General features: G+C 37.3%; 1 protein-coding gene across 1 annotated transcript; it reads left to right on the top strand.

Moving 5' to 3' along the window:
- Window positions 1-24,426: 24,426 nt before the first annotated feature.
- Window positions 24,427-67,644, top strand: LOC140233790 (uncharacterized). The gene is made up of 34 exons (XM_072313883.1): window positions 24,427-24,557; window positions 27,394-27,464; window positions 28,666-28,725; window positions 29,365-29,494; window positions 30,593-30,805; window positions 31,215-31,401; window positions 32,193-32,264; window positions 32,876-32,896; window positions 34,079-34,135; window positions 34,720-34,818; window positions 35,124-35,168; window positions 36,177-36,239; window positions 37,454-37,498; window positions 37,698-37,763; window positions 38,488-38,571; window positions 39,137-39,190; window positions 39,923-39,994; window positions 40,682-40,732; window positions 42,284-42,337; window positions 43,077-43,130; window positions 43,394-43,447; window positions 43,900-43,953; window positions 44,545-44,652; window positions 44,912-44,965; window positions 46,879-46,986; window positions 47,703-47,801; window positions 48,337-48,444; window positions 49,830-49,901; window positions 58,345-58,458; window positions 58,957-59,103; window positions 64,572-64,626; window positions 65,079-65,270; window positions 66,426-66,503; window positions 67,394-67,644. Exons 1-34 carry the CDS (start codon window positions 24,427-24,429, stop codon window positions 67,591-67,593), a joined length of 3,072 nt encoding a protein of 1,023 aa, XP_072169984.1. The 3' UTR covers window positions 67,594-67,644.
- Window positions 67,645-72,089: the final 4,445 nt, after the last annotated feature.

Here is a 72,089-nt window from a genome sequence, read left to right as displayed (position 1 = left end):
CAAATACGATGTCCAGCACTACCCAAAGAGAAAGAATGCACCACATTATCATTGCACACGGTGCTTTTTTACTTGCTTCCAGAGTGAAACTGTGTTTTCTTTAATCAACTAGTACGTAACCATGTCAGACTAGTGCAACGTTTACATGACGTGTTGATTTGTTGTGGTTTTTTTTTTATAATCATAATGTGTGTGTTTTTTTCTCCCTCTAATATCTCTGTTTACAGCCTGTCAAAAAGACCTGAAGTTATGGTCAATCAATCACGTCGACACTGAACTCCTTTCCAACAACTTCCGGAGGCGTGTGTTTCAGCCTGTGAATTACTTGGCAACTTCCGTCTAAATACAGTACTGTACTATGCATTGGTTCAGTACATGCAAGATGTATTGGTTTAAGCATCTATATACCACAAATATAACAGTATTAGAAGATGTGGTTCTCGTCCTTTCATATGTGTTTGTCAAACACGTTAGCATTAATTTTTGTTTCCTGTTTACTATTTGCTTTTCTCAGCTCTTGTTGACAACAGAACCTGTTGGCTTTCTTTGACTAACGATAACCTCAACAACACTTCTTTGGTCATAATGACTATCTAAATCTTGCCATATCATATAGACTTTAACACCACCTGTATATGAAGCAGAAAATGAATGTGCCTCGCAGTCCCTCTTACACTGCTAAAGTCGCAATGACTAAAACTTTAAACACTAGAGAATAAGAACTTTGGTGATTGATACTAATCGAAAATTTGATTTTTTTTTTTTTTTAAATCTCTTAGGCTCATAAATGCGACAGACGGTTTTCTCATCAATGTGTCCATCTTGTTGTTGTTTTTCTCATTACTTCTTATGTAGGATTTGACACAAATAATACATTGTTTTTTTAACAGTCTGGGTGATTGACCAGACTTCTGTATTACCCATGTATAAATGAATGTTGGTTTATGATGTTTAACGGGAACAGGGCATTATCATACTGCAGCCATTCGGAGAATGCCATCCCTAAAAGTTCACTTTAGTTTCTTCTAAAAATGAGAATTACCTTTATTTTGTCAGTTTGTTGAATTCATACATTCATTAGTTTTCACCAAAGCAGTGTTGTACATTCAATTCAATTCAATTTTATTGTCCGTTTCCGGAAATTTGTTTGTTTGTTTGTTTGTTTTTTTTTGCATGAATATCCGGTTACATTGATACATTATACATTTACAAACCACACGACACTGTAACATAGATACATATTATGATAGACATACAAAAGATATACATTGATACAATATCACTATCATTGTCATGAATATATATCATCAAAGAAGTATTAATCTGCATGAGTCAACATTATATTGGATGTGGTGTGCATATAATATATAAGGATGTATGACTATGTGTCAATTGATAATTGGTATATTTACATACATATCCTGTTACATCGATACATTATACATATACAAAGCACTTGTATTCCAGTACAGTCCTGGAGGTATGAAATTTGACACCAGTTTTCACGCGGCGTTTGTGTCTTGTGAGCATGATTTGCTATTGTGTAGTCTCACTCAAATCACAGAGACTGCCAACGATGAAAAGACCTCATTGTGTAGTTGTCTGCCGTATTTAAGTGCATGTTCCGTCAAAAGTTGTCTACCCCATTCAGATGCCAAGTTCAACGGCGAAGACCTTTTATAAGCTGAGTCTGCGTCGCATCGTGTATTCTAACAAAGAACTCCACCAATTACGTAATACCATGCTCCGCTAAAAGTTTAATACTGCTGTCACAATACGAGGGGTCATAGAGAGCTGTGCCTTGAGAACTCTCGGATGTCGCCCATACGTAAGTTTGAACCCGGCGTCCCTATTCAATTTATGAACTATGTTCACGCATTTTCTTGTTGTTGTATATTGTACGTTTTTATTTGTGTATGTACGTGTTAGTGTGTGTCTGTGTGTGTGCGTGCACGCGCGCGAGTTTTTGTGATAATTATGTTAATAGTTTTATGGTTTCAAAGGAGAGAGGGTCAGATAATTATAATGATAATAATGATTATAGAGACACTTATAAAGCGCTCATTATACCTAAAAATAAACGTTTTTATAAGTTTTTATAACGCATAAAAAAAATTGTTCAGTTGAGATCAAACTTTTATTGTCAAAATTTTACATACAATTTAAGAAAGAAAAAAAAATACCTGACGTCAGATGTCTCATTATTGTTTCTTCGTGTTGCCTTCAACGATGTTTTTTTTTTTTTTCCTGTTTCCAAACTCAAAGAAGATTCTGAATTCCACTTGTGACGTCCAAATTCTGACAAAGTATGACAGCTAATATGATAAATAATGTCTGAAAGTAACCACAATGCTTGGAACATACTCCCCAAATTACGGGTAAGACAACACAACTATAATATTAATTGTCTAACCCGAATTTGTAGATATTTATGTAAAAATCATATAATTATTTCTTTAGTTTCTTCTTGCCGCAGTGGTGCATATCCCAAGGACTACCACCTCTCGATCGTCTCTCTATCCATCTCTTTCATTTTCTTTCTCAATAATATTTCTTTTCTCTCTATCACATTTTCTACCTGTGGAGGAGAAATCTTTTTATCTTCTCATCTTTTTTTGTTTTTGACGTGAGACATGATGACCGCTGTTTGTCTGGAACTCGACAGACACCATGCTGCAGAAATATGCCGTCACTTATTCGTCGTTTCGATCAAAATATGTCTTCAGTCAGTGATAAACATGCATCCCTACCCAGTCCGCGACACATTTCTTTCTGCGCCTCACGCTGGGAATCTTTGTCATGTAGTCTGCTATACATCCCACGCGTGCTGGTATTGTTTCAAAGAAACATTCCATGCTACGATCAAATTGTACATCTGCAGGAAAACGTCATACACATGAACAGGTGAAACATGAACAGGTGAAACATTATAGTGAAATCAAGTCAAATACTAGTATTAAAGTTTTTTTTTTTTTCTTGAAACTCTGAAATAATTCAATATAAAGAACAAGATATTATCCTGTTTTAATCAATGAACAAATAAAGGACTAAAAAGTTTGAAAGAATTTGTCTTTGAGATAGATGGGGATTCCAGAGACATGACACTGTAGTTCCTCGTTCAATTTGCATGAGCGATTGCGAACTGTATACCATGTGTTAACTCTTTATCTGCCATGGTGGACCCCCCCCCCCCCGGCCATATTGTTCTGAGACAAAAAGTAGTCATGCTTTGAGAAAACATTCTGTGTTGTTGTTGTTTTTTTCAAATCCATCCAAATTCTTGCGTCCACTTTTCATCGATTTTTTTTTTCGGCTTTATATCATTTCAACCAACCAACTGAAATAAATTTGTGGAGTACCTCTTTAATAGATATTTATAGACAATATCGTTAAGGCGTCTCATAATTGTGGTTCTATGTAATGTAATAGTCTGACTATCCTAATTTCATTCTCGACTATTACCCGCTGTTATAGAGCGCTATTTCAACTGGAAATGACGTCAAAGCAAAAACTTGTGGTCAGCAAGAAAGGATTATTACGGTGAAACGTTATTGAGGCCGACAGCTCCGTCGATGTGAGAATATTGATTTCTGTATTTTACACTCGTCAAATGCCCGAGAATGGACATCCGACTTACTTTTGGCGAGTTTTTTGTTTTGTTTTGTTTTGATTTGTTTTGTTTTACACTGGTCTGATATAGGTTATGATCATGTTTGTTGTTGTTACTTTTGTGTAATCTTACTTGATTGCACAATGACGTCACCTCTGGTTTGTATAATCTTGCACGAATACCCAGTGCATGTGTTTCTATTATTTTGATATTGTGTATGAATGTGTCACCATGACCACCTAATTCATAATTCATTTTCTCACCCGCTATATGCACCTTTCATTTCATCTCATTTTATTTCATTTTCAACAAAAGTATACAATACATTATGACATTTGCATACAAACAAACTTGAGTACACTGTGACTTTTGCATAATTGGTGAGAATAATGCAGATCATTTTTTTTTTTTTTACAAATAAAACAAAACATACTTTTACTGTAGTTAAAAAAAAAATGCATGGGCAAACTGTAACTGAATCGTAACAAGGAAAACATGTCGGAAATAGAGGAACTGCTAAAAAAAATATAAAAAAATAAAAATTCTGTATAACTATAGACCTCAATGAAAATGGAATAAATGAAAAATCTATGTCCGCCAAAATATTTGCCATATAAGGTAAGAAAAGTGTGCCCAGATGTTTGAGGTAAGTTATTGATCACTCCATTAGTATAAAAGACATTGGGGATGTACGTTGATTTTAATACCCTTATTAAGATTCTTAATTCTGCAACTATTTATGACTGTCTTACACTGTCAAAGCCACACAGGCTCACACTTTGTCCCTGAAACAATGATTATACATTCTCACTTTAATAGACTCAATGTTATACCGATCTCATTTCAACCACACTCCCGACACAATTCCTCGCTGACATTGGAAAAAAAAAAGAGAAACAGCAGAGATACAAGGAGCAATGTGCATCCGGGGAATAAAAGAGGAGAATTTCATTTTGGTGAGATTTCGTTCTATTTCTACATTTTTTTTCTGTTGTAGATTATTAGGGATGATACTACAATGTACGTAAGGAAAGTATGAATACGATACAGATACAAATAGAACAGAATAATAGAAACAACATGTAGCATCCGGGAATACGGTGACCCCTGATTGAATATAGCATGAATTAACAAAATTAGCAAAATTGCAATATATATATATATATATATATATATATATATATATATATATGAAGATGGGGAGAAAACAGTACAAAACATCGCTTTCAGAACTGCTGCTATTTTGTAACACAATGCATGATAATATGATGCAAGCAGAAAATTCCCTTATGCATGAACGTTAACATGCGGTACATACAGGTCATTATACATTAAACTCATGAGGCAGAGATAATATCATACACTCTGAGAAAAATAGATTCAGCTTTGCTCCTTTACCAGTGTTACGCGTTGAACACCTTTGGGGAAGCAACTTTGCACCCTTTAGACCAGAAAGGCGCAAAGTGACGCTGGTCTGAATGGGTACACAGCTGCACGGGTAAAGGTGCAAAGTTTAACCTTTAAGTTTAATATTTCGTAGAGTGTACAGTAGTAGCAATCATTTTTTTTATTATTTACATGTTCAGGGGGTGTTTCATAAAGCTGTTCGTAAAGTTACAAACGACTTATGAACGACTGGTGATCAGTTCTTGTGCTGAATTATGGAAATTCTGATAACTATAGCAAATCAGAACTGATCACCAGTCGCTCGTAAGTTGTTCGTAACTTTACGGACAGCTTTATGAAACAGGGCCCAGGGCCCCTTTCACCCGAAAGTTGAATCAAACTCCCCCCTTTGGGCGGCTGATGTGTGTTTTGTGATGGTGAGACATGCATATCAGCAACTTGCCATGACTGTCTCTCCTCATCCAGATAAAAATCTATGTCATCATACACTTCCCGAGTACGTTTCGCCCTTAATTTGCGTGAAAATGGTTCTGTTTTTGTGTTTTTCTTTCTTTCTTACTTTCTTTCTATCTTCCTTTCTTTCTTTCTTTCTTCACTTCTATTTTTCGATTTCTCTTTCAAGAAATATGGTACGTTATTGTGGACACGTTTTATGTTACTGAAACATTCTTCCAGTTCAAACTTAATATGCATGACACCCTTTTCCGTACAATCAGCCATGACAATTTGCATGAGTACCCCGCTATCTTTTCCCCTTCTATTTTGAATGGTTTGTTTATTTTCATTCATTTCTAAATTATGTTGCCTCTTAGGCTCTTACAAATTTAGTTCTCAAACATCCTCACCCTCCTCTTAACTTTCTTTCCCCCATATCCCCTATCCATCTAACTATTTATCCATCCATCTATCTATCTTGGCTTAATGAATGTGATGTTTACGTCAGTTGTTTTGTCCTCGTCTATGATCTAGTCGAGTTACCCCTCCCCGATCTTCTGGAAGAAAATGGGTCATTCGCAGGAGATGTCTGCATCATTGAAATTGTCTCATCTCAAGTGTTGCGTGCCAGCGTTGTTTTGTATCTGAAGTTACAGTTATGTCTGTTCCCTCTCAGCTTTTTTTTTTTTCAAAAGTCAAATAATGTTCAAAAAAAAGAGAGAAAAGAGGGGTGGGATGTGTATAATCATCAGCCGAATTTATTCACCTTAGCGCCCCCCCCCCTACTCTCTCTCTCTCTCTCTCTCTCTCTTTCTCTCTTTGCTTCGAGTTAAGGGAAAATACAATAAAAAAGCCGTGACCGCCACCCGCTGGGCTGGGAGGCGGTTTGAGATATCAGTCCCCGCCGAGTGAGGCGGACGAATAAAAAGGGCGCGTCGCGTATCCTCCCCAGCTGGTTTCCAATGTCAAGCCTCCCAAGCCGTGCTCGCAAAGTTTGTGCCTCCTCGAGATTGCTTCCAGCATTCCCCTCCTATACTTCCAGATCACTTTTGCCCTCTCCATCACTCCTCCTGAAATCTGCTGTGCTTGCCAATGCAAACGCCACAGGCGTAGATTGCATCTTAACCGGGAGTATCCATATATCCAATGCCGTGCCACGGGCAAGGTATAGCTCCAAGCTAGGAAAAGCACATCGCCGCTGTACAAGCAAGTGCATCGTCGCTCTAGGCGTATACTCAGCCCATTTTATTACCTCGAAGGAAAGGCTCGGCCGTCGTGAAATAGCTACGTCGGAGGAGTGAATCCGAGCCGAACTTTGTTAGGAAGGCATAGAAGCAGAATCAGGAGCTGAGGCAGGATTTTGCTTCCGGTGCTTTTTTGGCTGTTTGTGGCAAGGACAAGGAAGCGTCACGTCACGACGGCTTCAAGCCCTCTCCATGTTCCTGAGGTGAGGGTTGCTCTGTAAGCAGGGACAGGAAGTCACCGGGAATATTCCTTCCGGGTTAGGATAGCGGATACTTCAGCGGGGAAAGAAGGAGAGAGGGAGATGGAACTAAGAGAATCATGGTAAGTTCCTATTAAGTTTCCCAGTGTAATCTTTATCACCTGGTTATGGACACATATCCTTGCGAATTCAAGTTCAATCGAATACAGCTGTGATGTCTTGATTCTTTTCTTTCTAATGAAGACAGCCAAAGGTTGACGTCTTAAACTGAACATCAACATCTGTTAAATAGGAAATTGTGTTTGTCATCTTTACCACTATTTTAAATCCTTGCATGTGGGCTCATGCGAAACATAACAAAGCAAAGTATAACTAAAATGACCTTGACCCTCAGCGATACGAAAAAAGAAATACGAGGAATACGAGGAGACACAGCTAACTTTCGTAGGCTCGACGTTTAAAGGTCTCAGATTTCCTTTTTTTGCTTGGAGGTTTTTTTTTTTTCAATTCAATTCGATTCAAATGAAATTTTCTTTCCAAGAGCACATTATTGTTGATACAAGCTAAGGTGAAAGAAACTCCACGTGAGATATTACTTAATGAATTTCGGCCCACATGGTATAACAAGTTGTACATTATGATACATGCATTATCATATATTTTATGATATCCTACATAGTATAATTTTGTATTCATACACTTATACGTACACATAAACGCAGATATATTCTGGCATGAATGTTGCCGGATAACAAGGAGTGGACACATTACATTTCGAACTAAACTCATCATTTATAAACAATAAACCTCAGCCTACATTATTTTTCTTACGTCTTTATTAGATCTACAAATCGTCTGAGACACTCGTTAAGAGCAAAATTTGATATTACATGGCTCACTATTCAAACGCACATTCTCTTATGCATATTGATTTTTTGACGAATTGATCAAATATTATTACGAGGACATTCGCCATAGCTTCAGAATAGTAACAACTTCAGGTTGGGCAATATGAGTTTAACTGGCATAATAGATAAGATTCTCATAACATTTTGTATTCAAAAAATTAGAAATCTAATGTTGCACACATAGTTAGTGCATGTTTAATATGTCAAGACGAAAAAAATAAATAAATTGGGCTATCAGGAAAATGCACACTAACTCAATTATCAAAACAATTAAATCATTCTTCAGAAGATGGGGTAGTGAATATCTCTAATTTCTTAATTTAGAAAATTGAAAAGAAATTATGAAGATAAAAATAGACTGATTGTTGCTTTATTTGTATAAGTTTTATAACTTACATCCTTTATCAATGAGTATGTAAATATACATCATAACTAATTTTTTGTCACGAAACTTTTCTTCAGTTGCAAAGTGGGGGGAAATACAAATTTCAGTGAAGAGGATGTGATGGTGTTATATCTACCTCGCTCTTTTATTTATTCAAGAGCGAAAGGTGTTGTGTGTGTGTGTGTGTGTGTGTGTGCGTGTGCTTGTGTGTGTGCAGGGGTGCCAAAGCCTCCATCCCTCCCGTTCCGCGGCCCCTGATAGATAAACACATTTTACTATTGAAAGGGGGCACTACTTAATACCTCTAGTTTGGGTAGAAGACAGAGCTTCGTTGTTGGAGCGATTCCGCTCACCTGCATCCGACAGGTACGCGCGGAGGCGGCGTGGGCGCGGCCATAGGGCGTCTTCCCAGCTTCCAGCAACAGTCTGAATAGGAAAGGTTGAACCCCCTTCTGGCGAATCTTTGAACCTGCTGTATCGAGTCAAATCGCTATATCATGAGGCCCACAAGGGAAATCTACGTAAAACATTCGAGAAAGGTGTAAAACTCTATTACTGGCTGTCTATAAATCTTGTCGGTGCAATTTCTCTTATGAGTACAACCGGCGTCAATGTTTAAAAGTTTCTCCTGATGTGCCTGCGTCTTCTATAACATGTAGGCCTACATGTAAACCTACATGTAGGTATCCGATAATGCAATAGGTAGGGAGAAGATGAAATGAAGAGATGAACATTGATGAAGGAATGAGGCAGACACAATTAATATATCGGCCCTTTTAAACTGTCCACATGGTCACTATAAAAAGATGTAATCGCTACACTGAAAACTGTTTTATTACGACAAGACCTGGTACCTAATTACAATAAATACACAACAGTTGTGTTCCCAGGACTGAAGTGGTATGACATGTGCATACATACAATGTGTATACACTTGCACATAATGCCGCTTGTGTACAATTTCACCCATCCCCAACCCACACACAAAAGCATATATGTTAACTTTATTGAAACTGCTTTATTGTTTACACCTATAAGCCAAAGTTTCCATGCGACTGTTTGTCATCATCTTCTTAGGTAAGGAACATTTATTGGTTGACCATGCACCTAATCACAAGCCTTTAAAGTGAGGATTTTTTTTTTTTCTGATGAAAATCTTTTTTTTTTTTTGAAATATCAAATATCAAAAACTAAATATACCTTATTCATATTAGACGGGGCATCTTCACGTGTGCTTTAAAATTCCGACGTGTCAGTTTTCTGTAATAATAATATTCTTGTTTTATCACGGTGGTTGTTATAGCATACATCCCTGGGCAGATTTGCCACACCCACGTTTAATTGTGGTCAAGATTCGAGTATGTACCTTTTCTTTTCCCATGTCTGACATCTCGAAAGATTGAGGTATATATCCAAGGGTATCTATTGCGAGACAGGAAGGAAAATTCTACCTGACCTCGACAGGTTGATGGTATTTGATTAAAAATAACATAAACTTTACTTAGGCCTTTTTTTATCGCTGATTTTTTTTTCCTTGAAGGTGAGGACAACATCATTGGAAAGGTATGAAAGCCCTGGGTAAAAGTTGTGATTATAGGAAAAGGATACGAGTAGAAAACATGATAATTATGACAGTGATAATGATTACTTTGACACTAATGACAAATGAACGCAAGGACATTTATGCATTTTTCTCAATTCCTTATCATCTACTTATATTTCGATGGATTTATGCAGCATTATTTTTATAAAGGTTTGAAACCGCATGAAGTAACAAGAGAATCTATGCAAAATGAAAATATTTAAGTCTATCCTACTTATTGATATTGGATCTTATTATCATTACATTATGATGACTTATGTGAAGATTTGCTTTTGAATGTCATTGTCACTGCCATTAACATTATCATGATAGCTACATACACCATCTTGGTTTAAAGGGGAAATCGAGACCAAATATAAATTAGTCTGATAAAAAAAAGAGTTAATCTTACGAGTTCAACGGTAAAAATGTGACTGAAGTCGGACGAAAAATAAGGAAGTTATGACATTTTGAAGTTTGGCTAATTTCTGCAAAACAGTTCTTGTACAGTGGATATGAATATGAAAAAAAAATAGTAATGAGTGAGCTAACCATGTCATAACCTCACAATTTTCCATTGATCATGTACACAAAAAAAAAAAAAAATGACGAAAATTAAATGTTTCTGTCATTGCAGTCTGAAACATGATGTTATTCCTGGTTGAACTTCAGAATAGTGATCAGTTAGATATACCAGGATTTGAGCCCCGGGCATAATTGCATTTGAATAAAAAACTGGAAATTTCAAAACTTTATGCGCAAACTACATGGCAAGTTGTGAGGGAATGACATGCTCATTTTGTCATTTGCATATTCATATTGACTGTTCAAGAACTGCTTAATGAAAGATTAGCAAAACTTCCAAAAGTCATAACTTCCTCATTTTTCACCCGATTTCGAACAAAATTTTACCGTTGAACTCGTAATATTTTACTCAGTCTTATCAGACAAGACATTCAGACTAACTTATATTTGGACTGGATTTACTCTTTAATATTTTGCACTTTACACCGTAGTTCTCGATATAGTGTAAAGCTGGCAGAACTGTCCGTGGCTGCTATTTCCTCGGCTTGTATTACAGCAATATCGGAAGAGACTGTCATTGTAGTGTCTATGAATTCAGTAAACTGAAATGCATGGTTATTGAACGGCACGTCTGAGTCCACAAGTTTATTTTAAGCAAACACTATTAGCAGAAATATATATATTATTGTCAACAATATGAAAATTTTTAACGCTACATTATTACTATAGTCTTATGTTTTATAGCATACAACACGAGGATATTTAATTTGCCACTACTGTTGTATACCCTTGTTATAACCAATACCACGGAAATGTTAAGTCTGATATGATTATATTTCTACGAAATGTACCCAATAATATGAAATGATGTAGTCATATTACTATGTATCTTGTCATACAACTACGAGCCCATTGATGAAATGGTCATTATAGACTCATGTTAGTTAGGCTTATACTGCTAACGAGTGCAGCCATGTTAATACCAGTAAGTCATTTTATGTACCACTTCACAGCTCTGATGAAGGTCTTAAAAGACCGAAAGCTTGGGAATAAACTACATATACGTTAAACTAGCTACGTCCGTGAATGCCCTTATCTTCTCGCACTGTATGTATCCCATATATATATACATATATCACATTATATTATAGTGTGATAAAAACCTAAAATGGCATTAGGATAAAGCGATTTTAGTCTAATGCCATTTTAGGTTTTTATCACATTATAATATATATATATATATATATATATATATATATATATATATATATATATATATGTATATATATATACATATATATATATATATATATACATAAAAATAAATAATATGTTGTTTTATATAAATGTTACGCACACCTTACGTCGCGGTACCATAATGTTCATGTCAGAAGTCAGAAGGAATGGGAGGGGGCGAGGGGGGGGGGGGAGAAAGAGAGGGAGAGAGAAGTAGACAAAGATGGAGATGAAGAAAACCTATGCCGCGAATGAATTAAGCCATTTTGTGTTTGCACTTAGGCGGGTGGTAAATTGCCCCCGAAAGGCAACTCTCACGACAACGCACTGCGTATTGCAGTGTTTTTTTTTTTCTTATTGCGTTGTTTTGTTTGTTTCTTCGTTTGCTTTATATTTTGCCTTTGTCAGCTATGAGGTCTGCAGAGGAAAACATATTTCAAAGGCATAATTTACCATTTGCAGATGAAACAAAAACCCAGCATTAGTGCTTCAAAACAGTTCTAAAGTGTGAGTTAGGGATAGAAACAACCAATGTAAAAATTTGAATCAGTATAATCGATGTAAGTGTTGTTAAATATATAAAATGTGAACAATAGTTATAACAAAAGTGTCTCCAGACTAAACAGTCTACAGTTATGGTTTATTGAGGAAAAAAACAACAGTGATATCTCTTTATATTTTAGGCTTTATTGCGAAAATTTTATATGGTAGGAGGTTTTGTGATACAACTGACCTACACAATCATATGCATCAAATGTGATGTCTTAAACATTTTTAAAATCACTCCAAACAGCTCCCAAAGGTAAACAAACCTTTTACATGGTGGCGCACTGCTTATGATTGCAGCACGGTAACATGCTTAAAGGGATGGTACAGTATTGGTGGAGATGAGAATTGGGCTTTTAACTTTCTGCGAGATTAAAGAAAACACTTATGATATAGTGCAGAGCATACCATTTTAAGAGGAATTCAAAGTTTATTTGATGAAAATCGGGTTTGGAGTGACTGAAACATCCAAAAACAAAGTAAAACAAAGCGATCGTAATAAAGTGTAGGTCCCACACTTCATCAGAATCGCTTTTTTTTTTTTTTTGGATATCTCAGCCATTTCAAAACCAGTTTTCATCAAATAAACGTTGAATTCCTCATAGATACATGCTCTTTCATATTTCATTACAGGTTTCTCATTATCTCACCAAAAAAAAAAAAAAATGTTAGAAACTTGAATTTAGGTCTCAACCAATACTATACGGTCCCTAATAACATGAAATGTTTCGCATGTCCAAGCATTCTTATACATTAGAATTCGAAAGACAAGACAACGCGTAACTTGTACAGTATTCAACTTAAACTAGTTACTGATTTTCATCCAATAAGTTTAATTGTGATTAGATTTTCATGGCATGCCTCATTTTTATGTCCTTTACAGCCACTGTATCACAAAAATTAAGTGAATCGTCTTGCTCGCAACGTCTTGGCGTGGTCTATTCAACTCCTCGCTTAACTTCATTACCTTCATCACAGTGTGTAGGAATAGCATTTGTTTGATTTGTTTGCTTGTTTGATTTCATTTTCTTCAACATAATTCCATACATAAATCAAATTTCTATTTTTTTGCAATATCACAGAAAATATTAATATACGGAGTACAGTGTATAGGCCTACATATGATTCGAAGAACGAAAATAAATGAGTACGCTAATTCCATGAACAAAATGTATATCGCATTACCAAATTTGCAAATTAGATAAGAAATTATGCAGAAGGACTGCCACTGTAAGCGGTTGCTTGAACACGTTGCAGTCCAGAAAACGGTATGCTTACACCTATGTGCGATGTGTGACACCTCATGGTGATCCCTGCAGGATAGATATCAAATATTTTCATTCGGCTTTTTTGTTGTTGTTATTTTTCTTTTTTTTTTCTTTCTTTTTTACTGCGTCCGCTTCTTCTATATACTTCTTAGGCGATAACTCATAAAAACACATGCAAGTGACAGCAATGATAATGATACAGGATGATAGTCGTAAATATAGAAAGAAAAGAAAACTCTCAACAAATGACATGGGTGAATTGCCATATTCAAGCGAAACAAATGAAACCATACGTACACCTCTTACTCATTCGCACACGCTCGTACACATAATATATGATGAAAAACAAACAAAATTAAGGAGTTTTGTTGCGTGCACGAAGACAACCTGCAGGCTTGTGGACATGGCTCCATCTATTCCAGTCCTTGCAAATATGTCATGACGTCACAGAATCCACGCCCCCTGGTGTTCCGCCAGTGTGTGAGTTGTGACATACTACCCGAAATAGAATGAAGCATGGCGACAGTTGTGGCTGTTTTCTCGGTAGAGAAGCGCCCCTTCACTTCCAAATCGAGCCATTGACGACACGACATTCCACAGTTTCAGTTTCTCAAGGATAACAGCGGGAATTTCAACTTGTTTTCTGTTTGCATAGTTATGTTTTCACTTACCATAGTTTCATACAACAGCCTCGGGATGATTAAAAAAAGAAATCATGCAAAATAAAGTTTTGTTGAAATCGACAGCAGCGGCTTTTTGATTTCAAAAAGTTACGAGTTGCTTCTCTTCTTCTTTGTTACGATTGCAAGAGCCTGAAAAAAGAAATATTGATACAATACATTTGCAGCTCCAAGTGAATGTCTCAAAGTAGGCAACCAGTTAATCGATTTGTTGAAACGATAGTATATCTTTAGCTAAAGACTTGTAAGATAATTGATTGAATATAGGTAGCACATTTACGCGTGCGGCTTAATGTAAGTTATCATTACACTGAAAACACACTGGGCGCTATTGATTCCTAGTTTAACCAGCCGACGATTTGACTGAAATATCAGTAAGTGTAACCCGTTACACAAACCCGATTCTCATGGAATTGGTAAAGGCACATGTTATATGATACCACTGTTTAAATTCGAACAATACGGGAGCATTCCCCGAGGCGATTTATTTACGACACGCTGATCAGTTTACCAAACGGAATTCCTTGAACATGACCCTGCGTCGTGTTGACGAAAAACACACAGGGACGATCACCAATTTGTCGACATTGGGCATTCCATACAAGACCCTCGACGCACTGCAGCTACGACGTGCGCGCCACGGGGTCTAGTGCGAGTACACTGCATTATTCGACGCGCGCGAGAAGAAAATTCCTCTCCGCATCGCAGGGGGTGAGGATGACCCTTCGACGCAAAACCGCAGAGGTCACTAGGAACCACCAGGGTACCCAAGGGTCGGACCCTTTGTCACGTCATTGGTTTGTTCATGAGACTGTGCTGTAAAGGGATTATATAGATTTGGTTTTTGATACTTTTGATGAGATAATGAGAAATAAGTAAATATGAAATACGAAAAGGCATCTAATTCCAAGAGGATTTCAGCGTTTATTTGATGAAAATTGGTTTTGAGCATTCATAATAAAAGTTGGGACCCGCCTTTTATTACGATGGCTTTGTTTTACTTTGTTTTTGTTTGTTTGTTTTTTGATGTTTCAGCCATTCCAAAAACCAATTTTCATCAAATAAACGTTATTTTTTTTTTTTTTTTTTTACAATGGTACGCTTCTTGATTTCTCGCAAATAGATAATAGCCCAATTCTTTTTTTTTTGTTTTAGTTAATAGCCCAATTCTCATCTCCACCAGCACTTTACCATACCTTTAAAAGGGAATTCCAGGCCAGTTATATGTTAGTCCGATAAGAAGGGGTAAAATCGTACGAGTACAATAGTGAAAATTTCATTAATATCCGATAAAAAGGTAGGGAATTTATGGAATTATTAAGTTTCCCTAATTTCTGTATAACGGTTCTCGTACAGTTGCTGAATATGCATATGAGTGAGCTGATGATACCCTCACCTCATTATTTTTTTTTTGATCATGTACAACTAAAAATAACGACAAATCTTTTTCTTTTTTTTTCTGTTCTTGAATTTAAAACATAATGTAAATAACAATCAGATATATCAGGATTCGAGACCGGAGAACAAATTCGTTTGAATAATAACTGGAAATATCAAAATGTTATATACAATCTGTAAGGAAAGTTGTAAGAGAACGACATCATCACTTCACTATTTGCATATTCATATTGAAAGTTCAGGAACCTTTTTTTTTTTGGGGGGGGGGGGTGGGGAAATTAGCAAAATTTCAAAATGTCATAACTTCCTTATTTTTCATTCGATTTTGATCAAATTTTCATTGTTGCGCTAGGACAGTAACTGTTTTAGTCCTTCTTTTTCAGACTAATTTTTGACCGTACTGGAATTCCCTTTCAAGTGAATAATACTACTTAAAGGTACATCCTGGTTTCATCATTAACAGCATTTGAGTATATGAATATAAGAACGACCCAAGTCCATAGAAGATCATTTCGAGTAAACTAAAAAACAACTTCATATCTTTTTTATTTGTCCAATAATATTCTATTTAACTGTGATGGGAAGGCAACATTGTATATACAAATTAGAACATATGTTATTATGACAATTAACATTTACATTAATTGTGGAGAGGCCATTTTGTGTGGTGGACTTGGGTCGTTCTTTGATTCATATACATGATATTCTGCTATAGAGATGGGAGAAGGATGAGAGAGGGCGCTATTATATGAATGTAAGAATGACCCAAGTCCTTCATTCTTACATTAATATTAGATTTAACTCATTCATTTCAGGCACTTCCGGGGTTAATTAGGATTTATCATTTACACACAAGATGAGTCCATGCATAAGCTACAATATCCCATGTCAAACTAAATTTGGCCAAAAATTGGACTTGGGTCGTTTTTATATTCATATACTCATTTCTTCGGATCCCACTGCTTATATTAGTGCTAATAACGTTGCGCTTGTTCAGACAGATGCTAGAGATAATATGACAACAAAGTTTAGAACTTGACCGATTAAATAACAAAGCATCAAAGCGAAAACGCGTATGATTGCTCAAACATCTCGAAAATCTCAAATGTTTCGTGACAACGGACAAATGAATACCTCATGTTTTCTGCCACCAAGTGAATTAAAATAAAGCCCCTCTCCATCGGCAGCTACCTTTGTCTCTGAACTTTTTAGTACAATAACTAATCACTCCTGTCACCGAGCAAGTGCCTCCTCGTGTGCAGAGATCCGGCTCGTTCGACGGCGCGTAAATGTTTTGTCAGAATTGGCACGTAAACGCGGCGAGCGCACACATTGCATTCATTAATGGGCAGACGTACAGCGCTCGCGTGCGTAATTGGTGATAGCATACTGTCACGCACAATACAAATTATATGTAAAACAGCCTACTTAGCTTTACATAGTTTTGATTCTTTAAGTGACAAAAGCAACGAATAAAACGGTGAAAGGCGGCTAGACAGGGAGGCAGAATCAGAAACAAGGGACATAAGAAAAAACAAAAAGGCATTCATATTATGAAGTAAAGCAATAATTGAAAATTTGCAATTTTTAACAGTGTTTTAGGGAGAGAATAAGGCATCCGTGGAAATTATGGATTTCAATAACAGTTCAGATGCAACAAGAGTCCAACATATTGCTCAAGGTTCCATGGCATGTACTGAATATCTGTGTCGCAAAGTTTATCCCTTAGTATAATAAAGTTGGTGATGTATACACAATACACGAATTACAAAGATGTTCGTTAATCCGAATATTAGTATTCTGTGGCGTTATTCCAAAGATTCGTTATTCCGTAGGTTCGTTAATCCGAAAGTGATATAAAGTTTGTCATTCCGAAGGTTCCTTAGTCCGAAAATGACTTAAAGTTCGTTAACCCGAAAATGACATAAAGATGCGAAGTACCAAACCTCCGGAATTACGAACCTTGTTTCTTTTTCGGATAAACGAACCTTCGGACATGTCGGAATAACGAAGTGTAAACAGAAGGAACACCTATGTTACATAAAAACACCAATATCTTTGAAATGCCATATCAAGCAAAAGGAGGAAGAGAGCCTCGATTAGATTGTTGTTGTTGTGTTGTTGTTGTTATTGTTGTTGTTGTTGTTGTTGTTGTTGTTGTTGTTGTTGTTGTTTTTCTTTGTTTCTCTCTCTCTCTCATGACTTGACGATTTGCATCATAATGATGCAAGTAACCGTAAGAAATGTCCTGGCTCAAAATGTCATGAAATCGAGCCTGATATTATGAAGGTGACGGTAGTTATTAGTTAAATTAGCAATAATGATGATAATGAGTATAACAACAAGGACAGCAACAGTGATAGCGAAGATGATGAAAAATAATCAATGGCAGTATGGCAGTACACTGATAACGATAATAATGTCAGTATCTGAATGATGTTAGTAGTATGATATAGTATAAACAATTTTCATTATGACGTTGATCGTGTTGTATCATTATTATTATGATAATCATAATCATAATCATAATCACTACCTTTACAACCATGAATGCAATTATTAATACTATTGTTTTTTATATGTTTATATTTCGTTACCATTAAGGGTCATTAAAATGTCATTGATCTCAATGGCTAACCCCCCCCCCCCCCAACACACACACACACGCCTCTTTGCCCACCGTGCTCTGTGTCAGAGGTGGATGATCTTCTAGTAAAGGTACGCACCGTTGATTCGAGGTATAGGATGTACGCTATCGTGACCCTACGGAGATAATAGTCCGTGCCTTGCTGAAATAGTCTCCAGCTTGTAGAGTGCGAGTCTCGTTTCAGCAGGGCGCGACGGGGCGTCCGCCCGTGACGACTGGTGTGTTCCTCGAGGGTCAAAGAGAGTTTGTCAGATGGACTGGACTCAATACCAGTCAGGTTGTCATTCTGACGAGTATAATGGCAGTGTGCGCGAGCCCCAGTGTATTGAGATGCAAATCCACAACACAGTCAAGTTGACTTTCCGAAAAAAAAAAGTTAGACGGACACAATGTTCGAAGGTTTCCTCAAAAGTAAAATAAGATAAGAAGTAGGCCCTATGACATGACATATAAAATTTTGACGTGCTGCGTCGATATAGGATATAGAATAGTGTAAATTATGCCAAATTGAATATGATGTCTCCATCGCTATAATGTATACAAGATTTGTTTCTTTTAGCCTTTTTCTGGCGGTGTTTTCCTGGACCACAGTTGTACAAATTACGGTACGATTAGTTGAGATGTGGTATTTTATTTCTCCGCTACCCCTCAAGAGCTGTACGAGTATTCCTATAATAATTATAAAAATGTACGCATAAACATAAAAATGAAATCAATTATTGGTCATCTTTTACATTGTATAGTGCAATATCTTCTTTCTCTATGAAATATTTAATCACTCATTTCTCTCTGTACAAATTAGATTTAAGATCGAAGCTGCTGATCTACATTTTTAACAAACAGGTTGAAATATTAAAGGAACCACTGGTAATTGCACTGAGCAGCGACACTACCACAGGCTATCCTTTGTTGCAGGCAGTAACACGATGAACTTGGAACAAATACCCAGGCTCTGAAATTCCGAAATTGTTATATCAAGTATAGTCCAAGACAGACAAGGCTAATTGAATGAGGTGACATTGTGGTATGAAAAATTTGTATCATTATTTTGTCTCACTCTGTACAATGAATTTATAAGATCATAACTGCTGGTCTATATTTCAAAAATTTCATTCATAACACATCTTCACCCGTCTGCTTAAGTAATACCTTGCTTTTATTTACCTTCTTTCTCTTTAGTTTCTCATTACTAATTCACATTATATCATCTGTTGTACTTCTACTTCTAATTCTACGGTGCTTCTCATCAAAGCCTGTTCACCAACTGTTCAATTAGTCTATGGGTTTGCTTTGTTCGCATTTGCTTGCCGGATTTTATTTTGTTGTTGTTGGTTTTTGTTTATTTGCTCCCACACCCTCAATAACTAGTTTGTTTACCTGGCGTTGCACGTATATTCTTGCACATCCCTTAACGATGTATTTTATTACAGGTTTTCGCACCTCCATAAAATATATCTACAGTGTATATATCACGATTCTCGGTTCTCACAACACACTTACATGTAATTCCATTCACCAAAGATATGAAAATATATTGAGCCATGCCAGTTCTTATGAATATCATGCGCAATAGCGTAATAACGACAAAGTGTGGATAGAATTGGACCTGGCAGCTGCCTGGTACTGAATAACCCATGCAACAGTCGTATGCCCAAGACAAGTCGAAACTGTCCGCCAAATATGAATATACTATGCAGGGGCGGATCCAGGAATTCTCTAAAGAGGGGGCGCCTTTACAAAATTAAAGGGGGCGCAAGCACCCTCCCCCCCCCCCATTTTTTCTTTTTATTTCTTGTGTTTTTACCCCCCCCCCCCAAAAAAAAAAAAAAAGAAAAAAAAGAAAAGAAAACTAATGGGACGCCCGGTGTGGTCCTCCCTGGATCCACCACTGCTATGCTATACACTGGGGCGAGAATAGAGACCTACTCAAAATCATGCACACAAATGAGAAAAATCCATATACAAAATGTATATCATACTGAGAATCTCATTCCGGTAAAAATCGCTCATTTCTCGAATGAGACACTGGATGAACTCTTGACACGTTATCATACTCGTCGTCTGTAATGTTATATATTCACCAATTTGCACTGACTCCGTGCGTCAAATTTTAGCACGTTCCCACACGTATCAGTTGAACACTCGGGAAGAGTGAATGGAATAACTGTTTGTCTGGTGTTGCGTTGTTGTTGTTTTTTTTTCTCTCTCTCTCTCCCTCTTTTTTTCCCATCCTGTTCCTAACATGCAAAACATTATCAAAAATTGTGTATCCCAGTGTTATCTCAGCGCTCTCCATAGTCCCCACACTGTGCTACATTGCCACAGTGACCTCTATCACAGGACTATATTGATGTTTATAGACGAAGGAGATTTTGTGCTGATTACAGTTATTAAACAAAGAAAGAATCACAACTCTGGAAAATATCATAATCGACAAATCATCAATATTGATGCAGATACGAAGAGATAGTAAGGTTTAACAATCAAAATCCGATGGTAGTGCAATGAAAAGTTGCAGATAAAACACTTAACAAATCACAGGGAATTGTATCGGACTATGTTGTATCCGTAGTAGATAAACTGTATATTCCCTTTTCCTGCTTGTCAAGCATAACCAATAATCATAATTTTGGGGGTTTTTTTCAGTCTTCTCATCTCTCTGCCTCATTCATTAATGAGGATATCATCCGTCAATAATCCCAACTCATTTTCCGCCCAATTCAGGCATGTAGGTATTAGGGGAGAATCAATGTATAGAATAAGTTATGCGTTTCGATAAGATATGGGTGTGTACATGAAATCTCGATCACACAATTGGCACATCCCAACACACCCAACTCCGTGCGTGCTCCGTACGCAGGTCAGGCTTAAGACCACACCATTGAGCAGTAATACATGTAGTGCATGTTCTTTTCGCTCGCGCGCTTCACGGCGCGATTTGGATTATTGCATTTAGCAGAGGTGTGCACCTGCGCGGCCCCTTGCTGGTTTCTAGGCGGGGTCCATAATTATCTACAGCATCAGCGAATCACCAGGTTCCTACGAGGTGTTGCTTCGACCTAAAGAAAGTTTTCAGAAATGCAGGTGCCAACATATCTTCAGTCCTCATGAATAAAAGTGTAGCAGGGATGAGAATGGCGAGGCAAAAGGGCAAACAAGTACGACGATCCAGCGAAATTAGATGCCACATTGTTGTCGATAGTGACAGAATATGTGGGAGAGTGTTGTGTATGAAACACTTAGGTGTGAAAGGGGCGTTGGCTGTTAAATTACCCCATGTGATATTTGTTTGACATGAATTATAAACACATATTATTATCATACTATGCAGTCAGCTCGCCTAAGTCGAATTCAAACAAAACGGAGAACTTCTTCAACTTTCAACATGGAATACTCATTACATGTTTATATCCACGTGTATAGTCACACCTGCCTGAATCCGGGTACATTTTTTCTTCGAATCAGCCAAATTTCGATTTGTGCGAGAACGATTTTTACAGGCAAGGCTGTCTGTAGGCCTGTTATAATTATGTTTTCTTGTCACTCTTTCATTTCCGAATAAACTTTCATATCATCCTGACTATGGGTAGGACACCATGTATCACAGTGTGTTACAAGTGACCTAGCTTATTGGTCTAGATGAGGCAGTTTGATCACCCGAAATGAAATATAAGAAGAGATAAAGTACCGTTGAAATTATGTGTGCATTTATTAAAGTGTAATCAAGTCTTCAAATCATACATCCGGTCGTACAATATAATAGTCTTCCGAGCTCAGAGCTTAAACATATCTCGCAGATTAAATGACTGTTATCCCATATATCAAATACTAACAACCTCCTGCATGACACCATGTGATTGTGATTCGGTTCTTGTGCAACCTTTTGAGGACATGTCATCACGTGTTTTGTCAGTGATTTTCACCAAAATAATTTGCACTCAGCCAATCAGATGCAATTAAAAAAAATTGTCAGCGACTGGCATTAAGTTTCATAAAATCATGCTCAGGTAAATTACCATCTCTAGTTTGCTCCTAGACAAGGTGTAGGTTGATTGTGAGCGTAAACTTGCTAGGGGTGGTTCCTGTGGTTGAATTAATGGTTGTCAACTTCATCTGTTTGAGATAGAAGAGAGAGGAGAGAGCTTGAGAACAAAAAAAAAAAAAAAAAGGTGTCGTTTTGTGTAATTAAAGCCATCATCTGCGAACTTTTAATAAGAGATCCCAAAGCAGGAATTCCATGAAATGTTCTGTATTGGTGGAAAGACAACATCCATTCCTTGCCTTTTTATATTTTAGAGTTTCAAATGGCCTTAAATCATTGTTTTCTTTTCAGACAATATATCTAAGACTTCTATCTTATATCTATAAGTGGGTAATATGCGTGTCCTCAACGATGTTGAGATCGTAGAAGACAAGGCATACTATAGAAACAAAATATTGTCAATGTGACTCAAGATAAGCAAATGTATTCGTTTGCTGCAGCGGCTGATTAAGTCTTCTTACATCTCACACTATTACTCTGTAATTTATCAACAAATATTTGCTTCAACATTCGAACCTGTTTGGCGACAGCCATTACGCTATACACGCGCGCGCACACACACACACACACACACACACACACACACACACACACACACACAGAACATTAGTCATTTGTATGAATATACACTACTTTACATATTCTTCCCGCATGATAACTTTCAATAGATGGATGTAATAAAAACAATGATGCCACTTAGATACCAAAACTAGTCTTTATTTATCCTGAAATGTAGTTATGCAAGCACATGGAAATGTGTGCTTATCTTTTTCATGTGCGTGCATTTTACCATTTACCATGAATTCAGACTAGCAGTGCCCAGCTGAGGGCATTCCATCATGAATTATTAATATAGCATCCATGTGCCCTGTAGTAAGAGACCAGATGCCTGGTCAGCAGAGCTCTGAAAAGGTGATATTCATGTCCATTGTTTACGAGTCACTGTATTAAAGCACACACTCACATAACGCAACGCATCACTGGTTCTTGTGTAAAGTTCTGGTTGTGTACAGAGGGTCAAAATTTGGCCAAAATCTAGAAACTAACTTTAAATTAATCATTGATTTAATCAAACTACTTCAGCCTTTCACATTCAAATCACCTCCAAATAAAATGTACAGTAATCAGCTGTTACTCATATCAATGACAGTGTTATCTGATAGATAGTTCTGGGATCAAAAGTGGAAAATGTTTTTTGTAACACCTAGTATCTGTGTTAATGTGTACCAGTATTTTGTAAAATTATTAAACAAACACAATTTTGAAATCCCTACGTGCTTATACAGCGTCTTCCCTATATCCAATTGCTATATCAGTATATTGATATAGCAATTAAATCATATTATCTATTTCCCACTTAAACCATTGATACGTAAAAGGATAAACGATATTTTCGCTCGTTCTGAATTATTTTTTTATTTGTAAATACTATGAAGACACATTGCATGTCCAAATAATTCATATATAATATGAACAAATAATAAAATAAATAATCAAATTCAAACTTTATACTATAGCCTTGCAATTTTTCAAATACATTAACCTACCTTGCACCTGTAACTATTGCGCTATCACTAGCTGCCACGTTTGAGAGTGCGTGTGTCTATAAAAAGTATTATTGGTTTGGTTTGGTTTATTTCTGCATTTTCTTTCTCCAAATACAATAACAAATGAAAAGAAAGTGATGCAGAGCATGACGACAAAAAGGAGAGTATAACATACAAATCAATATAAATTATCAATATCAATATCAAATCAATTATCATACCAGAATCCATGCGCCAACGGCAACATTGAGGTTGACGGATATTACTCATGTTAAATCATTGTACAGAGAGACATTGAACAAAATTCTGACCACTACAAACTATTAATTACTCATCAACCCACAAAAGCCATTTATAACCGGAAACTATAGTGTGCAAAATTGATTTCCCTATATGCACTTATAAAGTGTGAGAGGCAGTGGGTTAAAAAGAACGTTCCAAGGGAAGACCCTTAGGACACTGTGGTCTAATATGGTCGACCGCGGTGTACCGAGTGATCTAACTGGAGCTACCTGTTCCGCTTAGCGGGAAGATCGCCTACTTAACCATACCCCACGAGAACCAGACGGGGCTTGATTAGGTTATATCTCTGTAAGTGGAAGTCAAGGAAATAGGGTCAATGGTCATTTCTATCCTGACATTAACTGTGCAGTCCAATCTATACCTGATGATTCACTGCATGCAGGTAATATTGGTGACCTACTGAACTAAAATGATAACGATTTATTTTTTCTTTGATATGGAAGCATTGTGGCGTATAGTGAATATGGTCCTGCGTCTTTACCGAAATGACCGAGAGTTCCAATCCTACCTATCCGTAGACATGATGTTTCTGTCCCCCTCATCCCATGAGTGTCAATGCTGGGGCAATAAGCACATTGGCGATGTTCTCTGTGGGTATAATAATGCTGAAGCTAAAGAAAATTTTCTGGACAAACAGTATGATTTTATCACAACTGTGATGCAATTATCACCATTACTGTCATTATCATTATCATTATCATTATCTTTATCATTATCTTTATCATTGTAACCATTGCTTTATTACGCCATCATCATCCATCCGTGACTGTAGAGATGTTTTTACCTGCTGCAACCATTTATGTGGAAGAAAAATAATGATAATATTCTACTTTGTCTGTCATATCTTATTGAATCTAAATGAATTGAATTGAAATCATCTGACAGAAGAATTCTGGGTTTCTATGTTCGTGTAATGACGCAACTCTGTAGGAAATTAAAAGCTATACAATACACTTTCGTTTCGACTACTACCTCAAATACTTTGGGCTTGTATTGAAGTTGATTTTGTATGAAGCAGTTATAAAATAGGGCCTACAGCATAATGATGCAGACCAGCCAGGGTGATGGACGCTAAGACGGGATTACCTTTAAAGTCAGCTGATGTGGCGAATGTCTCCTCTTTATTAGATTCACGCAGGTTTTTCGCCGGAAAAGGTAACCACACTCTCAACGCAGGAATTACCGGGGAGCTTTCTCCTCTCTGCATGCTTAAGGTCTGGAGATAGTCGCGGTACCACCACGACTTTAATGGAATCGTCACAGGAAAGCTGATGTTCACCTTCCAACTTTCTCAAGGCCAAACTAAACTCTGCTTTCTGGTCTTGAAAAAAAAAATCCAAACCAGATGGAATGTATTCACCGCAATCATCTCTATAGGTAATATAGGATAATACTCTAACCTTCACATGCGGTTCCGTCAAACTTGAACTTGAAGAAAATAGAAATAGGAGACGAATAATCAACAGGCTTTTGTTGAGATGAGAGAGAATAGTTTTGAGTGACAATTGCCTTGCCTTAGATGGTTTTCTACATGCATATTAGTTTCAAGAAGAAATGCATTGATGGATTCAAACTAATCAGTATAGCTACTAATCTGCACAACATGGAAATACGCTTGAAACGGTGAACAATAAAAGTCTTCTCCATATAAACGAAAGGCGTTTGAGAATCATGGGTTTTTAATGCCGTAGCTCACCTGGTGTTCAATAGATGGAAAAAAAAAAATCTGCAAAAGCAAGCAATTCTACAAGTCACTAGCGAGATTCGATCAGCAGGAGTTGTAGTCTCTGGTCCTCCTTACGGTGAATGTACGTTAGCTCATATTTCATGGATAACGCCGTAGATAATACAAAGGGTGTGAAGTACACTATACTCCTGACAAGTAAACATACAAAATAAAGGACAGAGGTTGTAAATATGCGAATTTAATGTGAAAAAAAACCAACCCTGCTAATGTTTCACCTTGAATAGACGTCGTCGGAACAAAAATAGCATTACTGTTGAAGTCTCCCAGTCATCACACTAACCACTCAGCCCCATAATCACGTATTCCGAAATAACTGGCGCTTTGGCGAAAGACAGAATCATAATGACCAGTAGGGGGAACGTGGTCTAGTAGGAAATCGACGAAAGCGACCTGTCTCGAAGGAATCTATCACGATCGATTTGGGCAGCGGCTATGAACCACCTGCAAATGCACATTGGTGGCATACTTTCACGTTGCGTACGGAGACACACGAGTCAGAATAAAACGATTGGTTGTATGGTGGGAATACAGGAACAACGGAACATTTTAACGCAGTACCATAGCATAATATTAAAAAAAAAAAAAAAGCAAAATGGGGGAGGGAGAGGGATTTTTTCCTCTTTATGTATGCATGAGAGTTGATATGAGCAACCACTTAAAGGGATAGTTTTGGTTGAGACGGGGATTCAGATTTTAAGAGGTCTCTAAGACCCACCTTTTATTACGAACACTTTGTTTTGACTTTGTTTTTGATATTGCAGCCATTTCAAAACTGATTGTAATCAAAATAACTTTTAATTTCTCTTAGAATTGATGTTCATTTAATGTTTCATAAAAATGGTCTGTAATTGTCTTAAAAAGAGATAAAACCTGAATTCCCATTTCAATCAAAATTATGTTATCTCTTTACCTGGTGTGCTTAACGTAATTGACTGCCGTTTGATGAGTAGATTATTCACCAGTGTGCTCTCTCTCTCTCTCTCTCTCTCTCTCTCTACTTTCTCTTTTCATTTTGCTCGTGGTCAGGTTTTGTTTGCTAGGCCTGGCCACTTGAATTATGGGCAATAGTAAAGTCGATATGGATCACATTGGTTTTTATGGCGTTTTTTTTTCCTTTTGTTACTACTGGAATGATACATATAGTTCGTAAATACTGAGACAAACCATCTTTATCATATTCTATTCATGAGACGAAAGAAGATGGCTGTGACGGTATATAATACATGCACAATAAAGAGTATGTTACTGTGTTACTATGGTATAAAAAGATAGATTGCATTAAGAAATTAATTACAAATGTATGAAAAACCTATTGAATGTTTTCATATGTTACAAGTGTCTGTAATGTCTGAAAAGAGCTACATATTTTCACGAACAAAAGATTTGATTCTTGGAAAAATATACATGTATTATGCTGGTTGATGTATTTTGGAAGGTGTGTTCATATGGATACAATACATCTCCATGTTTATGCGTCTTTTTTATCACGTCTTAGGAAACAAAGTAGAGAAAATAAAAAAAAACCCGTCTCCGTTGAGATTATCGAGTTTAATATCATGTATGAATCCATTTACGGTTATAAAAATATTCAAAAAAGCAAATTATCTGTTACTCAAAACTTGAAATTTAAAAATCTTGCTACCTAAAAAATCACCTTTTTTTTTCTTTTGTTTTCTCACATAGGTGCTGTCTAAGGCGCTGGATCGTCTTTTTATCAGTATTCACAGTTTTAAGGATAGACCAAAGTAAAGCACGTAAGTATACGTTTGTGGCATTGTTATTTTCTCGTTAGTTCCTTATACATTATACTGCCTTGGTTACAGATTTCCTTGATAAGCACGTTCTTATTGGTTCTAAAGAGTTTCAAACGTCAAATTAGATATTTACATCGAAACAGAGATATAATAAAACAAAGTCATTTACATAGTGTATCACTGCCGTGGTGCAGTCGATATATAGGACTTTCATTGTCAACAGGTTCGGGGTTCGAATGCTCTACAAGCATTGTCTTTGTAGTGGGTCCCTGTTTTTCACACAGTGCATATTGACAATTCTTTCATTTTCGTTACTTCTGCAACAATTGCAATGTATTGATACTATTAGTTTTTCTCATTATTGTTGGTTTCTTTGTACGAATTTACATACATTGTTTCTGTCACTCAAGAAAGTGAGATTTATGTCTGTATGATTTTATTGTGGAAACACGAATAAATTCGAACTTGAACGAACTTGAACTTCTGATTGATGCCATCATACCAGATAGACAAGATATTTTGCCCAGAATGTTCCCGTATGATCCAGGTGTATCAATGAGTTACGTAGCTGTTAGTAATGATGATAATGATGATAATAAAAAAATAGATATTAATGACAATATTAATTTAGTGTTATTGAAATGATTATTATTATATCATAATGCTATTGTATTGATATCATTATAATTGTTATGATTATTATTATTATTATTATTATTATTATTATTATTATTATTATCATTATTATTATTATTATTATTATTATTATTATTATTATTATTATTATTAAAAATAGTATTACTATATCAATTAATCAATGATGGAGTACCAAGACTGAGGAACATCAAAATTAGAGGGTAACCTGCTCCAAAAGGAACGCACGAGGAGGGATTCGACACCGTGACTTTTCTGGAGTGGAAGTTTTGCGCATGCAGATGTCCCAGTTATGTGTGCATAATGTGTGTGTGTGTGTGTGTGTGTGTGTGTGTGTGTGTGTGTGTGTGTCTGTGTCTGTGTGTCTGTGTGTCTGTGTAGCTGTTTTTGTGTGAGTACATCCGCGAAGCAAGGTATATTGGATATCCAATTGTTTACCGTCACATCGGACGTAACAAGTGCGGAATCTGGTCCTGGCCTATTTCTTATCACCAATAATTGCTTTTTCTCTTTTCTTTTCATTGCCGTTCTTTTTTTTTTCTTCCAGAAATTACCAGCACAGTAGAATGTCCAGGAGATTTAGTGGTAGAAGAAAACGATTTACCAGGTAGGTAGAACTGCCCCTCCCCCTTGAATTCCCTGTTCTGTCCGTTTTTTTTTTTTTTTCTGTTCAATTCGCTATTGATACAGTTAATGTTTCGTTTTCATTATCAACTATTGTTAACATCACTATAATTGCTATCATTGAAATTGCATATATGCAATTTCATTCAAATTTTATTTCAAACATCACGCAAATTGCAAAAAGAGCCCAAATAATAAAAAAATATACGAAAATACATTTGAAAGTATTATAACTGAATTCTGTTCATTGATCGCAGTTTATTGTTTGTATTTATATTTGCTGCAAAAGCGAATTCTTATCGTAACATTATTCCAACAAAGCGTAGAAGCAGAAATACTTACAAAGAAACAAAACCCCTCCAAAAGTCCACTTGGATATTTTTTAGTAGAGCTCTAATATGTGAGAAAGAAGAAAACAAGCTAAAGATAAAACGTACTCGTAAGCATGTTCGAATCCCCTATTAATGCGTACTACGTTAAGATTTGATATGTCGTTGCTGTACACTTTCACACCCCCATAATGCAAACAAACAGACAATAAAATACAAAGCGAATATCCTGTCATGTTTGAATAACTGTTATTACGAGATTTTCCTTTCTTCTTAAATGATTCTCATCCGAGGCTGGGACATCATTCGCATGTTCCAGCTGGACGCAGCCTCTTTTGACGGGGTGAGAGTTGTGTCGGGGTCAGATAGAGTTCAAACTGCATACAGGCTCCTCAAGAACCATGACATCACACAGCCAACGAGGTAAAGTGGGATAAATCAGTAGGTGATGCTCGTTATTTAGGAAGGTTCGTTATTCCGAAACACATAAATTCCCTATACACATTTGTTGTTAAAAAGAAAATGAAAAAATGATTCGTAAATCTTAGCATTTGTTACCTTATTCCGAAGGTTCGTTGTTCCGAAATTGAAATATGCTTCGTTATTCCAAAGATTGACCTTTTAATGCAAAAATGAAGTGAGGTTCGATGTTTAAAAGGTTCGTTGATCAGAAAAGGAAATAAGGTTGACTATTCAAAAGGTTCGTTAATCCGAATATAGAATGTAGATGTGTAATAAAGAACCTTCGGAATTTCTCTTAAATTGTTGGAACTGATTGACAATTGCAGCTCTACAACGACGTAATGCCAATGTGAGGCAATTGTCAGCCATTGCAATAAAATAAAAAACAACTCAACGGCACTAACATAATGCATATTTATTAGCAAAGGCCTTTTTGAAGGGCAATTTTGACAACTCTTTGATTCAATTATAAGGAATAAATACATGAATGAGGAATAGAGAAAAGAATTGGATAAAAAAAAATCTACGAAAGTATGTTTTTATTTTGTTGGTATTCTTATGTGTTTCTTATTTTAGTATGTGTATATGTGTATGAGTTTGTGTGTTTTGCAAGATTGATAGATTTTGCCAATAGTTCTGCTAATCGTCGGAATTGTTTAAAACTGGGGACAGTGTAGCATAGTGGATTCATCTGGACTCCCAATCGGAGGACCATTCCCGCCGAGTGCTTACGTCCTTGGACGAGATGTTTTTTACCCATTATGTCCCTCTCGACCCAGGTATATAAATGGGTACCTGACAACGCTAGGGTAATAGTAATGACAGAGCCTTCTGGTAGAGCAGTAGCAACACTGAAGAGACTACTCTGGATAAAGAAGACCTTATTATTATTACCATTATTGTTATAACTGATAAAGTCAGATTTATCCTGATTTTGTGAGAGGGTGTTGTGAGCGTCGTCGTTGTTGTTGTTTTATGCTGTTATTTTAATCATCTCTTTCTAGGCATTCATCAAACCAGTTTCTAATCGTCTTATTGTTAATCCTATGCCCTCTATAGACAGCAGTTCCCACAGGGTCTCCCAGAGGTCTTCTCTTTCGTCTCCACGTTCAAGCTCACGGATCGTACGGGCATGGACGAGGATTGGTTCCTGTGGCTCATCCGGGATCGGGCCGGCTCGCCCCAGGTTGGAATCCGCCTCATCGGCTCGGAGAAGACCCTGCAGTTCATCTATGTAAATGAGCTAGGTCAGCTGGAGAATGTGCGATTCCAGTGAGTTTAACTGATGATCATAAGGGCACATTCTTAATGCCCATTTGTACACTTTATGCAAACCATCTTATATCATCCAATCATGGCTTCAAACACAGCATTCATAAGTTTTCATACCCTCACAAATAAACATCAACGATGCCAGATTTATAGATGATCATATAAGACGCAAATGTGTAACTTTTGGCCATTATATTACGTTGTGCTTTACCCTTAATTCCTTTTCTTCTTGTTTGTTTCTATTGAATACACTAACGAATATCTTGACCCATTTTGTACGGGAACCTGGTGTCCTGTGTACTAAGTCTATGGACATTTCAGAATTCAGTATGGAACGGGTTAAATTTGACATCAGATAAACTTAATCATCATGCTCCTGCTTCTGTAATTCCTGTCTGGTCAATAATAGGAATGCCATGCAGCTTTTCGACAAGAACTGGCACAAACTTCACGTGGCCGTGGGCGAGAACACTCTGGACGTGTTCATCGACTGCCAGCGTATCGGGTCGGCCCCGCTGTCGAACAGGGGAGTCGTCGACATCAATGGGGAAACGACCATCGGAAGGCGGGTTGGTTCAGGCGGAGGTCCAGTGCAGGTATGACAGAAAACTAGAGTAAGGGATTAGCATACAGATACATTGATAGCTTGTACACAGATAGATAGATAGATAGATAGATAGATAGATAGATAGACAGACAGATAGACAGACAGACAGACAGACAGACAAACAGACAGATAGATAAATAGACAGACAGACAGACAGACAGATAGATAGGTCGACAGACAGACAGGCATGTAGATAGATAGGTATGATATAGATAGATAGTTATATAACTGGAGATGTGTGGATAGATAAACGGTCAAACAGAAAGGAAGAGAGATAGTATAGGTACGCATAACAGATATATGACATCAATGTCATTGACATTGCCCCTACCTTAATAACTGAGTTATGAATAGATACTACAGTTCATTTTGTTCAAACAAACATATCGGAAGACAAGAAAACATACCCATGTCAACCTCATCGAAATCCTCTTTTCGTCCAAAGAGAACGTACACATGAAAACACTGTGTGACGAACATTCGATAAGCTGTGTGATCATTAGGGACCTTTTAGGATTAAAATTACAACAACAAAAAAAGTCTTTGGAATAGTATGCTCAAGTTTACTGTTCAGTCACGCGGATGACAATGGTGTCATTCTTCAGTTCATGCAGAGGTTGTGCATGGCTTCGTGATGTGCAATAAAACTTTTACTGTCCTTGACTTGTTTGTAAAATTGTCATTCTAATGGATCATCTGCTGAACAATCACCAATTGTACGAGCAGTGTTCTTTGCACGCTTTATTTTTGTTTTGTTTTGTATTTTTGACATCCTGGTAGTTTATCTTACAATGGATGATCATCCACTGCGACCGGAGCTTTCCGACCCGAGATCAGTGCTCGGAAATTCCGGTGAGTTACAGGAAATCCCATCTTATCAGCTTTATTCTTTTCTTTTTTTTTTCAAATGTGCAATGCATATCATAATCCCCGTGATTCATTATTTTCAACAAGCAAGTAACGGAAATGTCCAAGATCATGCGTGTAAAACTTGCGTCCCGAAGAAGAGTTTTGTGAACCTGTCTTGTGAATGTGTCAGTGTAATGTGTGTGTGTGTGTGTGTGTGTGTGTATGTATGGTTTTTTTTTTTAGTTTGTCTGTCTGATTTGTTTTTGTTGTTGTTGTAATGAATTTGAAGTCCGAGTAGATTGATACAATGTTAATCATACTTTAGTGGTTTTGTCATGACTATCTCTCGTATGACTATCTCTCGGGTAATGTTTTCTCTTTTCCGTCAAAGGTTTGAGAAAAATTGCAAATAGTCTTTCAATATGTTCAATGTCATAGCCTCATGCAAAAAACAGCGGCTAGTTATTTCACGTCACAACTCCTTGACATTTTTTTTTTTGATGGATTAATTGCGGTAGCGTTATTCCAAAGTCAATATTCATCAACGTTTGATTGATATATGTTTATTGCGTTTTATCGTGACTCTTTTTTCTTTTTCTTCATTCCTTCGACAGCTTATCGACCCAACGGAAGAAGTAAGTTTGTCTTTGTTTGTCCTTTTCTTTTCACTTTCCAATCAAAGTTTATTTCTTAACTGAGGTATTACTTTTTCATGACGTAAATTCCATGCAATTTTTCAATAAGTTATTCAAAAATCCGTCAATAAAGACGTAGTGTGGTGCACATTGTCAAAAGATTGTTCCTTTTAGAATAATTTTCGTGCAGGCTGCAACACTAACAAGTCCTATAAAAAAAAAAAAAAAAAAAAAAAACAACTCTAATAAGCCAGTTCGGGGTTAGCTCATGGGCACATCGGTACAAATGACCTTTCTTCTTTCTCAGTTGATTAGGCACTCCACGAGTTTTCAAGCGAGAGAAGGTATTTCAGCTTACCCGACGTAACAATTTATGGAATTCATCAGTCATGCTCAAACAAAGAATGAACTTGCGAAGACTAAGTGACCAGAATGATCCATCAATTAGCACTTTTGAAAGCATCCATTCATTATTTCTCATTGAATGTATTAACAATCTTTTTCTATTGATATTGTCAAGTTCCGTTTTTGCTGTCAGGTGGATGTGCTGGCAAGCACCACTCATAATGATCACTTGAATAATCATTACATCACAGATGCTTATCTCAGTGAATAAAAAACCAACATGCTCTGCCGGTACTGATGACCTTTTTCTGCTCATGCTCAGAGTGGAACCCCGAACTGGCTTATTATGATAATCATCATCATCATCATCATCATCATCATCATCATCATCATCATCATAATTGCCATTCATATTGTGCTAAGCCCAGTGAATTCAATGCTCAAGGGACACTCGAAGATTCGAAGTTATAAATATTAGAGAGAGCATAGGGAACAATTCAGATATCATGACACCAGTAAATCTTCAACTCAGTCTTGAATACTGTGTGGTGGAAGTCATGGCCCAGCGTTTGCGAAGGCGCCCTCCCTAAATACTTAATCCTACATTCAGCGATGTTCAGGGACTAGAAGTAAACCACGTGCTTTCTGACTATAATTATGATATCGTAATAGAATTTAATGTTCTTTTATTTTTTAATAGCGTAGTACAATTTACCGCCACTTTATTTGGTAGACAGACATTAAAATCCAAGGTAAATGTTCATGCCATGGTTAATCAGCCACTCTCTTGACGTTCTTTCTCTCATCAACGTCTATATCTATCGCTTTTTCTTCCAGCCTCAAACCTGTCCAATCAGCTGCCCTGAAGGACCAAAGGGTGAGAAAGGAGACCAGGTAAGTTAACTTAAATTTAATGCATTAAAACAAACTCTTTCTTTTGAGATTCTAAAATGACATTCAACATCTTACTAAACATCAAAAACCAACCAGGTGGCTGTAGGTAGCGCGTTAATTGTTGTTAATAAGTAGTTATTTTGCCTAAACCACATAATGTATTCTTGATAAGACCTATTTTTTCTTACTTTTCATCATCATATGCTTTATAAAAATGATGTCATAATTCAATAACTTGCTTGGCAACAATATCAGTGTATTCATCTTTTTTTTCTCCATGCTGTTTTCCTAAAATTACTGTAGATAAAGTAGTATTTTAAAGGGCGAACGAGTTTTCCCCGTCATAACATCCATTTTAGTAACATGGTTGATAGTCACCATGAGACCAGGCCCCCGGTATTTAGTTCAGTTCAATTCTATTCTATTCAGTGCAATATTAATGAATGGAATCTCAGCTATCTCTTTTCCTGAAAAGAACTCTGTGCCTATAATATTATTTTCAAGGACCTCACTGTGTTTTCATCAAACATCTTTTTTTCCCCTTCTTCTTCCTTTCTGTTTATCTTTCTTTCTTTTTTCCACAGGGTACTCGAGGACAGACTGGCCAGATCGGTCGGCCTGGAATTCCTGGTCGGGTGGGGTCGATTGGCTCGAAGGGAGAAAAGGGTAGCGACGGATATAGGGTGAGACCTAGCTGCAGCTGTGTGTGCGCGTTAACTAAACAGTCAGGTAGCATTAATACAGTGTTGAAATAATGAATACAGTCTGAACATGAACAAAAAACGGGTATTCTATTATGATACATTAACACTATTGTCCTGATTGTTTAATCTGTATAATTTTGGTGGACCTCCAACAACAGTACTGGACTTGAGAAAAACACTCAAGGAAAAAGAGGGGAAAGACTTTAAAAAAGATTTTGGAAGAGTTGGGATTATGATTCTTTAGATTAACGCTCACTTGTGATATTTTTGTTCCTTTCTCTCAGGGGGAACCAGGTCCAATGGGACCACCAGGAGCACCAGGGCCGAGGGTAAGAAACATTATTAATATTTTGATCCCCCCCCCCCCATTCAAATCTTAGCGTACATCCACTCAACTTACAGTATAAATGTCACGCTGGTGCTGTGGACCCAAGTCCTGCGCTCGTCCTAATGATATCATTTTATGGTTGTGGGTTCGAAGTCTACCCGGTGTTTTGACACCTGGAAATGGAAAGACGTTGTAATTACATTGTAGGCAACGTTGGGATACCATAGAGTGGGGAGGCTGGACCGGATCGGATATTCGAGAATTCCAGTAACAAATCTCTATAATATGAAATTATGTAATCACACGACTGGAATCGACTCTTACCGATGTGTGTACGCTTCCCTGAACACATTCTCTGACTGACGCTATTTGCAGTTTTCGTCGAATATACCCCTGTGGGCAAGCAAATGAAAATCGAGTCAGTAGGGCAACCCACGAATCCCCACGTTGCCTGATCTGTAAATGATTTCCTCTTTCTAACCCAAACACAATCCTTAGTGTGCACGCACTACATCACACCGTATAAACATCAAGATGGTGCTGACGACGAGGACCTGGATAATAATAATAATAATAATAATAATAATAATAATAATAATAATAATAATAATGAGAGTAATAAATGAGCTGTGAGTTCGAATACATAACGGCCCAGTGCCTATACACTTGGATGAGGTGTTTAATAGATACGTTCTCCCCCTTGACTCTGGTGTAAATGAGTACCTGGTTTAACCATGGTAATGATTATGACCACGGTAGCTCGGCCCCCCGGTACAACAGTTAGACATCTGCGTGTAAACGTGACTTTTTCATAATGTTACGCATTTTTAATGTATGAAAAACAAATTCACTTGTATTGTTTTGTTATCTGTTTTCTTTTTTGACCTTTAATGTTTTTGTGCTCGATCACGTCGATAGAGATGGTGATAGAGATAAAGCGAAAAAGGAAATCAATAAATATTATTTACATAACAGAGATATGTACTTTCAAAACTTGTCTCTTTTTCAGGGTCCTCCTGGCCCAGGTGGTATGGACGGCGACCCGGGCACTGCTGGTTTAAAGGGAGAGATGGTATGAATACCAGCTAACAATCTGATGCCATCCAGTACAGTTGAACCTCTCTTATCCAGCCTCCCTTTATCCGGATCTCTCTATTATACGGACGCAATCTCGCCGTGATTTTTTTTTTTTTTTTTTTATGATTACGGGAGGAAAGGGGGATTCCCAACTCCTTGAGAACTCCTACACAAACACACATGAATTACATATTACTTCCAACATTAACATACACCTCTATTTTGGGGTCTGTTACTGAGTGTAACAATGAATAGGTTGCAGTATACACATTACTACATGTGGTACTACAATGGGCTACATCAGTAGGACCTACGTGTGTATGTATATGTACATGTATAAAGCATTGAGTCTCCCGTATCCGGCCAAATCCCTTATCCGGAAGAGCCCCGGTCCCGACTTGTCCGGATACGAGAGGTTCAACTGTATATGGAGAGTTTTAAGACAAAAACTGATAAACGCCATTTTCATTATTTCATGTACGGTTGTCACGGGGTAAAGAAAAATAGGATCTCTACAATGATAGTGCATTTGAAGATAATTATTTAAAAAATGACATATATTTCTGATGTTGTCTTTATTTTTTTTCCGCAGTTTAATGTCATATATTTCAAAATGATATAAATGGATATAATTTATATTTATGAGTTTAGGCTCTTTGTGTTTATATACATTAGTGTTATACCATGTTCTACTCATTTATATATAATTCCCTGACATTAACTTTACCTAGTAGATGTTCAAATCCTTAAGTTATGCTGCTTTATGAACTTAATCGTGAAATATGCGCTAAATTTGATTTCATTTTCACAATATGAAATTAATCTTTTCTGGTCTATTTTTCTCTATTGCGATTTCATCTCACAGAAATAGTCTAAATACATGTTTTCCGAAGATATCCATGAATACGTGTTGGAGAGCCACTGCTTTCAAAATTAATTCAGTCCTTTATCACTTTGTTGCTAGAAGTGTTGGACGCTTGCAGTTTTTGTATAAGAGTACCACCGAACAATTTGTAAATAGTTATTATACCATCTCCCTCAAAAGTTTGTTCCTATTGTCCTAGCATAAGATAATTATGTCACCGTGTCTTTGATTTTAATATGAACATTCAATCGTTTCAATGTGTGTCGCCTTATTGTCACTGTACAAAAAAAAAAATGTATATGTTATGAATTACGAATTTTATCTAAATGTTTTTGTTATTACAGGGAAGCGACGGGTTGCCAGGACTACCTGGCGTGCAGGGAGATCCGGTAAGTGTCCACTCGATCGATGTATATAATTTTGTTCTTCTTTGAATGATCCTCGTTACGACAGATAGAGTTGATATATATGGCTGTAAACCATCCCAAGTGAAGTGTCGCTCCCTTTATAACCATTACTTCTGCATCAGAATGCGTGCCTCGTTCTCCTCCCCACTGTATTCATTGCATTTTCGCGTTATTTCCACAGGGTCCCGCAGGGCCACCTGGACAGCAGGGTCCAGATGGTCGTCCGGGCGACACCCCGTCCAGAGAGGTAAGAATCCCTCTCGCCTTATTTATCTCTTGATGGAGCCGTCTTCCAAATGATACTCATCTTTGCTATTATTATGGTGCACTTTATTCAATGGAAATGTAATTGTAATGATGAGCTTCTTAAAATGTCTTACAGATTTGAAAGATCAACATCATTTAACAACAACGACAACAACAATGAAAATAACAATTACAACAACAACAACATTAACGACGACGACGACGACAACAACAACAACACCAACACCACCAACAACAACAACAAAGAGTACAATATTACCTCAAAATGCGATTTTCGCCACGGCTGCGGAAAGGAGATATCCTGCTTATGGATTATGTTAGACTGATCATGCTGATTCATCAAATATCGTACGCTTCTATAGTCATGTGGGCTATTATATCTCTGTATATATAAATGACCATAATATGAATCATTCTTCGCTCATTTATGCATCTCTACGTACATATTTATACAGTACGTTGATTTAGGTGTTTTAAAACCATTGGACAGGCATTATAGAGTTTCTGCCCATTATTGTGTTGTAAGGAACCTTTCATGAAATCACAAGGTCGTTAATGGGCAGAATACATTGCATGGAGGTTGTAAACTAAAAGTAAAGAAACGATGCAACAATCACAATAAAGTGTGCCGGCAATGCCTTGAAATTTAAGTTCCATATTCGCCCATTGTATTTAATAATATTCATACTATTCATTTCCGTCAGCAACTCATCGACATCGTAGTGAGCATCCCTGGCCTACGGGGGCTTCCCGGGCCACGTGGATTGCCGGGACTCGATGGACCAAAGGTGAGTGAACGGATGGCCTCAAGGCAGGCGGCGTACTCATGTGGAGGTTTAAATGCACGTTACTCTTAAAATGGTTCTCAACTTATTTCACAGTCACAGTTTCCATCATATGAATATTTCACAGTTAAACGATTGTCAGTATACCCAACATCAATTGATTACAGCTGAGCTTATTTGAAATTATTTTTTAGCATTTCACGACGAAAAAAAAAAAAAAACACAAATTCATTATATATGTTATGGAGACGTACTGGAATCAGCAAAGAACAATCTGAAGCATAGAAGTTCATAACAAAACTGGATGCAATGGTACATGTTACAGGTAAATAACTCTAGGGTCATTTCTATGTGCTGGTTTAAGAATAAAAGAACCAAGCTATAAAGTCGATAACATTTTGTAATTGGTTTATCAAAGCACATTATGACTGCATTTTGTTAAATTCTACTGTAACGCATCGACAATAGAAAAAAAAAATCTTCAGAATGGGCCACAATGTACATTAATGTATATATATAAACGTATTTTCAATATTTTTAAATATCTATGTTATTGTGATATTTTCAGGGAGAGAAAGGAGCACGAGGTGAATACGGATTCAAAGGATCGGATGGACCTAGGGTAAGCCTTGATTGGCAAGTTAGAAAAATAAAATCCAATCATAATACTAATGTAAAAATACTAATGTAAAAAAAAAAAAGAAATAGAGGGAAGGGGAAATTGTAAATCAGTAATACTTGTCATGATGTATGTACCCCTAACATGCATGTGGTGTATGGATAGAATGTATACGATGTAAAATTATTGTGTTATAAAAAAGAGAACATATCAGCAGTTTGATTAATGTTTATTGGCACGACTTCATGAATATGTATGTAATTAACATTCTTTGATGTCAGGTTTCTGGCTAGTTAAACAATTTCCGTTCGTTATTTATTTGATTGTTTGACTTCCTTCAGATAAGATAAAGAATGAGGAAATATGTTTTTCTTGGTACAATGATGTGTGCCTTGACCCTCAGAGTGTAATGGCTTAAAAGAAATTATAAATTGAATACGATTTAGTTTGTCATGAAATTTTAAAAAAGCGCATTAATTCAATTTGGCACCACTTTGCTTTTTTTTTTTTTTAACAGTGAACGTGACATTTATACCATACATACATACAGTCATGAATTAAAAAAGAATAGTGAATAATTAAGGTATGATCAATGTATTTATAGTTATATATATATATATATATATATATATATATATACAAATCACACTGATTGTTCTATTTAAACGTTTACCAGTACGATAGTTTGGAATGAACTTTTCAGTTTCCATTTTACTCCTTTTACCTGCCATGAAGGGACCCCCGGGTGAGAGAGGCTTAAAGGGTGTGAATGGAGAGCCAGGACCCCCTGGACCGCCTGGCAACTTGGTATGTTTTTCCAGCAAGATTTTCAGGTTTCTAATATGTCTCCACCCTTAAGGGTTGTCCCTCCATTCATTCATATCCTCCAGTTCTCTTCACTGCGTTTTCAGCAAAGCACATGAACAATGCAATACTTTAATGTTATAGGTCGTTTCATTTTCTATGTTGTTATCTTCTTACGGATCGACGTAAAAGCCCATTACATCAATAGTCCAATATTTCCGTTATTGTTATTGTCATCATTTTCTTTAATACTATCATCAATATCGTGATTAGTGATTAATGACATTGTGGAAGTTATGATAAAAGTATGGATATGTATTTTTAACCCTTTGTGTGCCAAGGAGTTGGACAGTGTGTGCCACACTCTGGGGTTTCCTGATCCATTCTTCACATACAGCACAAAAAAAGGGTTAATTAACAAATGTGTCATTGGATTTCAGATTTGTCATGTCAACGTTTGAGAACTGAGCATACTTTGACTGTGATAGCCCCCAAATTATGTTGGCATGCTACATTATTATAAAACTACTCTTTCATCTAATTATGTATATCGATAAAAAACGACATGATACATAAGGATACAGCATTAAAAACTTATGACAAGTCATCACCTTTCCTTTCGTAGCGAAAATGAAAGAAAAAAAAAATCATGTTGTGCCGTCCATCAACTCTATTATTTCCATGTCTCAGGGTGACATCAACATCTTGGAGATCACAGGGGGCGAGAGCCAGTTGATACCAGTAAGGGTTTCTGTTCGATACTTTTTACACGTATCATAAATTAGTTTGTGTGTGTTTTCTTGTCCGGTTGCTCATGTGTTCCCATAATGGGGGATCACGGCTGTAGACAAAGCTCTGTTATTATTTGGAATAAGCTCCCTCTCTATATTCGTAATGCTGAAAGTTTTGATAAGTTCAAATCATTGCTGAAAGCTTATCTATTTACTCAATCCTAATTGTTGTTGTTATTGTTATACCATATGTACATAATGCTGTATCTTGCCTCAATTTTTATTTTTATTAATGCGCTTAGAAACATCAGTATTCAATTCAATTCAATTCAATTTTATTGTCCGTTTCTGGAATTTTTTGCTTGTTTGCATGCATATCCGGCTACATCGATACATTATACATTTACAAAGCACACGCATACATTGTGACATAGATACATATGATAGACATACAAAAGATATACATCGATACAATATCACTATCATTGTCATAAATATATAACATCAAAGAAATATTAATCTGTTTGAGTCAACATTGTATTGGATGTGGTGTGCATATAATATATACGGGTGTATAAATATGTGTCAATTGATAATTGGTATGTTTGCATACATATCCGGTTACATCGATACATTATACATATACAAAGCACACATATACATTGTAACATACGTAGATGCATAGACATGATAGACATACAAAAGATATACAGCGATACAATATCACTATCATTGTCATAAACATATAACATCAAAGATGTATTAATCTGTATGAATTAACATTGTATTGGATGTGGTGTGTATATAATATATGGATATATATATATATAATATGTATTAGGCGATATATAAGTGTTATTCATTATTATTATCATTATCTATTACGCCACTAGTTAGAAATAAATGATATTGGCTAAAAACACAAAAACAAAAACTAAAAACACCCCAAAAGTATGGGTTCTGTATGTTTATATCTATTTTCTGCTATGTGGTAATATATTTCATCATGTTATGCTTGTTTTTATTGTTAATTTGCCTTGATTTATTTCTTAACTGCTGTGTTGTTTCTGTTGTTGTAACAATTTATCCAAGGCCTCTCTGAAAAAAAAAAAAATAGCCTTACCGAGGGCATTTTATTCCGTGAAAAACAAACAAACAAAAATGGATGGGTGAGGTATTTGCTGATTGTTTATCATTCTTTCTCTCTCTTTCTCTATCTCTCTTTCTTGATGTGAAACTATGCTTCTGAATTAAAAGAAATTTGAAGATGCTGATTGTAAAAACGAAAAACAAATATGAAAACGGGATACTTTAATCTTAACTTTAAAATTCAAGAACATCCTGTTATATCAAAAACAAGGTAATCATGTGAAACGTATTATTTTGCTATATCTAATGATGGACTTATTTTAAAGTTTCAGCATCTTTGCAGTAATTCTTTCTTTCTTTCCCCGTCCATAATGTGTCATTTGCTGCACCTACTGGGTGATTTTTGTCGTCATTTGAGATAGATTATTTACAAAAAGATCTCATTTTTCTCATGTTTGTTTCACACGTGCAGGGGCCCGTTGGACCTCAGGGAGTGCCTGGTATACCGGGTGACAGAGGACCGCAGGTGTGCTTTATAACATATATTTATCAATGCTTATGTACCATGACATGTAATATTGTGTTTTCATATTTCAAACGATCACCTTAATCATATTAACATAAAACACAAAACAAGTATGTAGGATTCTTATAGAACTGTAGATTTCTCTCTTATTTACATGTTCAAACTGTTACTGATATAAACTTTAGAGTTTCAATCATAAATTATCCATGACATTTTGCACAGCGTTAGTGGCATGTTATTAGTTTATAGTGTTTATAGTAATTTTCTTCCGTGTAAAAACATAGAGGTATATTCATTTTAGTTTTGAGGGAATACGTTGAATTTTAATTTCTGTAAGAGCGTCAGACTGAACAGTGTGTCTTTTTTTTTTCTTCTTCTTCATTAAAGTCAGAAATTCCTCACTTACCTGATCGGATGCGCGACGAAATTGTGTCATACACAATAGTAGGGTGCAAACTTTGTTTAGGGGGAAGAAAAATATTGAGGATTCAAAAAAATTGGAAGAGACTTATGAATAGCCAAACACAACAATGTAGGGTTTTGTATTAGCAGTAGATCTGTATACGAAATTGAAATAAATCATATTCAAGTTTTTGACACTATTTGTACTTGTATTGTATTTTCCGTATGAAATATTTGCTCTATTTCATTTCCATCAACCACACAATATCCTTTCGTTGTGTGGTGTTCCTCCAAAAAGTCCTCTATCTATGTTTTTTTTTCTTACTTTCTTTTTCAGGGGTTTAACGGAGCTCCCGGGGAAAGGGGACCAAAAGGCCTTCCTGGTGATAAGGTAGTGTAATAAAAGTTTGCAACATATTTCAATGTGCTGTTTCGATTTGTATATGTCTGCATTACTACAGTATTTTCTGTGGGAATATATCCTGAAAGTTTTGTATAAACTGAGAAAACATTATATAAAAGCAAATTGGTTGCTGTACTATTAATAACCTGCGTAATAGCAGTCTTCTGATACCGTGAGTTCATGATACTTAATATTACCATTCTTATTCTTATTCTTCTTCTTCTTCTTCTTCTTCTTCTTTAATATTTTAGGGAGAGAAGGGCGCAGATGGCTTAAGAGGACCGCGGGGCGATATTGGTTTACCGGTAAGATATTACAACTAAATCATAATCTCTAAACTAAAACATTATCATAAAATAATTAAGACATGGCTCATCATTCATTTCTTCATATATCTATTAATTCATTCATTCGGCAACAGTAGGCCTATATTGTATGTATGTATGTATGTATGTTTATACTATTTTATCGATGTATTTAGTCATTTCTTAATTTTAGTAAATGTATATTTGTCTATATTCATATTTGCTGGAATTTTAGACGACAACTATAATCTATAACCTTGTAAGGAGGTGGCTTAATGACTAGTATCTATTTATTTATTGCTTTCTCTGGGAATATGGTTGTGGTGTTGGCTTTTTTATGTTTTGTCTTTTTCTTTTTTTTCGGTAGTTTGATTCCGTTGAAAAGCACCGTTCTTCATGTCTCTTTCCTCGCATATAATTTGGATTGTTGTTACGTAATTGTTATTCAATAGGGCGAACCAGGACCAATGGGACCTCCGGGACCTAGAGGGGACAAAGGCAGCACGGTAATCCAAGGAAAAAAAAATATATATATATACTGTGTGCATATCATACATGCAGACTCTTGTTCGATTAACGTGAAAACCACGTCCATTAATGTTAATTCTCTCAATTATTCTATGCTTGTAACTCGAAGCCCATTAAACACATAAAGATGACTCATAGTTCCAGAAAGAAGTCTCTGAATCAATCAAAGTGCAAATATTTTCTTTCTTTTTTTTTACACTTATCAGTTTTGTATAGTATCGTTGCTAACAATTTACGTTTGTCATTTTTTTTACTTTATTTTTCCAAGCAAGCACGTATTACACTAAACCGTAGAGTCAAGGTATTATGGCAGACTGTGCAAGTAAGAATCAAACGATCATCATAGCTGTTATACTATCATATTATCATTGTTTTTAGGGGATTAAAGTTTATAGGAACGCAAAGCCTTATACAGAATTTCAGATGCGGAATAAAGCCAAACATTACTGAATACAGTCAGAAGACTATGTCTGCACGGTAAGATGCACAAATACATAATAATACATGTAAAAAAATACGGAGGATATTTTCAGTACCATGGAATGCTGCACTGCTTATAATTTGGATAGGGCGGCCAAGGCCCACAAGGACCGTTTGGACCTCAGGGTGAACCAGGTCCCACTGGCCTGCCGGGACCACGGGGAGTGGCAGGACCTCAAGGAGATCAGGGGCTTCGGGTAAGTTTGATAATTACATTCACATATTTGGTTGTCTTGTCTCTCTGTTTTAATGAAACTCCAAAGCGAAATTCTTCTCCTCCCTTTCATTTCTTTCCATCTCGTCTCTAAATCCCTTCCACCATGCGCGCTACGTCAGAGCTTTACCATCGGTGTTTCAGAAAGATCACATATCAATTAATGATTATATCTATCTGATAGAATTCAGTTGACATTTCTTAATTTCTTATGTGTGGCTTGTTTTATTGTTTGTGAACAGGGTTTCAAAGGTTCGGCGGGAAGCGTTGGATTTCCTGGCGCCAAGGGCGATAAGGTACGAATACTGTCTTTTACTTGATGCTTTGATCACTGAATAATACTAATTCTGTAGGAGATTCGATTTCGAATTGTAATTACGTTCCCTTGGAATTTCATCCCAGAAAGGATATTCAGTATTGCATAGAAGCTGCAACTGCAGTTGATAGCCAAGTATGATCATAACATTATGATGTATAACACACATCACTGTTTCTGTTCCCCTCCATTCTTTTTTTTTTTATTCTATTGCCTTCTCGCTTGTCACGTGGTGTCCCTCTCATTAAGACCACCTAGCACTCTAAGACCCTACCGTGAATGGCTCCATTTGACATTAATTTTGTAAATAACATATCAGCTTTCTGGTGTCGACTATTTCAAACAGCAGTCGTCTTTACATGTGATATTTTTGCAGTGCCGGCAAAAGTGGCAGATGATTGTAAAGCTATTCAGGCGCGGTGGAGCACCCCAATTTGCATCTCATTATCGCCCCGTTCTATTTGAATTTCCAACGGGCATCCACGGCTGCCCGAAACTGTGTGCATGAAAAAGTCAAATCTTTACCTTCTCCTTGTGCCGCTATGCGTGCCGCTAGTAAACTCAAACTTCCCACACTATCTAAGTTTTTTAAAAAACTTCCTTTTGATAAAAGAATTATGAAATTTGCTGCACTAGAACTTGAGATATTAAAGCGTTTTGAAAATCACCTCTCGCAAAACATGCTCTCTGTTTTTTTAACGACTGGACTATGGCCGGGCTCCAATGTGTGCGAAATTGTCAACATAAGTTCATCAGGCCTCAATCCATATATGGTGAAATTTTTCGCTTGGTTCCACCTGTACTTTTTGAGAAATCAACTTGTTTCTACAGGGTTTGGAATAGAAAATTGTAGTCAGCGAAACAATTGAAAATGACGTCATTTCTTTTCCCGTAATATTGGGCATGCGTGGTACGTGAGATTCAGGATTTCGTGCTCATTGTTGGTTTGCATGTGACGCAGTCAATTTGCTGAGTGTCGCACGGCGGTGACTGCTGAGCTGCTGCCGCGCACGCTGCATGCAGCAATGCGTTGTGTGTGCTGTGACATGCAACGCTACAGCAGGGAGGTGAGACTCACCGCCCTGGCTACAGTGACGCGATTATATATACATGGGACCGACCTGTACGCTTTGGGTTCGTGTCATTTTTGACATCACCTTCTGTTTTTTTCCGACACAACCATGGCCGGGAATATTACGGTATGAAATTTAAAATGCAAGCAGATAAATAAATTTCGGTGTACTTTGTTGGAATGGCGCTTTGGTTCCGTAATCCCACGTCGTGAATTTTAGGATGATTTTCGAGGCATATTTTTGGTAATTTTGCTCGCCAGATTTTCGCTAAAATTTCACATTTTATCATTGTCAAATCCTTTAATATGTTATATGTGCATATTCGGACATGTTTTCAAATTCAAACTAACTCTACTTTAATCCGAAAATAGGTTTCCTTAAATTGTTATTAGCTTGAGAAGTTGTTTACTTTTTCTCAACTACGCGAGTACATGTTGTTTACTTTATGCAAATGAGGCTCGGCTGCCGATGGATTTCTGCGAGATAATTGGGGTGCTCCACCGCGCCTGTATTGATCTTTGTCATAATAATAATAATAATAATAACAATAACAGTAATAATAGCATTGATAATAATAGTAATAATAACTACTATTATTAGTATCATAATTATCATTGTTCTCATTATAATTATCATGTTCATCATAATTATTCCTTATTTGTGTTGTTTTATCTGTATAATATGAATGAAATATCTATTAGACAAAAGATTACCATTAAGGGGAAAAAAGATATTGTTGTACTTCAATTCTTCGTTTTTATCTGTGTGAATGTTTTTATTCGATGCCTACATGAAGGGTGTATAATGTTTTTGTCCATAGGGTGGTCGTGGTGACATGGGATTGCCCGGACTGATTGGGTTAAAGGGAGAAAAAGGAGCGAAAGGATCAATTGGTCGAACGGGCTCCAATGGAATAAATGGTAGACCGGTAAGAAAAAAAAAAGTCAGATCATCTTGGCACTCGACCTCTTAGTGTCTCTCTCTCTTTCTTTTTCTGTTGTTTTTCTGTGTTTTTTTTTTGTGTTCTTTCCTTACTTTCTTTGCTTCTTAAGCAGAGTGCTGCTGTTTTATACTGTTCCTATGTTTCCTCTTCGTATAAGGTACTCCTCTCTCTCTCTTTCTCTCGCTCTTCCGCACCGACAGGCCTTTGTTGGCTGTACTTTTTTTTCCCCCAAGTACCTATTTGTCTTTTTTAAGCCACTGTTTTGGCAATATTCTTTACAAGGTGACATAACACCATTGTAGGTGTCGCCTTCGTTTTGTTGCATCAGTATTCAGACGAGTTGTGCATATACAAATTTTGAATTAAGTCCGTTCGGGTCTCATTGTTTTTTTCTGTCATTTTGTTGTTTATGTAGACCGTATATCAAGAAAGTGTTTATTTCATTTTTTTTTTCATTAAGGGAAAGTGGTTACATAAAACTGACCTTCAGACAAAATGATCATAAAAATTATGATGAAATCAAGTTATCAACTTTGTAGGCAACATGTTTCCACAAAGAAAAGCATACGCACCAAAATAGACAAAAATAGTAGAAATATGACAGATATCGAGTAAAGAGTCTTCTCTGATAAAATGGTTAAGTTTGCATACTGATTACTGTACTTGTTTGACTGTTTGTTTGTTTGTTTGTTTGTTTGTAGGGCAACGCAGGACCTGTTGGAGATACAGGACCACAGGGAGAACCGGGTAACAAAGGAGCGCGTGGGGAGAGAGGATCTCGTGGCAGCAAGGGAGATGAGGTAAGATTCGACTCGACTGTGATACTAAACAAACAAACAAACACTTAAAAATACAAACAGACGATTATGTACTTTACTGGGGTTATTCCAGAGGATAGTTCCTCAATGTATTCAACCGAATAATGAAAAGTAAGGTTCGTTATTCCATTTATTCAAAGATGCAACAACAACAACAACACCAACAAAAATGCGTGCAAACAAGCCTTCAGAATAACGAATTGTAACTCCTTATTCAACGGGATGGATTATAATTTATAGAGATCGCTGGTACTTTGTATTCCGTGCACCCCACAATTCTTCTTTTTTTCTATGGTTCGGCTGCAACATGCAGACCATGAAATAGAAACAAAAAACGAAAACAGTAGAAACAAAGATATGCTGTCTTTATGGCTATTGTGCTTGTAATCATGATCATGTATATTGGTTCCCATTTTGTTCCCTGTTATGATACGTATCTGTGTATGAAAAAGAATAATAATTATGTATACTTACCGTATATTTTGTTCTTGTTTTGTTGTTGTCTTTTTTTCCCCAGGGTCCGCCAGGAAGAATGGGTTTGACAGGCTTGCGTGGGGAAAAGGGAAGCGTTGGTGGTATTGGCTACACTGGTCTCCCCGGCAAGGACGGGGAAAAGGGTGGCAGGGTGAGTCAACCTTGATGCATCCGTACAATTCTGGTCATTAATACGAAAGCAGTTATCTGAAATAGCCCCTTCCTTATATAACCGTTGTTGCTACCGCTTTGGTAGCATCATTATTGTCATCATAATTAGAGTTACTCCGCTGTCATAGCTTTTCGGATTTCTATATCATGTGACCCTGCCTCACGCTACCATCAAGATGCCGCCAGACATGTTTTTTTTTTTTTTTTTTTGGTGAGGGCAGATTATGCAAAAGCGGACTCTAACCTTAAACGTGATGCACTAGTTGATACAAATGAAATTTTCTAACCGAAATGACATGCATAATGGAAGGAAAGCACACACTCTTAAAAGTGTGTACTGAGTAAAGAACTTTAAAGATTAGGGTCCATTCAAGTGCTAAGTTTTTGACCAGACTACGTTCTGTGCACTGAATGCAATAAAGAAAAAGAAAAAAACGAAACAAAACAGGAACTTGAAGTCAGCAACGGCAATGAAGGGATTAAATAGAAAATTTCCACACTTTATTAACACATTCTATTCATGACTAATGCTAGTTCTCAAAGCAGAAGCATAATTCTTTCAAACATACGAGATGTGAAATTGACGAATGCGTATGTTCCGAAATGAAAAAGGGCCAAGAAGACATACCCAACCATATTCTTCCACACAAGAGAGTAAAAAAGGAAACTACCGAAAAGAACAATTTGCTATTGGTTTAATGATCCAATATTTTAGAATGATAATCATAGATGAGGAAATGCTCTCTCAGAAAAAAAAAGGACAACTAGTATTAGTATTGACTACAACAGGTTGAGCCATTTCGCCTGCTTTGAGTTCTAACATAAAATCGGGGCGTGCGACTTTTTGTGATGCATGGCCACAATATCTATTAAGAACAGTATTTTTTTTTCGATCAAAAAACTGTCTTCTTGTGATTGCTTGAAAGAGCTTTGGGTGATTAAGTGTATTGTCATTTATTTCACAATATTGGCATGTTTGGCATTCTATGGTATTTTAATGATGTCACTGAGCTCGTGACTTCGCACGCTGCTTCGTACAAACGGTCACTGTAAGATCCCTCCACAACTTCGTATCCACCACCCTATACTCCTCACTTCATTTTTCTCACATGTCTTCTTTGTTTGAATTATTTTTCCAAAATATGAAGAAAAAAAATACAGTCTACCTAATTTTGTGCTTCTGGTTAAAGCTATGGACCCTGATGCCTCCAATAGTACTATAGTAACCTCTCATCAGCCATAGACTTAACTAGAAACTATAACTGCAAAGAATTTTGTATAATATTATTTTCATCAGCTTTTCTGTCTTCAACGTTCCCTCATTCCTTCTTCCTCTCCCTTGTCATCCCCTCCTGATATTAAAAGGGTCCAACTGGCAGAGAGGGCCCTAAGGGACAGAAAGGAGAAATCGGTGACCGGGGTGCAACCGGTTCGATCGTAAGTAAGCTTACTGGAATTTTAGTAGTGATGTTGTTATCGTTGCGAGTTAGGGTATAAGACAATAATAATAATAATAATAATAATAATAATAATAATAATAATAATAATAATAATAATAATAATAATAATAACAGTAATAATATATATATATATATATATATATATATATATGAAGAGCTTGCAACCAAAAGGCGCTAAATCCATTCCGGCTACTTTCGAGTAAATTGATGTTTTTTAATTACACATATTACAGCTTGTTTATTCATTAGCTCTATGCTCCTAGTGGAAGAGCCATCACAGTAGGTAATAAAAACGCACATTAAAAAAATCCTGCACACACCATTTATTTTTTATGAATTTTTATATTTCAGATTTTTTCGGATTTAGCGCCTTTTGGAAGAAATCATGGATTTAGCGCCTTTTGGAAGAAATACTTTTGAGTTGTTCAATAATATTGGTATTAGGGAATGTCATTAATGTGCAATCCAGGTAAATACTAGAGAACTGCATAAATTTACATCACAGTAGCCACACATACCCACACACACACACACCCACACACACACACACACACCCAAACACACACCCACATACACATACACACACAAATGCACCAAAACACACACACATCAAAATGTGAAATCTTTCCCAGCATGCTGCTTTTAATTTTACTCATAACAGCAGCATACTGTACACCTATTCATTATACATTCCACACATGCAAAATACAACTGCAGCAGCAACAACAACAAATAAAATACTTTGATCTCCTAATGACACTTTGCACTGAATATCATGAAGTCTATACAGAAGGTACAGCGACTCAAGGAAAGTGAGGACTTGCAGAGATTGTGAAATCATGTTGACTGATAGTATTTACTTCAGGTGAAAATAAAATACAGGTTGTCATGCAGAAATCTGACTGCAACAGACATGAAAACAAATCACTATGATAAGCCCTCACATTGTATGCTTTACCTATTAATACTAAGAAAGCATCGCAAGGCTTTGCTGGAGGCTTTTTGATTTGGACTAACCAAACATCTGTTAAAAAAAAAAAAATGTCAATTTGCTAAAACTGTAGTACTTATTAAGAAGGCAACAGATGCACATGAAAGCACATCTGTGGACAAAACTCTTTGCTTATACGTAAGTCAACAGCAATAAGGCCTACATCTAGGCATCTGTACTGTGAATCACATAGTCTTTTTTTTTTTTTGTCTTCTTACCATGTTCATTTCTAAAAAGTCATTTACAGCCAAAACAGGAGGTTTACCGCATGAAATGCATACCATCAAGTCCATGGCAGAATATCTCAACTAGTTAGAGTGCCTGCCCTAGGAATCATAATGTCTTGCCATAAGCTCGAGTCAGAGTTCCCTTCATCATTGGTGGCCACTGTTGCTTTATCCTAATTGCCCGAGATGTCCACTGTATTCAATATCAAGGAAGTCATCAAAGCACGGGCCACTAGGTCAGCCCCTCACCCAATTCCTGTCCACCGCCTCAATGCACGCAATATCACCTTGATGTTGTTTTCCAGGGATGTTTTCTCCTCCTCTCAGCTTACGTTCAATGATGTCAAAAACACACAGCCACTCGAAGTACGTTGCACCTACCGGCGTACTCAAGAAAGCTTGATTCAGCATTCAATGAGATTAAGACCACTGTGATGGTTCCGTTGTCTGGTTCAGTATGCATGAGCTCAGAAATGAACGATAAGCTCTGTGATTTCTCGCAATCCTCTGATTCACTGAAGAAATCTTGGCCTTTCATGTACTGCTATGAATGCATCCTGTCACCCTCCTGGTATAAGGCATGGTAAATGTCATCGATGTGCGCTTCTTCTTCTTGCGTATGAGGCAGCGGCAGCTAAATAACGTCCCTCAGTTGTTGTAGCCAAGTTACAGTCTCAGGAGTAGGGTGTGTCAGGTCCATGTTGTCAGGAGGGCGGAGATCAGGGCACTCACTCAAGATGTGTTGAGCAGTCTGTTCTGGTGCACCACACTGGCAGGCTGCTGACGGGCGTAGCCCCCGCCGATGCATGGCTGCGTTGAAATGCCCAACTCAGGTTCGAATCCGATTTAATGACACTCACTCCCTCCTTGGGAGGTTTGCTCCTGGGGGGACAGATGTATTGGGCGTGACGAGGAGTTGGGCAGGTCGTTGGGTGTCTTGCCAGCTCAGTGACACTTGCTGCTTGCAGATATGCTGTAGGTTGTATGACTTCCAAGGATGATTTGCCATTAACCTGAATTGGGAGAAGAATAAGAGAATTCAATCAAAAGTAATTAATACCGATGGCTTAGAATATCTGTCCACGTGTAGCAAACACAACCTCAAACTTCCAATTTTGATACATTTCTCAATAGCTTCTAGACAGCCATAGTGATTTGGAGCAACACTTACTCTACTAAAAGACCAAAAAGAAAGGGACTAGTTTAATTTACAGATTTTTTAACATAATTTTTTAATGTTTAATACAACCATAAAAAACCCACTAATGCCATCATATCAGGATTATAAGATCCATCAGTGAATATTAGACAGGCTCTATCTAATTCTATCAATACCAGGGCAATGCACCCGTGCTGCATAGACCAACTCGAACAGTTAGAAAAGTAGGTATCCAGGTCATTACCATTGCAACACAGCATAAGCAGTACTGTATAGACTGACTTGAATAGTTACACGCTGTAGATATACAGAAAACTTAACTGAGAAAATGAGTCAAGGTAACTTCATTTATTGATTATAGTTCCTTCAACAGATAATTAGTGACATACTTGTGAAATGGACCCCACCACGGTCTCTCTATCATCAGTACTAAATAATACGGCAGCTTACCTGTTACATCCCCACCATGTGGTGTTCAATATGGTGCTTTCTTGCACAATACAGGGCTAATACTGAGGTATGTGGCCCCACCAAACGACACTTTAATATGCATGATTGATACAGCAACAGGACCAGTTTCCACTGCATACAATGTAGCAATACACTTCATTTGGCATACTCGTGAAGTAGGCCCCACCACTGCGTGTCGGTACTAATACTACAGCGGCTCGCCTGTTTATACTCGTGAATTCAGCCCCACCGTGTGGCGTTCATCGGTACATAAGCACGGTGTTGGGGCTTTCTTCCACAGTATACAGAAAACTTGTGAATGCGGCCCAACCAAACGGTGTTTACGAGCAATTGATACAGAGGCGGGGCCGATTTCCACAGCATAGTCCTCCCTTTCTCCCGTTTTTTTTTTTTCTTTGGTCTTCATGTTTTATTCTTGGAAAGACTCCCTAATGTCCCTCGACTAATTCAACAGCCAATTCAACTATAAGTACAACCCTAACCTAAACTTAAACCCTAACCCTAACCTAACCTTGCTTAATTGCTAAATGCACGAGTGCAAGCACACTGCTGTGGGGCCGATTTCACAATTTTGCCCTTCATTCTATCCTTGGAAAGACTTCCTCATGACCCTTGATTATTCTTACCATAGGTATACAACCCTACGCTAAACTAACGGCATATACTTGTTAAATAGGCCCCACCACTGCTGGTCAGTATTGGTTCACAGCAGCTCGCCTGTTTTATACACATGCAGCCCTGTTGCTGTAAGTCCACCCTATGTTAGTAACGTTAGTAGTAATTTACCTTGCTTGGCATTGCATCGCCGAAAAGTACCCTGTTGCTGTAAGTCCACCCTATACATTAGTAGTAGGCCTACTGGTAATTTACCTTGCTTGGTATTGCATCGCCGAAAAGTACCGGTAAATTTACCCTGTTTATACACACGCAGCCCTGTTGCTAATTGCTGTAAGTCCACCCTATAATATCTGGTAGTAGCTACTAGTATAGGCCTAGTAGTAAATTTACCTTGCTTGGTATTGACTATTGCATCGTCGAGCAGAACACGTAGATCAAAAGGTTTAATTTACTAGAACATATTATATAGCTAACATTTAATAGAGCTCTAACGTTAGAGCTGTACACTACAGCCTTGTACAGGTAAACATTTAGCTGGTAGCCAACACGTAAAATACATAATCAGCTGATAATTTACATTGATGCACGACGAGCCCTGTTTGTGGTGCCGTAGCCCCGGAGACCGCGCCGCTATGCGGCGGGGTCCTGGCGGCTACCCCGCAGTTTCGCTAAAGTGAGAACCACGAACAACTCCCTATTGCCACATACGGCGACTTCACGAGTAAATCACGGGTAAATTTCTATCATAAACACAGTGACAATAAAAAATGAAATACACATTACCCCATTGCCTTGGTTCTTTTCACGAATTTATCTGGAAACTGCAAAATTTTCCACATTTTTTTAGGAGTAAGCGGCCTTCCCTAGTGGGAGAGCCGTGCTACCATTTTGAACGTGTATATCCATTAGTAAGCATCTGCGCATGTAGCGAGTAATACGTAGCCTTTTGTCAAGGCCCTCTCGCTGCGTGGTGTAGAGAGCCCAGCCGAGTAAGGTAGCGCGACTCGCTTCGCTCGTCCGTTCGCTCGTCCGTTACAGCGAGAGGGCCTTGCCAAAGGCTAGCATGCAACGTTAGTGAGCATCGGCGAGCTGAAGACAATTCGCCTTATAAGACAACATTTTCTGCATCATAAGCAACGAAATGCATCAAAAAGTCGCCGATTTGAATCATTTAGGTTTAATCGACCCATGTAAGTATTCCTAGTAGTTTTTGTTGAAAAATTAAGGAAATATAGCGCCGCAACGGCACCCGTTTTGTACAACATTAAGATCTGAATGCGAAAACGGCGCAGCCCCAACGCTGCACGTTGGGGCTGGTCGCAGTTAGTGGTGCCGGTGCATGGTGGGGCCCATTTCACAATTTTCCCCAGCAGATTATTGATCCCATTGAATGATTAATTATAAAATTTGTAATAAAACCCAAATTTGACATTCTACGTTGCTCATAAATCAACTCAACATGTTCAAAATTGAGTATGATGCCCATCTCGGTCCCAACACCAAGATGCACATATGGGACTGACTTAATCTGGGCGTCGTACAGATAAGTAAACTCACCTTTCACAGCTGTATTTCCACTGCTTAGCCTTGCATTTCTTCAACACTGCTTCATTTTTCCACTTTTCGTACCACTTTTTAGATCACCGGCAGTCTTGGGTCTTTCATCCATTATGAAACTGTCATGTACTTTCGACTGATAGCCATGGTTCTGTACAGCACTACAGACAACAGTGGTAGTGATCCATGACCGTGAAGAATTGCCATTGAACTATGTAGTGCAGTATCGCTGCATGTAATAGTACGTGTTGCATGTTCTCATTGGTCAGAGCACCCCTAGCTGGCGTGCTCTGACCAATCAGAGACCGGAATAGAGAAATTGGATATAGCGCCTTTTGGTTGAAAGCAAAAATGGATTTAGCGCCTTTTGGTTGAAAGCGTGAATTTCATGCTTGATTTTTTCATATTTCCTCAAACAATTTTGATTAAATTTTTAGTGCCTTATATGCACATGACAAAGATCTGTTCGAATCATGCGAAAGATGGAGTTCGATAAAAATTGGATTTAGCGCCTTTTGGAAGCAAGCTCTTCATATATATATATATATATATTGACATCAAATCTTGCACATTAATAGACGTGGCTGGTGTTGGGTAGCACCCCTTTAATCATCGAGCTTTCGGGCGAAAAGCCCTTCTTCAGGATCTATACAGTCAATGACAACAACGTATAAATAAAATCAACCTAGGTATAAAATCATACTAAACTCAACTAGCCTCATATACTATACATTTCAAAATATACTCAACATAAAACATACCTCAATTCAGCGCATTTTATAACAAAAAACAAATCAGCATACTATTACTAAATACAATCGCAAAACAAAACTTACTGTGTTGGTGCTGAGTGTGGTCTTGTAGTGTTGTCTGTGTGAAGATTGTGGTCGGGTGTATCTTATATGTATTTGTGTATATGGGGGGGGGGGGCGTTCCTGTACTAAGGCTCGTTCTCAATAATCAATCAAAAACTACCAATACTCAAAAATTTTTTCCATCCAACAATACAGAAAAACTTCCAAATTACCATTACAATTTCTACATATTAATACACCTCTTATAATACATACAAACATACATATCCGCATACATAATATAATTTATACACATGAATCTATTTATCCAAATACTTACATACTTACAACCACGTTACTTTAACTACAGTTCAACTTTCCCAAAATACATATACCATTATTACATTACCTATCATATATCTACCTACATGTACATCAATCACTAATTCTATCTAACTAAAAATTATTCTAACCTTCTCAAACAATAACATATTTATCATATACTAACATTCAATTAGTCTAACAAATATTGTAATAATCTAAAAAAATAACATATTTTTATACACTAACATTCAATCAATCTCCTCTCATCTATCTCTATATAATACACCCTCATACATCTATTCAATACTTTCCCATGATTCAAAAACAAAATATATATACAAACATACATACATACTTACATTTATTTCTACAATTACTCATACATATCTGACAATCAGTAAAAAAGAAAAAGAAAAAAAGAAAAAAAAGCAAAAAAGCAAAAAAGACATTAAGGTTCTATGTTAATTCCGTTTGGGTGGAGGGTTTTTAACTTGTCAATCCAAAAGGATTCTCGGCGTAATGTTGTCGTGTGTGATTTGCTCTCGATAGTTTCGATGGCTGTAAGTTGTGGGTTGGATAATGAGTGTGAGGGTAGGTTGAAATGTTTGGTGTATGGGAGTGTTTTGTGATGTGGGTTGTGGTAGTTACGTATTTCTGATAGTGTGTTGTTGATTCTTGTGTACAGTGTTGTTTCTGTTTTCCCGACGTACTGTTTATGACAGAGTGAGCATGTTAGGAGGTATATGACGCATGTGGATTTGCAGTTGATGTGTGAGGAGATCTTGAATTGTCTACCTGTGGTTGTGCTTTGGAATGTTGTAGTTTCTACGATGTGTTGGTGAAGGTTACATTTTCGTGAGTTGCAACGGTAGAATCCGTTAGGTTTGTGTGATGGCGTGCTGGGGGAGGGGTCTTTGGCCCGAACTAAGAGGTCTCTTATTGTGCGTCCACGGCGGAAGGAGATGGTAGGGGGTTTGGGGAATAATTCCCGGGTGTTGTCAGATTGTTGTAGAGTCTGGTGGTGTTTGTGTGTGATGTGAGGTAGTTTGGCAGTGGCAGGCGAGTATGTGATTGGAAAGAATATGTCCTGTTTATGTGTGTCGCCTCCCTTTCTGTAGGAGAGAAGTTCATCACGTGGTGTGTGTCTTGCCCGTGTTATCTGGTTATACGTTGTTGTCATTGACTGTATAGATCCTGAAGAAGGGCTTTTCGCCCGAAAGCTCGATGATTAAAGGGGTGCTACCCAACACCAGCCACGTCTATTAATGTGCAAGATTTGATGTCAATAGATTTACTGTTCTTGCACCGCCCGCCATGTTTTGGTCAAGTCTTTTGATGCCAGTATATATATATATATATATATATATATATATATTATGTATATGTATATATGTATATGTATATAATATATTATTAATCATAATCATCACCAAAATGACCAATATGATTAGTGCTTTTTTTCATTGCCATGTGTCTTACTTTCGCAAGCAGCATCTGTTGTATTACTAATCCTATATAAAGTTGATCCAATAAGTGATGGGATGGTATTTATTCCCGGAACGCTTAATTGTCTATTAAGTGATAATTCGTTCTTCAGTTTGATACCATTGGATTTAGTAATAAGAGAGGTATATCAAAGTTTAACCATCAGAACAAACCAATACCATTGTCCATGACCAAAACGTAGAGTCATAGCTATTACCATTTTAATCATACTTTCAAGAATTTGATATCTGTAAGCATTTTCTGTTGGACACTTTCTTCGACTCAAAATGCGATGAGCCATGGAATTTAAGGCATGCTTACACAATAATGCCATGGAAACAATGCGAGGAATAGACATACGCAAGATGACAGAGGTATTTGTCATATCCTGTATATCATTGTTGTTGTGCCTCGAAAAAAACAACAACCAAAGGGCAAGGAGATATGCAGCAATTAATGTATTTGCAGGTCTAAGAGGCAATGGAGTTAACATAGAAAGGAATTTTCATTTTCATTGTTCAATTTTAACTTTTTTTCTGCAACTTATTCTTTCAAGAATGTAATGCACAAACGAAGAAACAACGATAATATAGAGATTACAATCACAGTGGTTTTCTGTGACTTTTTTTTTTTTACAAACAAATGTCGTAAATCATATAGATCTTGTAAATATAGAAAGGACTTTAGGAAAAGTATTGTTAATGGAAGTGAACACTTGAAAGTGGAAGGAGAAATTAGGAAATGGGAAGTGAAATCTAGGGAAATACAAGCATTTTGTGATTGTATGCTACCAGGGACTGCCAGGCAGACGAGGACAGAAGGGAGAAACCGGTGCAGTGGGTAAAACGGGATCACCGGGACGGAACGGCAAAGACGGCCAGCCAGGTGCCCAAGGAACCCGAGGGCCGGTGAGTAAAAGGTTCCCCTAATTTCTAGCACGGTTCTACACCTCCGGAGCATATATCCGCTTGGCGGTGCCTCTACTTAAGAGATTTTAAAGGTGTGCGTTTATCATAGAAATTGCTTCTTGGTGGCCATTTTCTGTAGGCCTGCATGTGATGACAAATTATTTTCGAGGAACTAATCGTCCTGCAAAAGTGTTGAAGCCAAAGTGCAAGGGCCGCCAAATAAAAGATGACAAAACAAATCAAAACATAGAAGAAACAGAAGCAAAACGGAAATGCATCTATCTCGACATTATGAATCCGTTCACTGACATAATTTCTCCACGAAAAGAAATACCATTAGGACTGCCAAACCGCAATCATTTTTGTTCAATGTTGCCCTTATCGTGACTTCGTGAGTTTTCTTACTTCTTTTGACATTTGATACGGTTAGAATAAGGGTATTCCTTTTGTTGGCATCTCACTACTTGTCCCCACCTCTCCCTCCCACTCCTATTATAGAAAGGAGAGAGAGGCGAAACTGGAGATCAAGGCACCCAGGGTTCCAGCGGTCCGCGTGGTATCCAGGGTTTTCCCGGTTTAAAGGGCTCCCTGGGACTTAAGGGAGACAAGGGCATAGCGGGTGTTGACGGTGCGAACGGAATCCCAGTAAGTGCTACGTGATTGCGTGAAAAATGTCTATTTTTCCAGGTATTTCCATATTTTATAAATATGAAATTGTAGAGTCGATTCTATATGTTTAAACCAAACATCCTGCACACATAAGATGTGAAACTCACAACGGGGAACTTGAGAAATTTTAATTGTCAAAGACTTTGGTATCACAAAGATGTGTTGTTATACAATCACTTCACGACTTTTCCTCAACTGAGTGAAACCTGTTGAACACTGTGGGATTTCCTTGTAATTTGTTTTTTTTTTCTCTATTTTCATGTAACTACTACAATTCCAGCATCCAATTATATTCCAAGAGATATATATACAAGTGTATATATATATATATATATATATATATATATATATATATATATATATATATATATATATATATATATATATATATACATATATATATATATATATATATATATATATATATTCGGGATATATAAATTTGTCAGGAATATTGGTCATGCAGCAAATACTAAACAGAAGGAACTGTACCAGGTAATTATAAAAGACCGTATCCGGGCACTTACCCCCTGGGCAACTACCCCCCGGATAACTACCACCCGGATAATTACCCCCCCCCCCCCCCCGGTCTATTCCCCCTTAGGGCAACTACCCTCCGGACAACTACCCTCCTAGGGCAATCACCCTCCAGGGCCATTACCCCCTAGGAAAACTACCACCCGGTCATCTACCCTCCTAGGGCAACTACCCCCAAGGGCAATTACCCCTAGGACATCTACCCCCCGGATAACTACCCCCTGGGTAACTACCCCCTGGATGACTACCCCCCGGATAACTACCCCCCAGATAACTACCACCCGGATAACTACCCCCTGGATAACTACCCCCCGGATAACTACCCCCTGGATAACTACCCCCTGGATAACTACCCCCTGGGTAACTACCCCCCGGAGAACTACCCCCCGGAGAACTATCCCCCGGATAACTACCCCCCGGATAAGTACCCCCCGGATAACTACCCCCAGGATAACTACCACCCGGATTACTACCCCCCCCCCCAATTAACAATACCCCGAACCCCCCCCCCCCGCCCCCTCCTGATACTTACCTACTGGACAACCCTCCCTCCCCGCCCCCCCCCGAAAGTTACCACCCGTCGTATATTTTCCATAAGTTCATAACACCATATCAGAAGATGCACCTTTCTCTTACACTGTCATCACTCTTTTGGCTTGTCATTTATTTTCTACCGTTATAACACATGATAGACGATAAACATAAGAAAAGGAGAGTTGATTTCACTGCAATTCATATTCCCTTAACATTAGCGAGGGACTCTTCGATATAAAGCCATAATTTATGATAGGATCCGGGCACGGTTTTATGAAAGTTATCAGTCCTGACAAGCTGTCAGTTCCACACAATTACCAATCGTTGTAGGTCGATCAAAGCAGGTCCATGGTAACAAGTCAGTGACTCGAGCTTATCAATCAAGCAGAACCCATGGTTTTATTGAAATTATTAGATACTAACAAGATGTCATAACTGGCAACTTTTATCAAAAGGTGCCCTAATCTGTCATGAGAGTAAAATTAGAGCTTGTTTTACATACAAGTAGAATTGTGCTAGTTTTCAAATTAAATGTTCTCGACACTTTAAGAGGAAATCCAGTTCAAATATAAGTTAGTCTCATTAGAAAGAGTAAAATATTACGAGTTTAACAGTATTTTTTTTTTTTTTTTTTTAGAAAACACCCCTAGTTGTTAACGAAGTCTTTTGTCCTGCACCCTCTTTTTGAATAGATCTAGGGAGAGTTGTAGTTGACAGAATCCTTTTTACATTATAGGGCTGCTCTGCTTTATCCCGGCCATTTCAAGAGTATTTTTTTTTCTCAAAAAATTGAATTCTTCTTGGAATAACATGCTCTTTAATATTTCGTAAGGGGTTTCTAATTATCTCACCCAAAAGATGTTTAAAACCTGAAGTTAGGTCTCGACCAAAAGCAGACGATATGAAAAAATGTTTTTTTTTTTTTTTTCATTTCAAATAGCTAACGTGTTCGAAAATAACAATGAGAGACGTAATTTTCTGGGGGAGAGTTATTGTAAGAGGGGTGATTGTTTGGAGCCTAATTTTAATAAGGAGTAATTGTCAAGGGAGGTAATGTTCTGCAGTGATCATACCAAGGAGGTGACAATCTCTTCCCACATCCTTGATATACTAGTTGTTAATATGCCCAATAATGCAGTAGGGCAATTCTGAAATGAGCGTTAACGGTATAACAGTAAAATAGTTACAAAATTGATGAAACAATGCAAAAAAAGCAAATTAAGACAGAGACGAAGTACACAAATAAAGATACAGTGCACTCCCGTTACAACGAACACGGTGGTTATAACGAAATTTCGTTATAACGAAGTAAAACTTCTGGTCCCAAAATTATCGCCATTAAAGTCTATGGTACAAAATTCGCTTATAACGAAGACGGTTATAACAAAATTTTCGTTATCACGAAGTCTTTTCTGAGCGCCACTGACAAAGAAAAACAAAAGAAATGCGCTCCGTTATAACGAAATGCGGATCGCATTCGAAAATGCGTAGCGGAACAAGCATTATTAAAGCGTCTCTGCATGAGCGAACGCATCATTGAATGTTCACTCCGTGTATCACGCACAGTTTCCGAGGGGAACTTGCGTTGTTGTAATAAAATAATTTGAATTCAGATAAGGTTTGTTTCATTGTTCCGAAGTCCTTTAATACAAAACACACAGATTCTGATACAACTAAATGTTCGTTAGTTCGGAAATGAAACAGGGTTTGTTATTAAGCACATTTTGGCGTTATTCCAAAGGTTCGTTAATTCGATAATAAAATATGGTCCTTATTCTTATACGGTTCGTTAGTCCGAAAATGATAGGAATTCAAAACGTTCGTTAATCGGAACATTACAAAAAGTATCATTAATCCATGGTGGAAAAAGGAGAGTACACTAACAAAACTTAAGAATTGCAATCTTTATAATCGTCTTAAGATAAATAAATCTTCGAAATAACTAACCTTTCTCATTTTTTTTTCATTAACAAAATTTCTTCGGAATAACGAACCTTATTTCATTTTCTGATGAAAAAGCCTTCGGAACAACGGATTTTCTGACTAGTGAACCTTTTTCTTTTTTTGATTTATAAACCTTCAGAATGACGAACCTCATTTCATTTTCAGATCAACGAACCTTCGGAAAATGAACAATATATCATTTTGATCTAAATTATGAACTTTCGGAATAATGATTCTGCGGAAATGCGAACCTTCACATAAACAAACCATCGGAATCCCGGGAATGGCGAAACTTCGGAATAAGGAGTCTTCGGAGTAACGTACTTTAGTAAGAAAAGAACCTTTGGAATAGCGAACTGTAACCAAATCCTACACCGTCATTTTCTACACATGTGAGACAACACAAACAACTTTATGCTCTTTTTAAAATGTAATATTTAAACGAAATTAAAAAGGTATTCTCCCATTTCACATAGCTTTCCAGCGTATGATGAGGATTCAACAAACAGAATTTTTTTATGCGTGGTTTCCTTCTTTTCGTTATACATTGCATATTATATTTGTTCGGTTACAACGAAATTTCGTTAAAACGAAAAAAAAAAAAAAACCCTGCCGGTCCTGAGCATTTCGTTTTAACGGGAGTGCACTGCACATTAACACACACGAGATAAATCCCTTGTAATGAGAGAAAGAGGAAAGGTGAGTTATGAATGACAGGAATAGACTACCTTCACGGTGGACAGAGAAAAGCGAGAGGGAAGAGGAAGATGATGGGTGAAAACCAGGGCACGTGAGGCATGAGATATAAGCTCCTCAAAATAAAGAAGTGTTACATGGAGTTGTGGTAAACGATAGACAATTGTGGTTAAAAAAATATTGCAAAAAGTTTAACTCATTCTGAAGTGTAACATTTCTTCAAAATGTCTTTAGTTCAATGGTAAAGGCATTCAAACTTAAAACTTCTTTTATACTATACTATCAAGAGAAATCCGAAATTTCGGAACAGTAAAAGAAAATACAGATTTAGCGAAAATAGTTTGGTTAAAGGCATTGGCATTTACTGGATTACCGGGTAGGATATGAAGGGACAGCTTCGTTTTTTATGAACATAGAGTCATAATACAGAGGGAGAAATTAAGCTTTTACATAAATTGTCCTAAGTGCAAACGATACAAATCGTAAATCTTTAAGATGTTGTTTTCATAAAATGATGTATCAGTATGGCATCTCCGTGATTCCTGGTAAATAATACAAAGAACTTCGTTTCCTGTAGTAATGATATTCTTTTTATTAAAGGTAAGATGGGGGGGGGGGGCGATGACCCGGGAGGTAGTTACCCAGGGGGTAATTGGCGTGGTGCACTGTCCTGGGGGTAATTTTCGTCTAGATAGTTATAGGGGAGGGGGAGTTGTAGGCTTGCTTATCCGGGGTAATCATCCTCGGGAAGTTATCGGAGGGTGTAGTTATCGGGTGGAAGTTATCTGGGGTCTAGTTATCGGAGGAGGGGGTAATTAACCTGGGGATAATTATCCTGGTGGTAATTATCGGGGGGGGGGGGTAGTTATCCGGAGGGTAATTATCCGGGGGTAATTATCCGGGGGGTAATTATCCGAGGGGTAATTATCCGGGGGTAGTTATCCGGGGGGTAGTTATCCGGGGGGGTAGTTATCCGGGGGGTAGTTATCCTGGGGGTAGTTACCCAGGGGGTAGTTCTCCGGGGGGTAGTTACCCAGGGGGTAGTTCTCCGGGGGTAGTTATCCAGGGGGTAGTTCTCCGGGGGGTAGTTACCCAGGGGGTAGTTTTCCGGGGGGTAGTTATCCAGGGGGTAGTTATCCGAGGGGGTAGTTATCCAGGGGTAGTTATCCGAGGGGTAGTTATCCAGGGGGTAGTTTTCCTATTAAAAGGGGGAATTGCCCTGGGGGGTGATTGCCCTAGGAGGGTAGTTGTCCGGGGGGTAGTTGTCCTAGGGGGTAATTACCCTGGAGGGTAATTGCCCTTGGAGGGTAGTTGTCCGGGGGGTAGTTGCCCTAGGGGGGAATTGTCCTGGGGGGTAATTATCCGGGTGGTAGTTATCCGGAGGGTGGTTTTCCAGGGGGTACTGTTCCTAGAACCTTTTTTTCTGTTATAGAGTTCGTTTAGTCTTTTATGGTTCTAGGAACAGTACCCCCTGGAAAAAGACTAAACGAACTCTATAACAGAAAAAAGCATATGTCAATTATACAAATGATGTCACATAGCACAGATGTAAAGTCCAACATTGCAGTCAATTAGCATTATGTCCCACAAACTTTACCTCGAGATGTGTCTTAGGACTCCTCATTTGATAAAGTTTATTATAAACGTGGAACGATTTTTGTATAGGCCTATTGAGGTGGCTTTGAAGTGGACTGTTCTCTCTCTCTGTCATTTTTTGTTTGTTTTTATTTCAGGGATTGACCCCAACAGAAGACGAGATCTTGAGACTCATTGACAGATATTTTCAGAGTAAGTTGCTCTGATTCCCTTTAGAAAAATGGTATCCGCGTTAGCTTGGTAAAGAGGCCGAATATTTTGATTATCCGATTTTCACAATTCTAACGATCAATGTGTGTTGTTTGTTAACGAAATTTAATTGTTCCAATTTTTTCATCAAACCCTTCTTCCGAAACCATACGAGAAATTTTATCGCTTTGTGTGTGTGTGTGTGTGTGTGTGTAAACTTAAACTTATAAAATATCACTCTTCTTCTGCTTCTCCTGCATAACTTCTTTTCATCAATAATATTACTGTCATTGTCATTATGATGGTTGTCATTATCGTCGTCATTATCTTTCTTGTCGTCTTCGTCATTTAGCTGCACTTTGAAATCATTTCTTCTTGTTTACTTTCTGTTTTGTGTGCTATTTGTTTGATTTGGTTAATTTTGTTGTTGTTGTTGTGTTTTTTTTTTTCCCAAGACAAACTTGAGGAGTTCGCCGAGCGCTTCCGCGGCCCACCAGGGCCACCGGGCGAGAGCATCCAAGGTGACCCGGGCCCGCCCGGCAACATGGGCCATGTAGGTCCTGTAGGACCTCGGGGACTCACGGGAGTACAAGGAAATATGGGACGTCCTGGGGCTATCGGAAGTAGTGGACCAGTGGGAATAAGAGGTAAGGCCTTGGAGACAAGTTTTACCTCGAAAGTAAGAGATTGTTATTTTTCGATTTGTCTGCACTTTGTACGAATAAAATTTGTAAGATCGGAGATCGCTGATCCACACTTTCTAACAAACATGTCGGAAAAAGAACCAGCGGGAACCGAACTGCTTTCTTGGCAGTCACATTACCACCAGGCTTTCCCATGGTTCATCGTGTCACTGCTGGCAACCAGGGATAGCAGCCCTGGTGGTCGTGTGACTGCCAAGAAAGCAAGCAGATGACAGGTTCGATTCTCCCCGATTTTTTTTTTTTTTTTTTGAAGATCAGCAGTACGATCTTACAAATTTCATTTTTACAGAGGCCAGACAAACTGGAGAAAATTCGTACCTCAAGTTCTTCCTTATTACGTTTTCTGAAATCAATGCTATATGCCTGATGGCCGAAAGGCATCGTAGAATGACGTCTGTACGGTGAAAGCGACAACAGCGTATATTTTCCTTCTAATAAGTAATGCTATTCGTGGTGCTTAGTCCACTCAGAACCCATCACCATTATCCGTTTCCTGTAAGGCGTGTTTTTTTTTTTTTCAGAGAACGTGTGTGTACTATATATTCATGTGTCTGTTTATTAATGTGTGGATATATCATCATATTTCTCATTGTACATGTATGATTTTCCATAAACGTACTTATAAGTAAAGTACAAATATTATAGGTTGTCATTTCGCATATCGTTAATTAGAGAAGTCTTCCCTGTAATTCAATAGTTATCATTTCTTTGACGTTTCATGGAAGAACAGATCGAATATTTGATTGTCAATTTGCCCCCAAAATGTGTGTGTTTAGCATGAATATTTAGCATGTATTACAAACACTCTTTTACGACGTTTATATTTTCCTTCCTAGGAACGAAATGTCAATCAGTACCTGTGTATTCTTTTACTAATCGAACAACTTGCAGAAGTACCACTTTTTTCATTTAAAAAAAAAGTAAAACTTTTAAGTCATATCATATATGTTTTACCTTTAAGGTCCAATTTTGATTAAACCTAATCAATTCCGATGGTATAACTTTGCTCTGTTAAAGTTAGATTGTGAAATGGGAGATATACGTCAAACGTTATGCATCATGTCACATAATATTTCTTCCCTTGTTTTCATTTGTCAGGACCTCCTGGAAAGAAGGGAGACAAAGGGGACAAAGGGTCGGGATTCACCGGGCCCATGGGCCCACCGGGACCAGTGGGTAAGTGATATACCCTGCATTTTCCCCTTCCATCTTTCAATCTACAAAATCAATCTTTCCATCCCCACCTTCTCTCTCTCTCTCTCTCTCTCTGTCTCTCTCTCCGTCTCTAGTTCACTCTCCATTTGTCTATGTCTCTGTCTAAGCCATTGATCGTCTATCTTTCTAGGAATAGTACAATCTATCCTTCTAGGAATAGTAAGATCTTTCTTTCTGGAAATACACCGTAGGTGATAAAGTCTATCTCTTTAAGAATAGACACATCTATTTTTCTAGGAATAAGATTTGTCTTTCTGGGAATAGTAAGGTCTTTTTCTCTGCGAATAGTAAGATCTATTTTTGTTTATGTGATCATTTTCTACCTTCGTTTTGTCTAGGCGCAGTTTATCAGGTTTCGATAGTTTGTTTTATAATTTTTTTTGTTGGCAATTTTTTTTGAAATTGACAGAAAGGCCCCGAGAGATCCTTTGCTCTTTATGGAGTCACGAAAGTAATGTGCAATGCATGGGACTTTGAATGAATGGAAGAAAAGTCCTGATTCTAAATACCGCATCGTGTGATGCCAGATGGTAAGCTTATCCTTGGACTGAGAGGTAAATGGACACTGTGCAAAGCTCGGCAAACTAAAATTGGATAAGACACCATAACATTGTTCAACTGGAACTATTATGCGTAGCGGTCGGCACATAAACTCGTAGATCATTGCTAGAGTTTCTCTTGCTCATACTCCTTCAGGCAGTGCCAGGTATGAAAGTGTCGTAAACACATAGAATAAGATCATACTCACACGAATAAGATGCCCGACATACACGCTGCGTCCAAACCGTATACGGCGTTGTACATCATTCTGTATTGATGACGTTTCTCTCCTTTCTTTGCTTTGTGCAAAGGCTTACCAGGTAAACCAGGCATTGGCCGACGAGGCGAGATCGGTCAACCAGGATTCGCCGGTCCGCCGGGCGCGACGGGTGACCGCGGTGAACCCGGCAAGCAAGGCCAACCGGGTTACTGCGAGTACTGCAACTATGCACCGGGGACGTACCCGTTCCAGGTCCCACAAACGAACGTCGACCTCAACAATAAAGGTTAATGCCAGTCCCTGCGGTACAGCTGTCCCGTAATACTGCAATAGCTACAAGACAAACACAGTATCGGAGGCTTCTACGTTTGGAGCAACCTTCATCGATTGCATACGCAAGCACGTTCATGACAGTTTAGCCGCCCACATACCCACGTCGGTCGTGCCAGATATAGTACCAAAGGTCGCCATGATAATTGCCAGTAGCATTCAAAACGAAGTATAATAATAAAAAAAATATATATAAAATATTTTTGCAAAGTTCAGAAGTGCCTTTGTAAGTCAGCTTGATTTACAATTATTTCGTGCCGCCCTCTGTTTTCATTTAAGTCTCTTTTCAGTTTGTTTTACTTCGTCTATGTTACACATTACTTTCATCTGTCTTTGGAGGCATGTTGCGATTCGAACTGCTTAAGCTTCTGGTAGATATCAAATAAAATCGCTATGACTCGACAATAAAGTTGTTATGACTTATGACATGTTGAAAAACATATAGAATCTTGTATCTGAGTACGACAGTTATCCTAACATTATATTTCCATATTTGATAGAGGGTATCTCGAAGAAAAAAAAAATAAATGAAACGAGTTCAGGTTGTGCTACCTTTTCTCATCGCATTGGAATGGACAAGCATAAGTTGAATTAATAAATCTTGCAGTGCGTGTAAATTATAGATATTGCGTGGCAGAGTTCATATTGTATCGAATCCGTATTCGACCAGCTTATTTTAAGCTTTTTGTGTATATTCTGACAATTTATGCAGTTTTTGCTTCTTCTTTTATCATACAGGCGGATAAAATGAAACAATTACAGACTAGATTCAAAATAATTATATGTATTCTGTTCTATGACCATCATTATCGTTATGTACGTGGCACAGCGTTATTTGAAGATTGACTTGTAAAATGTACAGTGTAATTAATTTGTATCGTTCGTGTGGGATAATGGTGTATATTTTGAAAGTAGGAAGAATACGCAATTCCAATGGTAACTGGATATTTAACGTTTACTAGCATGTTTTAAATTAGGAATGACACATATTCTATTAGATTAACTTAGCTATCGCTGTTTAATGATAGACTTCCGAAACCAGCTAAGCCTAGTATAAGCAAGCATAGCTGAGAATCCCTTTTAACTAGTCGAGTTTGATGTTTTTTTATCCAAGTTTTACTAAATTCCTGGACGGGAGAGTGTAAAGATGTTGATATTTAACATTGGGGATTTGTGTCACAAATCAAACAGAATGCAGAAAATGTACTTCTGGCATGTCTGGTTACGAATGTCGTGTAGTGTCGTAAATACGGAACTTATTTTACATGCAGGGGTAGAGCTCAATGGTTGTTTGTATACTACGGCGCCCTCATAAGCAAACGAAAATAAATGACCAGAGTGAAAGCAATAAAAAACACATTGTTCTGTCAGATACAATGTATTACTTCCGTCATTCTAACCTATACTGTTACCAGTCGTTGAGTTACTCGTTTCCAATTTTTTTGCTGACTCAGTGATTCAATAGAAACTCACAGACTATCCTCCAATAAACTATGTGAGTCGCCGATTTAGCGTCGTATTTGCTTACCATGTGGTGTCACTGTTAATGGGGACAAGATTGCAGGAGAAAATGGTGAAAGTTTTGTCTGCAGGTGTTGGTTGTGTGTGAGTGTGAGTGTGTATTGTGTGTGTTTGTCATAGATGTGGCTGTTATGATGACTTGCTGGCTTTCTGTCCGTCAAACTTTTTATCTTGTCAAAGTATTTCTGGTAGAATTGGTGACGTCACACTCTGGATAGCAAACTGTGGAGCTCTGAAAACTGGGAAATGAGAAGTTTGACACGATAGTCACACCAAAGTAAGATGTTGATAATTACAGCAATAATAATAATGATAAAAATGGTAATAATGATAATAATAATAATTACTATTATTAAATGACAATACTAGTACTGATAATAATACAAATAATACTTGTAACAGTGAATAATAATAATAAGTATACATATGCATATATATGTATATATATATATATATATATATATATATATATAATAAACGACATTCGAGACGAGAGCAAAAACAGGAAGAAAGATTAGTGCACATAATAAATCTGTGGAGCATCCATCTTAACATAATTGGAAGCTCGGTATCCCTGGGACCGAGAAATGTGATTCACTCTAAACGTTGATCATGTATACATAGGTAATATATATATATATATATATATGTGTGTGTGTGTGTGTGTGTGTGTGTGTGTGTGTAATACAAACGTATATAATGTGTGTAACGTAAGTGTGTGTTTTTTTTTGTTTTTTTGTGTTTTTTTTTTGCAGTGAAAACAGGCTGTATGAAGAGCTCTGATTTAACAAGATCCTAATACGACGAACTCTTGGGCGAGGGGTCACCGAAAACATACAGCTTTTTAGATGTTTTTTTTTTAAATAATTGTATTGTAATGTATTTGATTTATATGGAATCATTCACAAGCAAAGATCAAAAAGAATAACACATGATAACATGATAGGAGAGGCCAAGCTAATGAAATATAGAAAGTAGGCTACTCGTGCACAAGAAATCGCATTTATTTCCATTTAACCCACGAACAAGATACAAACAAGTGAAAAATTTATAAGCAACCACAACTATATTATCACCGTTATTATTATTATTATTATTATTATTATCATTATTATTATTATTATAAACTACTGTATTTTCAGAATGAGCGTCTTACATGATGAGTGAAATCGTTATACATGATCCATACACATCCCCACATATTCCACATATTCCGTTAAAACACACATATTATAACTGAACAAGAATCCACAGTTCCATAGAATGTTATTATACAAGGTAGCGCCTTAAAAGGACACAAAAACATCATTAGGTTTTACTAAAATTTGGGAATATTAGTAAAGAAAGAAATCCACACACACTCAGATAAAAACAACATGCTTAACTCTTTATGTGCCACGTTCGCACGTCCGACTCAGTCGACGGCGTGCCAACTTCGCATATTCTGCTCAACAAACAAAGCCGCCAAGATCGATCGATAAACCGCTAATTACTGCTAATCCCGCGGCACAATGAAAGCGTTTCTCGTGCTTTTGTTCCTCTCATATACGACTTGCATTCTATGTGGTGGTCGACTATCAAGCGATGTTCCCAACTAGATTTGCTTGTACATTCTAAGTTTCTGTCACGGTTTTATGTGCAAAAGTCATGCCTTTACAGTAATGTACAAACTGGTCATTAAAGAGAAAAATTGAAAATAGATTCGTCATACAATCTATATCGTAACAAAGCTTGGCATTCCTCTTTGACTTTGCGTACTATTATGCCCACCTTAACAGAAATTTGTAGAAGTTATACAAATCGGAAAAACAGAATTCTTTCTCAAAGCATGACTACCTTCATGTCTCAGAATAACGTGGCACACAGGGGGTTCCACCATGGCACATAAAGAGTTAACTGAGTTACGATGATGCTTATCATTATGGGGAAAAAAAACCTACCTGCAAGCAAGAGGTCGAGAGATGGATTTGCGAGATAACTTGATGTAGAGAGTTAATGAGCAATGCATAATTATTATTTTTATCCGCACAAAAAACAAACACGTGCGTAACATTATTAAAACTCTCTGAATATTATATGATATTGTGTAGACACATTGGTACTTGTGATGATGAATATTCGTGCCGTTGACCGCGCTATTCATAATACTCAGTATTCTTAATCCAGGGTATCCCAATCAGTGGTTTATACACTGCTATTCTTGGGGCTCAGCAAGCAGAATAACAAAGTACAACATTAATAAATTCAATATACAAAAGGTAACAAATGAAGGACATCCCGTTATACACCAAATACATAAATATTAAAACAATGTCAATACTGTACCAGAAAGCACAAAATAAGTCTTTGATGAACATAATACACAAATTCACATCATTTGAAAATGGGACGATACCCTCACATAATACAGCAGTACCAAATTAACTGAATTTTAGCCCAAGTGAGATATGTATGCTCTTACAACGTTTGACGGGAAGTGGCGTTTCGGACTTCAGCGGGGGAGCTGATTCCAAAGACATGAAACATAGTGTGAGAACGATTTTTTCCTGCTTGAATAGATTCTCAGAAAGTGACATGAAATAATGCAATACATTAATCCAAAATTGAAATAACATCCAACTTAGAAAATTAATGACATCACGGGGATGAAATGCTAACTTGATATTTGATATTCATGCGCAGTATGAAGCTGCAGTACTTAAAAACAATTTTTATGTTTACAATTCACTTGAGAATGTTTGTGTGTCTGGTTTATTTTTACCATGAATATGAGTCCTTATGAACCAATGTAATAGCATTTTGTGAAGTAAACAGAACATTCCGAGAAATGGCATCGTAGTGTTGTCAACATGAACTGCAACGTTTCAAATATTCAGTCTCTTAGAAAGGCCAACTTATGTTGAAATTCCTTCAATTTACAAATGAATAATGTGCGT

This window comes from Diadema setosum, chromosome 10 (assembly GCF_964275005.1).
Source record: "Diadema setosum chromosome 10, eeDiaSeto1, whole genome shotgun sequence".
NCBI lineage: Eukaryota > Metazoa > Echinodermata > Echinoidea > Diadematoida > Diadematidae > Diadema > Diadema setosum.
The sequence above is the reverse complement of the archived record's forward strand: the minus strand, read 5'-3'. Positions and strand labels throughout refer to the sequence as shown.

Bases quoted from the DNA above. Each gene is read 5' to 3' on its own strand.
- LOC140233790 (XM_072313883.1), top strand. From the start codon at position 24,427: ATGGTCCTGCGTCTTTACCGAAATGACCGAGAGTTCCAATCCTACCTA. The intron at 35,169-36,176 runs GTAAGAAACATT...TCTCTTTTTCAG, and splicing joins CAGGAGCACCAGGGCCGAGG to GGTCCTCCTGGCCCAGGTGG. The intron at 43,131-43,393 runs GTAGTGTAATAA...TTAATATTTTAG, and splicing joins AAGGCCTTCCTGGTGATAAG to GGAGAGAAGGGCGCAGATGG.